The 69,134-nt window shown below is 34.6% G+C and overlaps 8 protein-coding genes across 9 annotated transcripts in view; 5 read left to right on the top strand and 3 right to left on the bottom strand.

The window, feature by feature from the left end:
- LOC133324418 (uncharacterized) overlaps positions 1–1,680 on the top strand; it is a 6,808-nt gene extending 5,128 nt beyond the window's left edge. The window contains exons 7-8 of the mRNA XM_061533259.1: positions 386–551; positions 623–1,680. Coding sequence (XP_061389243.1) covers positions 386–551; positions 623–960 — 504 coding nt within the window. The 3' untranslated portion in view covers positions 961–1,680. The remainder of the gene's footprint in view (positions 1–385; positions 552–622) is intronic.
- On the top strand, positions 961–1,680 carry LOC133324420 (uncharacterized protein DDB_G0281497-like). Its single transcript, XM_061533261.1, has one exon. The coding sequence runs from the start codon at positions 1,078–1,080 to the stop codon at positions 1,579–1,581; it is 504 nt and encodes a 167-aa protein (XP_061389245.1). The 5' UTR covers positions 961–1,077; the 3' UTR covers positions 1,582–1,680.
- Positions 1,681–8,452: 6,772 nt separating this feature from the next.
- Positions 8,453–23,206, bottom strand: LOC133324414 (uncharacterized). The gene is made up of 3 exons (XM_061533252.1): positions 22,923–23,206; positions 22,548–22,859; positions 8,453–9,011 (listed from the first exon to the last, which is right to left on the bottom strand). Exons 1-3 carry the CDS (start codon positions 23,204–23,206, stop codon positions 8,453–8,455), a joined length of 1,155 nt encoding a protein of 384 aa, XP_061389236.1.
- A 2,236-nt stretch (positions 23,207–25,442) lies between these two features.
- Positions 25,443–27,851, top strand: LOC133324413 (DNA polymerase iota). Its single transcript, XM_061533251.1, has 2 exons — positions 25,443–26,427; positions 26,493–27,851. Exons 1-2 carry the CDS (start codon positions 25,456–25,458, stop codon positions 27,849–27,851), a joined length of 2,331 nt encoding a protein of 776 aa, XP_061389235.1. The 5' UTR covers positions 25,443–25,455.
- A 3,217-nt stretch (positions 27,852–31,068) lies between these two features.
- Positions 31,069–34,268, bottom strand: LOC133324423 (transcriptional adapter 2B). Of its 2 annotated transcripts, none has more exons than XM_061533263.1 (4): positions 34,060–34,265; positions 33,032–33,901; positions 31,807–31,880; positions 31,069–31,735 (listed from the first exon to the last, which is right to left on the bottom strand). In XM_061533263.1, the coding sequence occupies exons 1-4, from the start codon at positions 34,171–34,173 to the stop codon at positions 31,069–31,071; spliced, it is 1,725 nt and encodes a 574-aa protein (XP_061389247.1). In that variant the 5' UTR covers positions 34,174–34,265. The 2 variants fall into 2 exon arrangements, with proteins under 2 accessions (XP_061389247.1, XP_061389248.1); XM_061533264.1 differs by having other exon boundaries at positions 31,362–31,735; positions 31,807–31,950; positions 34,060–34,268.
- Positions 34,269–38,075: 3,807 nt separating this feature from the next.
- LOC133324416 (WD repeat-containing protein 37) lies at positions 38,076–39,780 on the top strand. The gene is made up of 5 exons (XM_061533255.1): positions 38,076–38,205; positions 38,262–38,817; positions 38,901–39,275; positions 39,344–39,590; positions 39,654–39,780. Exons 1-5 carry the CDS (start codon positions 38,076–38,078, stop codon positions 39,777–39,779), a joined length of 1,434 nt encoding a protein of 477 aa, XP_061389239.1. The 3' UTR covers position 39,780.
- A 4,712-nt stretch (positions 39,781–44,492) lies between these two features.
- On the bottom strand, positions 44,493–44,876 carry LOC133324424 (vesicle transport through interaction with t-SNAREs homolog 1B). Its single transcript, XM_061533266.1, has 2 exons — positions 44,760–44,876; positions 44,493–44,702 (listed from the first exon to the last, which is right to left on the bottom strand). Exons 1-2 carry the CDS (start codon positions 44,874–44,876, stop codon positions 44,493–44,495), a joined length of 327 nt encoding a protein of 108 aa, XP_061389250.1.
- A 2,612-nt stretch (positions 44,877–47,488) lies between these two features.
- LOC133324422 (protein claret segregational) lies at positions 47,489–49,737 on the top strand. Its single transcript, XM_061533262.1, has 3 exons — positions 47,489–47,705; positions 47,771–48,444; positions 48,514–49,737. Exons 1-3 carry the CDS (start codon positions 47,489–47,491, stop codon positions 49,735–49,737), a joined length of 2,115 nt encoding a protein of 704 aa, XP_061389246.1.
- The last annotated feature ends 19,397 nt before the right edge of the window (positions 49,738–69,134 follow it).

The following is a 69,134-nucleotide window of genomic DNA, read 5'->3' as shown; positions in this document are numbered from 1 at the left end:
TAGGTATTTTTGTAATTGACAATATATAAGAATATTGGTGTATATTGCAAAATTCTCGGGCATGAAAGGTAATATGATAGGAAAGGGTTGTTTACAAAGTATCAATGGTTTTAGTTTTTACAGATAAATGATTAAATTGACTTGTGAAGATTTAAGTTTGGGTAAATAAGGGACCATGTTGGGTTACGCAATATTAAATTGTACATGTTTGATATAAAAAAAAACCTTCATGCCTATAGTTTTTTCATTATTTAGTATATTCTAAATGTTGTATGTAATAAATAGTGATAATTCAACATATGTATCAATTTGGCATTCTTCAGATGGTAACATATAGATTTGTATGATTTCAAAAATATATATTTTTCTTACTTTTAATTTTCAGTTCATTTATGAGTTTCACTATTTGAAAACACTAACTCCAGATGATAGCACTATGGGGCGATTGCTCTCACGCATCAAAGATATGTATTGGTTGGACGGCGGACATGGAGGTCAGAAAAATACATGGATTACATCAAGAAGTTTGCTGGAGACTTTAACCAGAATGGGTATGCTATTTCAACAATTCATTAATGTCATTAAGCCTTAAATATTTTTCAAATCTACATACATTTCACAGCTATAAACATACACGTACATTTAACCCCATACCAAGTACAGGATGACCGCCGACCCTGGATTCGAAAGGAAGAAAAAATATTTACTGATTTACTCAGACGTTTAGGGGCACAAATAACACGGCATTTGCACTACGACAGCCAAACTGCTAATTTGATGACTCATTTCGAAGTATTACAGGCTTTTTGTCAACACATTCACAACCAAAATCAACAAATACAGTCGGGGTCAATGCAACAGCAGGTGCAGGTGGCAACACAACCCAATGTACAAAATAGTGAACATCAACAGCAGCAGCATCCACTTCAACACCAACCACAGGCCAATGAAGAAAAGTGACATCGCCACCACCATCATCATCACCACCACCGACGACGGTCTAATCACTTTCATTATCACAACTTCCACAACAATCACGGTAAACAGCTGTCACACAAACACAAACAGTCGAAGTCGATGCAACATCATCAGCATAGTCAACAGCAACAGCAGAATCACATATTGCATTGTATAGCTTCTGCGGCAGTAGCTGCTGCGTCGTCATCTACAAGTGGGTTGGCCGCAGCAGCCGCTGCTCTCGTCATAAACAGCAGCACTGTTGCCGCCGCAAACGCTGCTGGTTCGGCTACTCTTTCGGCATCCTCGTCATTAGCGACTAATTCAATTGTAAATATAAATCATACAAACCATTTATTTAACTATCAATCTTACCAATCTACGTCGCAAAGATATCGCCCCAATTACAATATGCTACTGAACAACACTCCGATGCAAAATAACCCTACCCAAACGCAATCTGCAACTGCAAACAACATAATAAACGTGTCCGCAACATCTTCACACAATTCCAATTATAACAATAGTAATCACCATAATCATCATCACCATCACCACCACCACAATCATCAATGTAAGTCGAAGCGTAAATTACAAAAATTGTATTATACCCTATGTCGCTGAATCTCTTGCGATTGGAATAGTTTTTGTCCAAGCCTTCAACGTTTCCTCATCGGAGGAATGTAGAGAGTAGAAGGTAAATTCTCTTTAAACTATATGTAATATAAGCTATAATATAATATTATGAGTATCTTCGCGCATTATTGGTTTTATTTTTATTACAATTTTTATCAAGACCCCACAAACAAACAAATTATATTATTTTTTTTATAATTTTGCTCCAGTGCAATAAAGTTATAAGATGTCCATTTATGTCCTTTTCGATAATGTATTAAGTTTTCGAATAACTTCGAAACATTTAAACTTATCTTCCCATTATGACTGCATTTGTTTCGCTCAGACGTTACATTTTATTTAATTTATTCTCATACAAATATAGTCTAATAAAATGATATAAGTGAAAATTACTCATTTTCAAAGTAACATCTGCTTTTTCATTTACATTTAATGGATGGGTGGAAGGAAGGGTAGGCAATGTTATAGGTAGGTAGATATTACCATGGAATGTATAAAGACAATACGGAAGATTTAAGCGGAGTTTTATGCAATTTAGGGGCGGAATTAAAATATTTTGGGTGAGAATCTGCTATTCAAATTGTTTGCATACATATTGATTTGTATGCTGTATTCTTACCGAATTTTTGTTGTTTAGTTTGATATAGATTGCTAATTTATTATGTTTATTCTTAATATTTTATCTTATCAGACTTCACAATATAATATTAGAATACAGATCGGCCTTACAAAAATGCAATTCATATCTTTGCATTATAAAAATAAATAACAAGCAAGAGTTTAAACAAGTAAAAAGTGTTAGTCGATGTTGTCGACGAATATATACCCACAGCCTATGCTTTGCGGAGTCTACGGAATAAAACACAGGTTGTATTATTCGTTTTATATAAGGTATATGTTTTTTATCAAAGAGTTGACCATCTTTGGGGAGGTACCAAAGGTAGGTTTAGAAAAATATTACGATTTGCTAAGTTTGGATGAAATTGGATATTATATTCGCTCAATATTAGATTTACCAGTTTTCAAAATTTTTTACACTTTGTGGGTGAGGTATTTTAAGGAGCGGGCCGATAACTCCCATCTTACAACATTATACAGGCATTGTTAAAATATTGGGTTGTGCAAAGTTTAATTCAAATCGGATAGTCAATTCAATTTTTTTTCAATTTCAATTTATTTCACAAACGAGAATCTAGCCCAAAGGGCCTAGAGCGATTCAAAAAACAACAAAATATAGACTACTCCAAAATAATATCTTAACGTCTATTTAGTTGAAGGGGTTCAGATCCATTGTACTTCAAAAACATTTTTATTATTATAATTAGATTATTTGATGTAGCGACATAGCACATAGGGCCAAGGACTACAATATTATATCTCCTCTCAACCACTAATTACAATTTACAGGTTTAAATATCTCATTATTATATCACAATCATCAATATAAAAGAAAATAATTTATTATAGCTATAATTATTTAAATGTTGAAATCAGTTATGCAATAAAAACACAAATAATTAAACAAAACCCATGAATTTTAAGAGGAATTGAGGTTGAAGTAATCATACAAATGAGTTCGATAACATTTTAAGGAAGAGCTAAATGTTTTAAGAGTAGGCGGTAAGGTATTGAAAAGTCTAGAAATTGGCACAAAAAGAGTTTTTTCCAGGAAAGGACACAACAGATATAGAAAACATAAACAAATCAACTACCGAGGAAGGAGTCTGCAACTTAAATACCTTGTATAACAACAACATTGACCTCAAACTCACAAAACTTTCAAAGGTACAACCGAGGAACTCTTTAAAGTAAGGGGAAATGTGATCACGACAATATACATATCGCATAACCCTTTGGAACAAGAGTTTAATTTTACGTAAAACATATCCACAACAACCTCCAAAAATCTCAATACAATACAAAAAATTGCAAACCTAATGCTCTTAGGTGGAGCCATATCCAAAGAGTACAACTTTCTTAAAATAAAGTTTACCTTTACATGCCCGTCAAACACCAAACTACTATCAAGAAACAAACCAAGACATTTCATAGAGCTTACAACATTTATAGAATTATTATAAATGGGAACATTTACTGAATTCTCTTGCAAGTTCCCAAAAAACATAGCTTTACTCTTTCGTGTATTAATTGAGAGTCCGTTTGCAGATAACCACGTTACTAACACATTAATATTAAAATTTATAGAGGACTGCAAAACATCTAAAAAAAACACACATATTCTCCTTTAAACAAAATCTGCAAGTCATCAGCAAATGCAAAAGACATGCAGCTTCTACTACTAATACAACTTAGCAAATCATTATCATACATAACAAACAATAGAGGACCAAGTACAGACCCCTGGGGTACACCACTACTCACAGGGAGCATTGCAGAAACAACAAACATACTGCTCCCTTCCGAACAAATACGACGAGATAAGTTTACAAGCTGAGGACGAATAATTGAACAAACGATGCAATTTTCTGATTAAATTGGCATGATTAATTTTGTCAAAGGTTTTCTCTAAGTCTACTGACGACAACACACAACAACCTCCCGCACCAACAGTCTTTCTTATATTGTCAGTCAATCCAACAAGAAGAGATGCTGTGCCGCAATTACTCCTAAATCCATACTGGCACTCATGTAAAAGATAATTTTCCCCAATATAAACTAACATTTGATCTTTCATGACATACTCAACCATTCTAGAAAGAATCGGCATTCTTTTTTTGAATAGGCACTATGTTTGCAATTTTCCACATTTCTGGAAACACAGACATTGTTAACATAGAATTGACAACGTGCAACAAAAATTGACCAAGAAGGGGAAACACAAGCTTTAGAAACTTTAGCTGAAATCCATCATATCCAACTGCCTTGGACTTGATTTTATTGAAAGCTTCAACAACCCCAGCATAATCAATTGCACGGAAAGAAAAACCATCAAAATCATCAAAAGGAATACAAGAAACATCAAAAACATCTACGGATTGATTCGAAACAAAAGCTGAATTTAGAGCCTCAACATCAACATTCCCGACTTCTCTGTCATCAGTACACAAACCATTTTTATTTAAAATTGACCACACTTCCTTTGCGGATTTATTTGCAATAAATTTTAGTTTTCTTATAATTTTTTTGGCTCGGTTACGACAGCGACAAAACAATTTCCAATTTTCAACACTTTTATCCCAAAGATAGGACCTATGAGAAATATCACGAAGAGACAAATGATACCGAATTTCAGCAGACTTAAACCAGTCATCATTATTAATTTTACAAAATCTCCTTTTAACAGGAACTACAGTATACAAGTGCCGAAGACCACAGTTCAATATATCAAGCTGGGCATCAACATCTGCCACAGAATAAAGCTCACCAAAGTTGTATGCATCAAAGGCGTTGGAAAGCGCCACAGGGTCAACAGAACTGAAATCTGCATATTCATAAAAACTCTGCACACAAGAACTGGGAACATTAATTGATAAAAAGATGAACGAGTAATCAGAAATACTAGGGCACAAAAACAGATTTGAACATGCTACCAAATTCAGACACGACACAAGAAAATAATCCAACACATGATATTATAAAATTAATTTTGTTATGACTATTTTGTGTGGGAGGTACCAAAAGGAGTGTCCCATCTTCCAAACTAGAATTAAGTTTGAAAAAATATTACGATGTGTATATTTGACATCAAAACGGACATTCCATACCATTTTCATCGGATTAACAAACTTTCAAAATTTTTACACATTTCGGGTGAGGTATCAAAAGGAGTGGGCCGATGGATCCCATATTTGTATTCAATATGCTGGGTAAAAATATTACGATGTACAAAGCTGGGATGAAATTGAATATACCGTTCGCTCCGTAAGAGATTTACAAGTTTTCAAAATTTAGACCATTTTTTGAGAGAGGTACCAGAAGGAGCGGACCGATTTTCCCCATCTTCGAACTTAATATGTGTTTGAAAGAAATTTTACTATGGATTGGATTAAATCGGATTGAATTTTGATTAAATCGGACATTCCATTTTCCTAATACTAGGATAAAAAATATAGAATTAAATTATAAAAAAAGAGCATTTGTGCTTTTTACAAGAGTGGAATTTTCTATTCATGTCAATATTACTATTTAAAATATTACTACATATTCTTTTTCCTCTTTAAATACTGAAGGCACGTCTTCCTCCAGCTAGTCCACTTTCTATTAAAATAGAAGGTATAGGACCACACACCATATGCAACGAGGTCTTCTTATATTTTTAGTTTAGATCGATAGATAAAACACGTGGCAAATTAAGCGAAAGCTTAACACAGCGCCATTTTGTAAATTTTTTAAAGTCCGTAGGCGTAATAAACTCTTTAAATGCGTCTTTCTTGTGAGCAGTCCGAAGACGAACTGTACTACATATTTAATGTCAATTTTTCCAAGCTTCTAATATGTGTGAAATTTCTCCCAAATTGTCTGTTTAATTTTTCAATCTTAAGATAGGGAAGACTGGGGTACCTTCGGCAATGGCGTTTTCGATATGAAGCTCTCATTGTACATCACTAATTTTGATTCATAGGTATCTAATATCAAAATAAATGACTGTAGCAAAGTTTGAAATCTCTTGCTAACATGCTTATTTAGATGCGCGGGTTTTTGTGTTTCTACAGATGTTTTTATAATGTAAATATTTTGTGTATTTAACTTTTCAAATTTTAAGACAGTTTTATTAAAAAGTCGACATTTACAATGTATATTCTTATAAAAAAATTAAAAATGCATACACGTATGTTCTGGAACACACGCTGAGTTTTTTACACTTCACACATACACTGCACCTCAGAAGTTACCTCCTGTTCTGCTTCTCATGTGAATTGAAATTTTCGAACTTCTCCAAAACAAAAATAAACGTCAACATGGTACTTTGCAGAAATAGTGTTGCCATACAATACATTTTTAGTAAATTCGTTAATTCTAACGATAATTACATTATTATTTTATATATAGATTGTTTAGGAGAGCTAAAAAGGAATGTTTCTCATCCGGCTCGTATGGACCAAATGTTTAGGCGAGGAGTCTGCACTACTCCTCGCCGTGGTGATGTTTGGTCGGGGGTGATCAATTTATTAACTCTTGGGATCGGGGTGAAGCGACAACAAGAGAACTCCCAAGCAGTTCTGTGTAAGGAAAAGAAATTGCAAAGAAAATAAAACACAAGGATTATTAGGTTAAATATCTTGGATTTATTGGTGGTTCTTTCTTTTCGAGATTAACAACAAAATTACCTTTGTAATTTGGGGTGGCGACAGACAGTTAGTAGATAACGCGTAGACGTTATGCGTAGGCAAATTAACTCTGGTTAATGGTTCATGCAATCACAGAGGATTGCGGTGATCGCTGAGGATCGATTGTCGTTTACTACTACATTAACTTATTCCAATGGGAGAAAAGTGTCGAGCAAGGAGAGCAAACCAGAACAACCACCGCTCGGTGGCATCTGCACTCTACGGTCTCCGCTGAGGGAACTTGCAGAGGAGATGCCCGTGGTGTCAATCAGCAGACGTGATTGACTGAGCTCGGGAAGTTGAGTCAGAACGTATCAAACTTATACATTCCGGCCTCTTGCTACTACCTTCAAAGTAACAATTAACAATTTAATTGGAATATGGGTTAGTAAAATCTATATATGAACGTAAATTCAAATTTCAAGTGAGCTTCATGTTACAAATTTAGTAAACTCCACGAGTTTTGTAAACGGGTGATTTGTTTATTCAAACGATATTTTGATTTACTAAGGTGATCTATTATGGGTGGGAGATTAGGTGGCAGGAACTGAACCGGTCAGTATATACCCGAATATAGGCCAACAACGAATTTAAAACTAATTTTGGTGGTTCCAGTATTTGGGGGTAAAGATCAGCGCCAAGTAGCAAATCTATTGGGCTGCCGTCAAAGGTGTCAGCTAAATCTAAAGGAATTTTAGATTTCAAAGTTGAAATAGGAGGATGTGAGAACAATCCCCTTTGCTTCAACAGTTTTAGATGAGTTTTTGGAGGAAGTCAACATAAAAGAACACATTTCTCTTGATGTAGCAGGGTTGGATTTCTTCTTCGAATTACCATAAATGCCAAGTGCATTTTTAAGTTTCTTACTTACAACAGATACCTTGAATGAAGGATCAATAATGGCACGACCAGGATATGATTTGCCATTGTGAACAATATTTACCACTGCTGTTCCTAAGAGAACATTGGTATCTTGGGAGGGGTGAGGTATCGGTGGATTAACAACTTTTTTATTCGAAGAAAGGTGCGACACATTAGATTCTCGACTTTTGACTTTGGTAAAAGCCGGGGAAGGGTTTTCAAAAAAAAAAACGGGGCAACGAAGTCTGTCCTCGACTTTTGACCTTTGTAAAAGCCGGAGGTGACTTGGAGAAAGCAACAACTTTATTGATTATTGGCCGGTGGAGAAGGGTGTGGTGCCTTTGCTTGCATATAGTGCAACTATGTTTACTATTGCACGTTTTGTCCACGAAACAAAAAATTTACACAACATTTATATTTCTTAACAATCGAGAATTTGTCCTCAAACGAAAGTTTTAGAAATTGGGGGCAGAGTCGAAGATCGTGATTCTGATTGAGACAAATGGAGCAAGAAGTTGTGGAGGGTGAATATATAGCTCGAGGTGGGGTAACACATTTAGAATTACCGACAACAATTTATTGGGGGAATGAGGTGTAGCGATATTACTAGGCCACAACTTCTTAGAAGAGGCTTGAGAATGGATTTTCTTTGGCAAGAACATATTTTTGGTGGGGAGGATGTGTTCTAAGCAAGTCAATGTTTGTATCCTCTATGTGAGGAATGTGTCTAATTCTATCCAAGAGGACAACGACGATTTATTTTTTATACTTTGCTCCCAAAGATTCAAAATCAATTTTGGCAAACGCTGCAAACAAATGTAAACAATAATCGGATCCCAATGATCCGTGGTGACTTCATAGACTGACATTGCAGCAAGACAACTATTAACTCCACACTGGATGGTTTTAAGACCAGCAACAGTTTCAACTTCTGTGGAGCGGAGTTCAAACAAACATTTAAGGTGACTATTAACAACGATACGTTTATTCTCATACGTGTCGGACAAAGCTTTCCACGCTAAAGGGAAACTAGTATTGGTGAGTGGAAATCTGGAAATGATTTCACAAGCTTCAGCGGTGGTCTTCTGTATTAAATGGCAGAGACGTTCAATGTCTGATATTTGAGAATTATTTATAAATATGGTGGTGAACAGATCCCGGAAAGTGGGCCAAGATATAAAATCGCCAGAGAAAACTTCAATGTCGATAGGTGGAACAACTAGACTATGCTTATCGACAGGTGGATTGGTGTAGCTATTGTTGGTGGAACTGCACAGTATTCGAAACGGAAGGTGAAGAGAAGGTGATAGGTGGCATATAATTGTGACAATTTGGTGGAGATGGTGAACTCGGTGGAGATGAAACTGGTTGAGATTGTGAAATTGGTTGAGCTATAGCAGGGGTACAATTACTTACAAGACTTTGAAGGCGATTGAAATGCCGATTTATGGTGGATAGATACCAAGAATACGTAATAAATGCTGTATTGTATTTTTCTTCGACGACATCAATTATATAACCCTGTGCATTCTGAGATGTCGCAAGGTATGTTTTGCACTCCTCATAGGTGCACTTTACTTTGTCTCATAACTCTCGAATTTCTGTATTGCGAATTTCGAGGTTGTATACAGAATACTGGGATTCTGGAATTCTCTCAAAGAATTCCACACTTTTTAGGACAATCCCAGTGGCTCTATTGAAGCGGGTGAGAGGAGTTATCGACATTATGTATGGTAAAGAGGGGAGACAACACAGTAGATAATATAATAATAATGCCGAAAAATAAAAAAACTCCTGTATAAACAACGAAGTATGGGGGAATTGTAATTGAATCACAACAAATGTTGCTATAGCTCAAAAGATATTTCAGCAAAACTCCAAAAAAATTGACAACAAATTTTAAAATATCGCAAATGTCTATGTTAAATAGTACAAAGTGAAGACAATTTTGAAGAATTTCTTCGCTATGCCAAACTACTTTAAAAAGACCAGAAGTTTTTTTTCTTTTTCAAATTTCCTCAAATTAAACAAAATATACCAATGAGGAGGTGAATGCAAATAATAGGGTGCGGTTGTCCAAAAAGCAAACAAGAATATATACACTGAGCAAAATTAATGTTTAAAAACAAATCAAAAATATATTTAATTGTTAAAAACAATATTAGCAAGTAATTTTGCTTGGATATATGTAACAACGGCCGATTGTAGGGTGCAAATATCCAAAATATGTAGATAATTCTACAACAAGATTTCAAATATACAAAGTCGTGGAGTAAAACACCACTACAATGAATAAAATTTGCCAAACTAATAGGAAAAACAAGTATTTCCTTACTCCGAATAATGTATGAAATTACCAAGTGTAGGGTGCAAAAGTCCAAAAAATGCTGAAAGCCTTTCAAAATGACTAATGTGCAATGCTTTGAATTGAAAACAACATCAAAAAGGGAGATGTATTCAAAAAACTAATATTTTTCACAAGCACTTTTTTATGCTCCGATTGTGGGCAATAGCTGCCGAATGTAGGGTGCAAATGTCCAAAAATCTAAAAAACCCTACTACCAATCAGTATTTATTTAAAATAATTCAAAAATATTGTTTAATATAATTATTTTTGCAAATGCACAATTTTTGTCGCTTGGTACCACTGTGCTGTAATGTGGTGAATAACGAATATCACACAAAACGGAATAAAACACAAGCGACGCTAGCAGCGAAATGTCTATGCGTAAGCAGCTACGCACGCACACGACGCGAGAAATGATCCAAAAGTGAGAGTTGGAGTCGGCAACAATTGTTGGTGTATTTTCTGTTATACCAAGGTGACGGTAGAAATACGCGCGTGGAATACACGTGTGTTGTTATTGCAAAATGAGAAGGCAAATTCTGCAATGAGAACTTACCAACGTTAGAACAATAATAACAACAGAAGTATGTTTGGTTGGTGATGGATCGATAAAACAAATAAACAAAACAACAAGATGTACTGTGGACTGTGAGGGTGATTGTTGTTATTGTTTATTTAGTAATGCAAATTCTCTAAGGTTTAGAATAGAAAAATAACAACAGCAGCGAATCGTTTGGTTGGCGAATAATGCAACAACAAATAAACCAAACGAAAAATAAGAAGAGAAGAGTTTTGTATGTTGTTATTCCAAATATTACAAATTAATTTCTCTGTTAGAAGAGACGAGGGGGAGATAACAACGCGATAAATTTGTTTGGTTGGTGAGAATTAAAACAACAAATAAACCAAACGAACAAGTTGTTGGGAGATGATGTGTGTTGTTAGTGAAAATGATAAATAGAGAAAAATCGAATATCTTTTATTGGTTAGGGGGAAAAACAACAAGAAAACCAAACTAGCAATATGTGAAGTTGTACTGCAAATAGTCGAATGGAAATAATGTGTGTTGTTATTGCAATATTAGGTGTGTCTGGTTACTTTTCCAGTAACATTTATTCAGTAAGTTCTAGTTCAGAGAGTAAGCCGTTTTTACTCTCTTTTGCGATAGTACTGAGAAAAGTAAACGGACAACATTTAGTAAGATTTAGCAAATAAACAGCTGATTCAAGAAAACATTTGATTTGCGCCAAAATAAACAAACAAACAAAGAACTTGAACTTTGATATTAAAAAAATGTTTTGAATAATTTTTGTGTTTGGTCACAAGACAGCTGATCTCAAAATGGCTGAGTTTGCAAAATCTTACTGAATAAAATTCTTTCAGTAAACTCCAGTACGATTGTTGTTGTTGAACTGTCAAACTTGCTCTCTCACTTGACTCTCTTTTACTGGATTTTTGGGTAAACAGACAACATTTGGTAACAATTGTTACCAAATATCGAGTAAACAGACAGAGCTATTATTTCGAATTCTCACTGAAGGATGATTAGTACAAGGCGATAGAATGCAAATATTTTGTATGGGAGAAAGTATGTATTAAAAAAGGAGTGGTAGTGTAAGTCGACTAAAACGACTTAAATTGCACAAGAAATGAGAACGGGTGATGTGTGTTGCTATGGTGTGATTAAAAATAAGCAATTTAGCGCAAATTAAATAGCAACAACACGGAATAATTCTCCAACGATCAACAATGCTTTTTATGACCACTACACTAGAAACAAATGTGGACTGTATTTTTGGTGAATAGGTGCACGATTGAAAGCACGCGCGTAGGGATTACTGGAAGCCGACCAATGCCAATTCAATTTCGATAGAAATTGGCAAACAAACAAGAAGGCTAACACCCGCGGTAGCTCACTTTTAACGAAATCTGAATTTACGTACCTGGGGTTAGTATGGTGTTTTGTTGATGTGGTGATGAGATGAGAGGTGATATATTCCAATGTTTTCTCCAAAGAATAAAAAAATACGGCTTCTGTCCGTGCAAACAACAACTGGTTAAGATCCGGCTCGAAGGACCAAATGTTTAGGAGGCGGGAGAGCTAAAAAAGGGAGATCGGCAACAAAAAGGCAATGTTTCTCATCCGGCTCGTACGGACCAAATGTTTAGGCGAGGAGTCTGCACTACTCCTCGCCGTTGTGATGTGTGGTGGGGGGTGATTAATTTATTAACTCTGGGGAGCGGGGTGAAGCGACAACAAGAGAACTCCCAAGCAGTTAATGGTGTATGGAAAAGAAATTGCAAAGAAAATAAAACACAAGGATTATTAGGTTAAATATCTTGGATTTATTGGTGGTTCTTTCTTTTCGAGAGTAAGAACAAAATTACCTTTGTAATTTGGGGCGGCGACATAGGCCTGTTAGTAGATAAGCGTAGACGTTATGCGTAGACAAGTTAACTCTAAGGAGGTTGGTCGACAAGTGAACGCTGTGGTTCATGCAATCACAGAGGATTGCGGTGATCGCTGAGGATCGATTGTCGTTTACTACTACATTAACATATTCCAATGGGAGAAAAGTGTCGAGCAAGGAGAGCAAACCAGCAACAACCACCGCTCGGTGGCATCTGTTGAGGTGAACCAGTTTTTTATTGTCTCTATCGATTTGTGACTAAGCTATTCATTTCATGGTCTTTGTGTCAAAGTAAAACTAGAAGCCAACAAAATGGGGACTACGTGTCTTATGTATCTTATGCCTTTAAATGATGCTTATATTTTGAAGCTCGATTTTGAGTGTTTTTTCAATTTTACTTCTAACTTTAATACGCAAAAAAAGGAATTATAAGATTATTGTAGTCGCGAATCTGGGTAATTTAACATATATATTGTGCACAGCTTCAGAGTAATACTCATCCAAAGGTGAAAATTTTGTGCGATCAAATTTCATAAAAACCTATTCTTCGGGCCAAATTTTTAGATCTGTCAACTGAATGACATGGGTTCCCGCGATCAGTAAGGTTTTTTTACGTTTTGGATGATATAAAATCTTGTTCGTGAAAATCCATCTACTAGAACGGCGGGAACTGGCCTTCCAAAAACACGAAATTTGGCAAAAACAAAATGTTTTTGAAAATATCGCGGATTTAATTGAATTTTCTGTCGATCATTTCCGTTTCAATAAATGGCCTGACACGGATTTTGAACCTTTTCGAAAACAGAATTTTAAAAACTTCAGCCGAGAGATGTACCCAATTTATTTAAAAAATAGTTTCATCCATGGTTCTAAATGGACCGCATTGAAATCGGTATAGATCGATGAATTTTTTTAGGGTGCACACCGAAATCTGATGCGCGTTAATGGCATATTGAGTTTTCGGAAATTATTCGGGTTTTGCGAGTTTTTGGGTACTTCAATGCAACATGTAGTACATCTTAGCCGTCAAATGACATTTGAATTGGAAGATAAACTTCAGTACTTCCTGAAAACCGCATGCGCATCGAATGGTTTTGAGGATTACGCGATTTAGATGCAATTTAAAAAGCAGATTTAAACATGTTTAAAATATTTATTATATTATACTTATAAGAATTTGTTTTAGAGTATCTACGGATGTAAGGTGGATTCTTTGTAATTATATATAAATTGGCCATAAAATTGTAATTGGGCTTCAATTACAAAGTAAATAAAGACAAATTAAATTAAAAAAAATATTAGTAGTGTTTGGCGGGTTATTTGGGATACCTGACTATTTTGCAAAAACAAAATACAAATGGCTTAATCCCAGTTTGTTGTTTTTATAAAAAACAACTATTTATTAGTGGGGAATGTATGGCATTGTCCGCCGAGGGGTAAGGCAGGGAAGACTATAGTTTCGGATCTCGCCACTGATCCTCATCAGTTCCCTTAGTTTTTTGTTGGGATATTCTCCCCAGAAGCTTTTAATAGCTTCTTTACAAAAAAACCTTTCAAACCCAAATGTCTCTTGTGACAATTCGAAGTTCTTACGTTACCAGCGATACGACCCCAATGAGAAGTTCGTTTCGTTGGCGCCTGACTTCGTGGTCAACAAGGCATTTACAGACAACTACAATACATTTCCCACTGCTATGTGTCGTCACTTTGTGACGAATGCACATAACGTTGTTGTTGGTATTGCTACTTAAGCAATAAACCAACCAGTATGACCGTGCCTCGTCTACAACTTCAGTAGTGTTTGGCGGGTTATTTGGGATACCATTTGTATTTTGCCAATGTCATACATTCCCCACTAATAAATAGTTGTTTTTTATAAAAACAACAAAATGGGATTAAGCCTGACTATTTTGCAAAAACAAAAAAAAAAATTATATATATTTGTAATATAGTTTTTTTACATTTATTCCTATTTATTGAACCCCATACTTTATCCGAATGGTCTTGCTACAATCCGCTAGGTGTATACTTATACACAAGAAGTGATTATTTTTATATATGTAATTTTTTCGGCGAAATTCAGGTAAAATAGAAGAATAACCCCAACATTTGTTTCTGAAATTTCTTGTAAAAAAAAACTAAAAAATAAATATGATGATTTCTTCGAACCAAAAACAAACAATTTTCCTCAATATCTTGTTTTGTTGTCGCTGAAATTTACAAACCGCTACAAAGACTAGTGTGTTTTTTATATTATTTGATCCATCATGGTGTTTAGATTATATAGATATCTTTAAATAAATTTTCAGGTTGATTCATGTCATTAATATAATGAAAATATTGACGTATCTCCTATATTTTTATTATTTTTCTCATATTTCGCAAAGATGTGCAACTTTTTCACAATTATTATAATATATTCATATTCTTTTTTTACGATTGGAGATATATATCAACGTTTTTGGTCAATATAGTAAATCGCGTAATTTTAAGAAATTTTTCTTATGCCCAACATTAAAACCTCGATAACTTCTGTGCGCATCAATCAAAAATTTGATCGCGAACGGTTTCGGAGTCAGAACATTTTTCTCTATATGTGTACCAAAAATCATTGATGTACCACGTACCATGCATCAGATACAACAACAAATATTTTACAAAAACAACATTGTTGTTATAGAAATTAAATTGTCATGCTGACAATTAGTTTTTGTCAAAAATGAACAAAAACTAATATTTACTTGTTTTCATTTTTTCTCAACAAATAATCTATGAGGAATTGAAATCTTTTGTTTTTGAAAATTTACCACATCCTGCCCGTTGCTCCTATATATATATATATATATATATGTATATATATATGGGCAATATTGCCAATTTTTTAATATTCCATTTTCAAAAAATCAGTTTTTTTGTTTTTGTGGCACATCAATGATTTTTGGTACACACATAGAGAAAATTGTTCTGACTACGAAACCGTTCGCGATCAAAATTTTTGGTTGATGAGCGCAAAAGTTATCGAGGTTTTAATTTTGGGCATAAGAAAAAATCTTAAAATTACGCCGTTTATTATATTGACCAAAAACGTTGATATATATCTTCCTCCGTAAAATAAGAATATGAATATATTATAATAATCACGATAAAGTTGCACATATTCGCAAAATATGAGAAAAATACAAAATATATAGCAGATTACATCAATATTTTCAATATATTAATGACATACACACACCTAAAAAATAATTTATAAATATCTACATAATCTAAACATCATGATGAATCAAATTATATCAAAATCACACAAGTCCGTGTAGCGGTTTCTAAATCAAAGCGACAACAAAACAAGATATTGAGGAAAAATATTTGTTTTTGGTTCGAAAAAATAATGTCATCATATTTATTTTTTTTTTTTAATTGTATACAAGAAATTTCAGAAAAAAAATGTTGGGGTTATTCTGCTATTTTACCCGAATTTCCGAAAAATTGACATATATAATAATAATCACTTTTTGTGTATAAGTATACGCCTTGCGGATTATATCAAGACCCTTGATAAATCTTAGAATTCTATAAATAGGAATAAATCTTAAAATAAAATAATATTATGAAATATACATTTTAAATTGCGTGTAAATCGCGTAATTCTCAAAATCATTTGATGCGCATGCGGTTTCCAGGAAGTACTGAAGTTTATCTTCCAATCCATATATATTTTGCTAAATTTCATTTGACGGCTAAGATGTGCCACACGTTACATTGAAGTACCCAAAAAATCGTAAAACGCGAATAATTTTCGAAAACTCCATATGCCATTAACGCGCATCCGATTTCGGTGTGCACCCTAAAAAAATACATCGATCTATACCATTTCAATGTGGTCCATTAAGATCCATGGATGTGCCAGCACAATCTATTTTTGAGATAAATTGGGTACATCTCTCTTTCGGCTGAAGTTTTTAAAGTTCTCTTTTCGAAAAAAGATCAAAATCCGTATGAAGTCATTTATTGAAGCGGAAATGATGTACAGAAAACGCAAGTAAATCCGCGATATTTTCAAAAACATTTTTTGCCAAATTTCGTGTTTTTGGAAGGCCAATTCCCGCCGTTCTAGTAGATGGATTTTCACGAAGAAGATTTTATATCATCCGAAACGTAAAAAACCTTATTGATCGCGGGTACAGATCTAAAAATTTGGCCCGAAAAATAGGTTTTTTAGAAATTTGATCGCACAAAATTCGCACCTTCGGATGAGTATTACTCTGAAGCTGTGCATACTACATACACAAAATACATATCAAATTACGCAGATTCGCGACTACAATAATCTTATAATCGATTTTTATAAATTCCTGTTTGCGTATTAAAGCTTGAAGTAAAATTAAAAAAACACTCAAAATCGAGCTTCAAAATGTCAGCATCATTTAAAGGTAGATGCAGTTAAAATTTTGAAAAATGATACATAAGGGTCGTAGTCCCCATTTTGTTGGCTTCTAGATTTATTTTGACACGAAGACCGTGCAATCGATAGAGAACATAAAAAACTGGTTCGCCTCAACCTGTTTTTACACATTTTTTACATTAAAGTAGACACAGCTTCCACCAAAATAAAGTTTGGAGGTCAATATCATGAACAGTTTGCAACGACAGAACAATTAACCCAATACTATTCACTTTTTTTCATATACTTAAGTAGTTCCCGAGTTATAAAGGGGTTGAACCTCCGCTTCAGCTATGTTAAAAAATTGGCAATATTGCCCATATATTTATTTATTTAAATGTGGCTTCCAAATCAGCCCTTCTCAGTGGAAAAGTTTTGTGCCATAAATCGCCGCTCAAAGACCATAATGAAGATTGTGTTACTTAGCCAGTATACCAATATTGTCTTAAGCGTATGTGAAATTCTTGGGCCGAGGTACGGCTTTTCAATTTAAATAAATATATGAAGATCCACTACGGAATCTATCCTTAATTGCAAAGATTTTGTGCCTAACTATGAGTTAAGCTGGACATCCGTCGAATATTTTGCAAATACCAATGGGCAGATTCCAATATAAATTTTCCTTGCTTTTGAGGGTAGTTGAGGATTTATATCAGTGTTAAACAGAACTAAATTAAGAGTAAGTGTGTGAGAGCGTAACTGAGAGATCATCATCAAAAATGAGTGACGGAAAGAGACTCAAGGAGAAAACGTGTTTAACCATCACCGCTATCGTACTATTTTGTGCATTAGTGATTTATATCCTACACGTACGGACAACTCAATATAATCTTCTTGCAATTTGTGATATTTTCGTGAGAAAGCGCTAGAAACATTATAGAGGCCCATATGTGTGACAAACACCAATACAGGCTCCTTGAAAATTTTAAAGGTCCATATTTCAGCGGCCTATAATCAGGAACCCAATGAAAAAAACATTTTTCGTCATTTGAGGCTTGTAACATTTTCTGTTCCTATAAATGCATTTTTTGTTGTTGAGCATAATTTAAATTTGAAGGGAATGAAACGTCGAAGAAATTTCAGGGACCGAAAATAACAGTTATTTTTTAAAATGCGAACAAAAAAATCTTCATGTTGGAGACATGGGACACCAATAGTGTCATATACCAATAGATTCGTATTGAGGAGCCCATTAAGGATATTGAGTGATCTTGAGAAAACGCTCTCAGTTCCCATGTTAAGGATTATTTTTTAACGGAAAAAATAAACGTTGATTTTTAACTGTTAAAAATGATTTTTATTTTTTCCGTCAAAAATAAAAGTCTTTTTGGGACTTTTATTTTTTCCGTCAAAAATAAAAGTCTTTTTGGGACTTTTTTTTCCGTCAAAAATAAAAGTCTTTTTGGGATTTTTATTTTTTCCGTCAGAAAATAAAAGTCTTTTTGGATTATTATTTTTTCCGTCAGGAAATAAAACTCTTTTTATGTAAAGAAGTTTAACAACTTGTAATCAGTTATTAAATTACAATTTATAAATCTCTGTCCTTATTACAATAAGTGTACACATAAGTAATCAAGATCAAAGTAAAAAATATTTGTTATAAATTTTTAAAAAATAGTCTAGTGTATGAATATAAATTAATATAAATTAAAGAATCATTCCCCTGACTAGTAGGTCAAAGGTTATATAACTGGTACCAAACTCTATATGTTTATTTACGTAAAAAGACTTTTATTTTCTGACGGAAAAAATAAAAATCACAAAAAGACTTTTATTTTTGACGGAAAAAATAAAAGTCCCAAAAAGGCTTTTATTTTTGACGGAAAAAATAAAAGTCCCAAAAAGACTTTTATTTTTGACGGAAAAAATAATAATCCAAAAAAGACTTTTATTTTTGACGGAAAAAATAAAAATCCCAAAAAGACTTTTATTTTTGACGGAAAAAATAAAAATCATTTTTAACAGTTAAAAATCAACGTTTATTTTTTCCGTTAAAAAATAAATAATTAAAGTGGATTTTTTTTATTTAGGTCACAAATAACAGTTTTTTTTACCTGATTTGATATAAGTTATAACCGTTACGGTCCCTGAGAAATTTCTTTTGACAATTTATTTCACAAACAATAAAGAAAAAACTTCAAAACCATATGATTGCCACTTACACCTTATTAAATACGCATTGATAAAGACTCTGTAATATCATTAATCTATCTTGTACGAACTTATTCAAATCAGTTGTTTGTGCCAAGCGAGAGATTCATTCGGAAACAATGCATCACAAATCATATTTAAAATTGGGTTTTAATGGCGTTTCATCTTAATTTTGTGATTTTAAATAAATTATACATATAACATATTAATCCATTTTTTATTTCAAAATATAGTAACTTCGGGTAATGTGGACCATGCGTCTAATGTGGACCACCCCTCATATCTTAAAAATGTTTGAAATATGTCAATGTCGCCTTGATAAATGTTTTCCTAATTAGTGAAAACAAACATCAAACTTGGTTTTCAATAAATAATTGCAATGTTAAAAATGTAGTAGTAGAAAATGTAGCTCTGATTGTAAAAGTGTGGTTTGGACATTTTTTAGCACAACAGTCGAACGTTTTTGCAAAATAGTAGAACACTTAGTTTTTCTAGAATATAAAATGTTATGTGTTTTTTCTTGTTTTCTTTAACAAAAATATACGTTTAGCTGTAATTACAATCGATGATCTTTAATTTTTATTCATTTTTGAAACCGATAATTATTTTTAAATAAAAATATTCAATGTCGGGTAATGTAGACCATTGCCCGAAAATTGGAACCTTTTCATGAGGATGAGTTCGAAACATGGACGCATTTAATATCCGAGGAGGTATTCTATCCTCTGAAAACTCCATATGCGAAATTACAGGTGCTTCGGTTGGATAATGAAGGAAGGACCTTCAAAATACCACTAAAAAAATGAGGGTGGACCACTAAAAAAATGGGACCTTTTCATGGGGACGAAACATGGGCGCATTTAATATCCCAGGAGGTATTCTATCCTCTGAAAACTCGATATGCGAAATTACAGATGCTTCGGTTGGATAATGAAGGAAGGACCTTCAAAATACCTTCCTTTAACATACTGATCCTCATTACCCACACATACTGGTCTACATTATCCGTCAAGTTATTTTTATTAGCAGTTTACAGTTTTTTGAAATATAATGCAATAACATTTTTATTGACAAATATATATAATGTTTGACCTGGAATATCTATAGTCAACAAGACTACTATGTTGTGAAAACAATTTGTTTTTATTTTTTACCGTTGTTACGCCCACAATATCAAAAACAGAAAATGGTGGTCCACATTACACGAAGTTACTCTATCAAAAATGAGTGTAAAGAATTCACTTCAAACGTGTGTAAAGAGTGTAACAGAACAGCTCGACGTGTGTCCGATACACTTCTACCGTTGAAGTCTAGGTAGTGAAGTCTACAAGAATTTGTGTAAAAAAATCTTTAGAATCTGTTTGTGTTGGCAAAATATTTTTGGCATATCAAAATACAACAAATAATGTTTGTTGTAGAAATTCGCCGATGCGGCTACATTATATATCTACCTTAATTGAAGTGATTGATAGAAAAAAATGAAAAAAAAAAAAATATGTAGAAAGTACCTGGGGTAGATTCGGCATTTTAAAGAGGGGTACATTCGGCCATATACAGAAAGTGTTATATAATTTCTCTAAATTTATTTTAATTTTAAATTTATTTATCCTTTAATATGATTAATTTAATATTGTTCATTATTACATATATAAGACCAAACGTCTTTCTATTGACGAAAATATAAAATATAGCCTTAAACGTCAAGCATTGGTGGCATATTGAAACAAAATAGAACCTTTAGAGGATCTGAATTCCAACCAGACTGATAGCAACGCCGAAACTACCGGCTATCTGTAAACTGTAAAAATATTTACCTAATACTAATTTATCATATGTTTTTGGTACTAGTTTTTATAATTAAATATCAGAGGACAAAGTATTTATATTTCGACGCCTCCGAAGAATAGTATGCTAAGTCTGAAAAGTAAGTTTTTCAGCAGAAGCTCTCAAAGTATGGAAGTTTCTTAAATCTTACGTACCATGCTAAGTACATTTTTGCTTATATCTTTGGTTTGGATTGGGCGATGATTACCAAAATTTCAGAGAATTTAAATTAAGGACCGTATTATCTAAAAACGTAAAGAACTTTAAAACATGCTAAGTCGACTTAGCATACTATGGTTAGGAGGCGTCGATTTGTTAAATAAGAACTAAAATATATCGCTTTTAAAAAAGTGCCGCATGTCCCCCAGGTTCTCCTAATACCAACCAAGGTATATTACACCAAAACAGCATTAATTCGCCGGAGGTAGATACAAAAATAAAAAAAATATAATTTTGAGGAAACCCCAAATCTGTATGAATATAGAATGTTTCAGTGGTGACCATATAACGACGGTCAAGGTACTGGCAAATTTGGACCTTTTAAGCGATATACATATATAAATAATAAAATAAATTCAATTTTTGTACTTCTACGTGGCATCTATATATATATAAACAAATTTTGTATGTTACCGATGGATGCATAAACCGATGAAAAGATAGATGTTAGAAAGTGTTTTGTTTGAAAATTCAAAAACCGCTGAACATCAAGCTACCCTAGATAAAATCAAACCTACCCTAGATAGCATCAAAAGTAATAACAAATCTGAAATAACATAGATATTCTATGCTAATATCTTACAGATTACCACTTCAAAATACGCATCATCGCTATAAAAATTGGGGTGATACAAGGGGGGAATTTCCTCCCAATTGAAAATAATTTATCTATACATAGAAAAAAGGAAACATTTTTGGATGTAAACACAAAAATCACTGATTGGACTTTGCAGAGATTTTCGGAGTCAGTCATGGAAATAGGATAGGCAAAATAAACTTCCAAAATTTCGCGAGGACGAGTTCTTATAGCTTCAACCGTAATCATACCTCTGAACAAAAATCTATTTTCTATGCATATATCTGAACATCTTGGAACAGAAAAAGAAAAATTGCTTTGTGATTTTCTTCAGATTTTTTTTCTCATTGTTAAAAGAAAAAGTCGATATTAATGCAATAATGTATATTAATTATATATTGAATGTATATGAAAGAAAGAACTGCTAAGCTCGATATTTTATAATTTGGAAACACACTGTTTTGTATATTTGAAAAAATTAAGATTATTGGTTACTGGTAATGTAATTTACATCCCCCAATGACATTCCCATGTTAAATTCAATTTGCATAATTGAAGTAATAAAAATGAATCACATACTATTTATTGATTTCATTCAAGAATAAATACAATATTCAGTCAAATCATATGGTCGATAAATTGCACGAGTAAGAAAAGTACATTTTTGTCAATGAATAATATGCAAAATGTATCCTGTGGAATGGAAGAAATAATATATATCGACTACAGCTCTGAGTTACTGTACGTAAGAGGAAATAAAACAATTTTTTATTTAGAATGTATTACAACTAAACCTTATATATGTACATGCATATAACCCGTGAAATATCGCTACAGACAACTGTTTTTGCATGTTTTTCCAAGCCACTCATCACTGCCATCACAACAGTCACAAATTCCATCGTTTATCCGACTACTAGGAACAAATACATCCCGTCCTCGTCCAGTAATATGCCGTTTCTGGTATTTACAATAGAACTTGCCATTTTTGCAGGCGTTAGTGCTGGGTTCGTCACTGCCGTCCGACACACAATCGCAATAGTCATCATTCACACGTTCGAATGGTATTTCTATACTGCCATCCAGGCAGCGAAATTTGCCCTCAAAATTCGGTTTGTACGAATCGTAATCGAACAGTCTTATACCTCTGCAAAAGTATTGGATTGTTATATATAATTTGCTCTTCATTTCTTGTCCCTTTAATGCTAACCTTATAATTTTAATGCCTACATCTTGAAAAGTATTTGAGTCCACCTCACCTTCCTCAGAAACATCTGTTTGTTTACGTCCCAATGACGCCTGTATTTGTTTATGTCTCTTTCGTAAATCTCTCATTGTGCCCTCCAGAGCATTGGGAAGATGGTTTATGGAAACGGCTTGATAGACGAAGAAAACAATGCCCAGGAAAAATATTCCTAGTAGAAACATCTTGGACTTTTGTTTGTAAAATGGGACATAATATATGTGTTCCCGTTTAACCCATGTTTTTTTCATTATGCTGCGCGTACTCACTATTCGTCAACTTTTTTTGTTTTGTTTATCAACAATTGTTAGTCGGTCCCATTATGACAGATAAACATGGTTGCCATATTTTTAATGATAACCAAAATAAACAAATTTGAGTCGCCCAGTTCACAAATCCAAAAACTGCACCATGGTAGAATTAAAAAAGGTAACTGCAATACTCAGCTGATTTGATTCCAACGTAATACTCGTGTCAATTTGAATATGAGAAATTACATTTTGTAAAGTGACCCAGCTGGAAAATTGTGTACAAATTTCGAAATTATTCTTTATTAAATGTAATTTCTTATTAAATTTCCCTAGTGGGAAGATTTGAAGCACTAAATCAGTTTTCATAAAATAATTCCCTATTTCTATCATTTTAATTGACAATTAAAACCCCACTGGTTTAACTAATTCCGGTACAATGTAAATGTACTGTTATTGATAACTTACTAAAAAAAATAATAACAATGAAAAAATACACATCTACGTTGTTGAATTATTCACAAATCATAAATGTCTTCTTGCCAATGTCACACATTTTGTATTCATCTTTGGCATAACAACCCACAATGTAAAAAAAAAATAATTTATGAGTAGCTATGACCTATCTTGAGTAATTGTACCATGGTTCTACAGTTCCTTTGTATTATAGTAGTAATAAAAAATACCTTCCTGAAGAATTTCGTAAAAGTCAACATCATATAAAGTGTGTATCATGATACAACAAATAAGGTAACCTCATGCTCACACATGACCAATTTTTTTATTATTTTGACAACCCATCATTGTCAAAATAGTTTTGACATGCCTTATAAATATGTATGTATATGTGACAAATACATACATACAGTTGTTAGTTACAAAACAGAAAAAAAAAACATTTGTTTACAAATTTAAAACAATGCTTTCAAAACAAATTTATTTAAAAAATGTTTTCCGAATATCTGTAAAAGCTGAAGAATGCAATTTTGCAAGGATAATAATTTTAAATATTTCCAGAAAGAAAGGTATTTTTCATGCAATGCCATCTTCGTCAAATGCGGTTAAACAACATAATTTTCAAAATGCTGAACATGTTCCACAAAATATGCATATGGAAGTGAAATAAAATTAGCTTCGTTGTTTAAAGGCTGATTTTTCTAGAAGTGCTCAATGTTTTTTTTTATTAAAGGAGAGATATTCTTTTATAAGAGTGTTAGTGTTCTATCTGGAGGTATTCTTATAGAGTTCGGGTCTTATTAGAGATCTGGAGGTATTCTTATGGAAGAGCCGGATGTCTTCTCATAGAAGAGCTAGAGGCCTTCTCATATATGTACGAGCTGGTGGTATTTTTATAAAAGAGATAGATATTTTTAAACTAGATCTTCCTATAGAAGAGTTTGAACGGGATAAAGATGTGGATATATTCTTAAAAAAGGAATAGCTGAAGGCTTTCTTAATTTAAAAATGTTTATATTTGTTTTCTTCTCTGTTCTCATCGCCCCCTTTTCGCTGTTCGTTAAAATATTTGATTTGCTTCATTGCATATTGAAAAACAAAACGTAAATAAACAAAACAATTTTTGTTTTAATGACATTCAAAAACAGCAAAAACATTCATGTTGTATTTGACGTGCTAAGGTACAAAAACGCACTGTTGTATTCAAATTTTCGAAACGAGACTACCTTTATATGGGAACACAGCTATTATCAATATCACGTACCATTCAAATGCAACACTGGCATGTACGAAAAAATACATCGTTCATTAGACAGTACCAAAAATTACAATTGTTAAAAGTCAGAAATAATTAAATTGTGGAAAGTTTTTTCTTCTGAAGGCAAATATTGTAAGCCTTCAAATATATCATACCAAATCACAATAAGGATTCAAATGCGCATCAAGTCAAACATTCTCCCTTCACAACAAATTGCACACTATGTACGGCTGGTATAGAGAGTACCTTTACTGATTATATTTACATTTGTGAATTTAAATTGCATATTGTAAATCTTTTAAAATTGTATTGCATACCTACATACGTTTGTTGTTAATAATAAAACTAAGAAGCCTGTGTATTGGATTTTCATTTCGACTTCTTTGTCATTATAAGTTTTGTGTACACCATCAGCTGCTCCAGTTGCGCGTCGTGTAGCAAATAAAGTCGCGCCGAAATTTTGCACCGTATTTTGTTTTGGGGAAATAATTGAGATTTGTTCTTTTTTATTTTCAGATACTTGCATACAATTAGCAACATGGATTTTGCCAGTGTACTGCAGAAAAACGAGCCACACCAGCGTACGATAATTCATATAGACATGGATTATTTTTACGCGCAAGTGGAAGAGATTAGGGATCCTTCGCTAAAATCCCGACCTTTAGGAGTGCAGCAGAAGAATATTGTCGTAACATGTAACTATAACGCTCGAGCGAAAGGCGTCAAAAAGCTGATGTTGGTTTCGGAGGCTAAGAAACTGTGCCCGGATTTGGTGTTAGTGGTTGGCGAAGATTTAACTCCTTATAGGCAAATGTCGCAGAAAATATTCGAAATTCTACTCAATTATACACCATTAGTTGAAAAGTTAGGTTTCGATGAGAATTTCATGGATGTTTCAATGCTGGTGGAAAGGAGAGAACAAGAAAAAAATCAACAGGAGAACGATGATATCGACGAACCCACCGTTGCTGGTCATATATATCCTTCCGACGGTACTACTTTGAATGCCTGTCGCTGTGGCTGTGCCTATCGCTTAGCTTTGGGAACACAAATTGCCCAGGAAATAAGGGAAGAGTTAAACATTAAGCTTGGTGTAACTTGTTGTGCAGGTATTTCGTATAACAAACTATTGGCGAAGCTTGTAGGTTCCCAGTATAAACCAAACCAACAAACTGTTTTGGTTTCCTCTCATGCTGAGCAATTTATGCGAGAATTATGTGATTTGAATCGGATCACAGGCATTGGCCAGAAAACTGAATCTCTTTTGCTTGAAAGCGGTGTCAAAAATGTTGAAGAACTGCAGAGGTGCGATATTGATTTTCTTAAGAAGAAATTCGGCTTTGAAACTGCCACAAAGCTAAAGGATCTTGCCTTTGGGCGTGATAATTGTGCTGTTCGTCCGACTGGAAAACCTAAAACTATTGGTTTGGAAGACTCATGCAAACCGATATCGGTAAGGACTGATGTCGAGGAGCGATTTCGTCTACTGCTGCTGAGACTCATGGAACAGGTAAATTGAGACATGGCGTTTTCGAATAGTGTTAACTTAATTTTTTATATACCTCTATTTTCTAGGTTGCTGAAGATGGACGTATACCAATATGTATAAAAGTAGTATTGCGGAAATTTGACTCACAAAAAAAGAGCAGCCACCGTGAAACCAAACAAGCCAATATACTACCGTCGCTGTTCAAATCATATTCATGCGCCGACAGCGGTGGCCCTAAAGTGGTGCTTGCAGATGGAGCTCAAGAAAAACTTCTCAAAATTATTATGCGATTATTTGAAAGGGTTGTGGATCTAAACAAACCATTTAACATTACGCTGATTGGATTGGCATTCTCGAAGTTCCAACAACGTAAGGTAGGATCGTCATCGATTGCCAACTTCCTTATTAAAAAAACCGATTTGGAAGTTCAATCAATTACATCGTTAACTAATGATGTCGACACCACTGGTGTTAATGCAGACGGTGCGTGTGGTTCCATTCCGAACCAGTCTAACAATGACAATGAAGCATTTCGTTCATCGCCTACAACCTTTCAGCCAAGTGATCAATTTTACCGCCGGCGCACGACGGCGGCATCTCCTATTCCTATGCTTGTGGATAATGGTTCGGAATCTGGAGCAACAAATTCAGACTTTTCAGATTTTTCAGAAACTGAGGTTGAACCTTCTCCGAAAAAGAGTAGAATAAGTCGATTACTGCTTAATAAACGTCGTTGCTTCGGGAGCACTACTGTTTATAATTCCACATGCGAGTCCGCCGCGGATGTTGCCTCACCGAGTAAATTGCGAGTTTGTGATTTGCGACTGAATTCTAGAGACAGCGACAGAGATTTTTCAATGACATGTCCATCGCTCTCACCGTCCTTATCAAGTGCCTCTAACAATAACATACCGACATCGCCATTATCGTTTTCAACAACTGCCACAACCCAGACCATGTCAGTTCAATGTTCGAACTTATCTGATAGTTTAGAAGATTTTCGCACAAACGCTTTACTTTTTTCACAACAACATACAGCTGTTTCTCCGCCAAGCACAAATAATATTCCCATGGATTCTGGGACTGAGGCCGATCAACGCGAAACTACCGACATTGCTAAACTTACTTCTGCCCATAATACTGCACCAAACATTACCGGCAGTCTTGCCAACATTCCGTGCCCAGCTGGCGTTGACCCACAGGTTTTTAATGAGTTACCAGTCGATGTTCAAAACGAATTAATAGCTTCGTGGCGAAGCTCTCTGGCAGCTGCTGCTGCAGCCGTCGCAAATGGAACTTTATCTTCTCTCAGTCCTAATGGAGCAACTAATGCATCACAGAAACCTAGTGTAGTAAGCAGTTCCGCTAAAGCTGGCGGTGGTGGAGTTAATTCGACAACCACTCAAAAGAATACTCTATATCGCTATTTTTTGAGAAATAAGTGAATTTATTTTACCTTTGAATTATTTCTGAACATTGTAGTTCCCTCATCGAATAAAAGAATAAGAGTTAAAATAAAATGATTTTGTACGTATCAGATATATGAAAGAAAAACCTTTTTATTCGAAATGTACTTCTTATAAAACGTGTATATTATAAATAAATCCAGTTAAGAGGTTTATACTCAATAAATATAGATTACATTATTATTTGCTAACCACTAAAACGTAAATTGTTTAATGTGACTCTACATTTGGCAAATAAGGTAAGCGATAATTCCGCGATCAGCTAATCGATAAAATCGAATAAATTACTTAAGATATTCTAAATTTTTAATCGTGAAAAAATGTGTACCGTCTTATTTATACGACATATTATGCGCAGTATTTTCGTTATAATTAAAAGAAACCTAATTTAGGTTTGAAAATGTGGCAACATGTACGGTATGTGAAGCAATTGTTTATGCAATTTGGTGCCACAACTACGACAAGATAACGAATAAATTTATTCGTATTTATCCGATGGTAAAAACCGGGTTGAATTATGTCAAAGACATAACAAATAATGAGAAGAAATCTTCGTGATTAGATCACAACATAATTATGTGTCTATTACATTTCATTTCGATATTTCCTCATCTAAAATCTAAAGTGGACAATTTTTATTTTTTTTTTTTCTCTACAACCTTTATTAGTATCAACATTGTTTTTGGAGACATATCCTATCCCCATTCTTTACATAATCAGCCTTATTGTGGACATCAATTCACCGTGAATCGTTCTTCCAGAATTCGCCGCGAATATTTTTTTCGCCTTTTCACTTTCCCTTTATTCGAAATCAAGGTCGAAAGTGAAAAAAAATCCGCTTTGGGGAAAAATTTGTTATTCTTGATTACAGGGAGTGGGAGAATGTGATGACATTGTGTGCGAAATTTTTCGCAAATAATTTTAAAGGGAGCTATCTAAAACAATATAAGTATTAAATATTTTTTATCAAAATTATATACAAAATCACCATTATTACAATAGGCGAAGTCGTTGTACGGCAGCTTTCCTAGGCGTATTCGAATGTGTTGTCGTAGTTGTTTTTGGTCGGTATCAAGGTAGATATACAAGGTAGCCGCATCGGCGAATTTCTACAACAAACATCGGTTGATGTATTTTGATATGTCAAAAATATTTTGCAAAAAAAAAAAAAAGATTGACAAGATTTTTTTACACAAATTCTTGTAGAAAATGTTAATAAAAGTAATGCCAAAAAAGCTATTCGAAATTCGGAGATTTTCATTTATAATTTTGTTTTTTTAATTTTTTGGTTCAACATTACAACAACATTTTTGACATTTATTTGTCCAACAGCTGGGCCGATGCGGCTACCTTATTAAATATACCTTGATCGGTATTATGTATTTACGACAACGCTAAATATTGTAATAGATTCTTTTACTCTGTTACAAAACCAAAGCAAAAATTTCGCTTTTATAGTACGTTTACATTTAACCGGATTTCGTTAACCCAGTGGGTTTCAATTGTCAATTCCTTTGCATATATGTCAAATAAATCCTCATAAAGTAGGTTAACCCGGTGAAAAAGTTCTAGTGTACATGCCGTTTAGAACCCTTTAAATATTGCTTGGGAAAAATGTCCAGCCTTATTCTGGATGTCAATTCCACGTGAATTTAATCGTTCTTCCCCATTGACTTTTTTTTGATTTCGCAGATTTCTTCCCAACGGTCTTTGACATCGTTCAATGCGGTTTTTGCCATCATAAAAAATGTTCTTTTATTTGTAATCTGTTGTATATACAGTATTTTTCGGTTAACTGCACAACGAAATTTGCACAGATTTTTGTTCAATTAACCGAGGAACCAATTATCCGAACCCGCTTAATTGAATAGGTTGTTCAATTACAGTAATCACGTATAATTGGAACTACTAATGATTTAAAAAAATCCAATGTCAAATACAAATTACGCTTTCTCGCAGTTTTTCCTTAGCAATAAACATATGTTTTGAAATAGTAGAGATGCCACCTAGTCTTTTTCACAAATTATGTCCAATTAAGCGGGAAAACCAATTAACAGGGTTTAATTATCCGAGAAAATTTGCATGTATTTTCCTATGAAATATTTTTTGCCCCATCATGTGGTTCAATTAAGCGTGGAAACCAATTAACCGTAGGGCCAATTAACCGAAAAATACTGTATATATATTTTTATGTACTTCAAGTAGGTTGGTGAAACGATCAGCGTTACGTACCACAACTGGGTAATCTGTTGTATTTCTTGCATCAAATTTCATCAAAACAATAAACAGCTGTTTCACATGCCAGATCCTTCATATTTCACATTTATATTGTTATAAAGTTTAAATACAATAAAAAGGAACATTTTTTTAATCAATAAATATTACATTACAACTTAAATTACAATATGGCAACACGAATCTTTTTTCAACCACCATTTCCGCATCTCGCATTTTTTGTTTCTCCTTATTTATTCAGAATAAGGCGAGAATGTGAAAGGGAAACATTTTTTACATGCGAAAAATTTCCCTAGCGAATATCCAGAATAAGGCTGATAACCATTTATAACATTCTAAATAGTCGTAGAATAACTATTGGGGAGGTATTTTTCATAAATATAGTAAATACTTCTATTTTTATAGTCATCTCCCTTCTAATGTATTAGCGGATTTTTGCACTTTCCGAACTTCATTCAAAATAAGGGAAATGCGAAAAAATGTTTAAATGTAATTGATTTCAACACATAGAAAGATAATTATTTGACTAATAATTATTATTTTTTATTATCAGAGTATTTACATGTGGGGTACATATACTATTATTATAATTATTGTTATCATAAAAGTTTCTCAACAATAAAAATTACCAGATTAATGACTATGCTTCAGTACATAACTTGATACAAGTGATGAATTTTTATAACGTAGTACGCCGAACGTATAATACAATTTTGTTGTTCTTACTTTTAATTTAAATGGAAAATATACAGCCAATATTCTCGTACACTGATATATGTGTGATTATAAGAATACGTGTATATTTAATATATATATGATCGTGTGTTAATCTAATTTAATAAATATAATAGAAGAATAAAAATGTGTTTAACTATGTCTTTGTTTTCATATACCTCAACAATGGGGAAATACAAGAAATGAGATGATGCACACATTTCGGTATTAGACACATTAAAAAGTTTCAATGGCTCAACCAACCAACTTTTATAAAATATTTTCTAATTGAACTTTCAACTGGAGAAAGATTGGATGAAGTGACTGGAGCACCGCTTAGAAGAAGAGTTTTTAGGGAAAGATACGATGTAGGTGGCAAATTAAATAAATTGCATATTTGTTGTTCGTTACTCGACAATAGGTGCGTCCCCAGCGGTTGTGGTAGTTGTTTCAGTTCTTCCAATTGAGCTCTTAAAATACTACTCATCGGCATAGCTGAGGTAGGAGTTAATTGATGACCTTTTGGGGCGTTTGAGGGTGTTGTTGTCATCACACTGCCTTGAATCTCCAATTGTTGAAGTTGTGCTTTTTCGGCGTTCTGACTTTGTATTATGGCGACGTCGTTTACTTGTAGTTGGGGTGGATTTTTCACTGACACTGTGAGCAACTGCTGCAGGTGAGGCGGATTCGTATTCAGCTGAGATTTCATTAACGGTGTTAATGACGTTGGTGTTGACATTGAATTCATTCCTGCACCCGGCGTCATCGATGTCGTCGTATGTGCCGGTGATACCCGATAGCTATCCAAGTAGTTTTTGTTGTGCGATGATACGGCGTAAGAGATCTGGTCTCCTGTGTGGGGCATGTTGCTTTGCACGATGGAATTTGGACTTTCGTTTGCGTTTGGCAGTTCGCTATTAATACACATGTAAGAAATGTCACAACTAATACAGAGGAAAATAAAAATTCGATGGTAAATACTTACAGTTTTCGGTTGTTGTGTTGTGGGGAGTGCAAGGAATAGCCTGGCTGCCGCGGATTTCCAGTGTTGAGATTGTCCTGTAGTAAAACATTGTCTTATACATCCATTTAAACGTTCGCCATTTGGAGTGCTGATAATACACGGAAGCTGAATATCGCAAAGAGGTAAATAGAAACATTAGTCTTTTCTTTGTAATACTTTTGAATGATGCTGATAAAGACATACATATTTTTAATTACCATCACACGATATTCAAAAGCCTTCGTGTATTACAGATGTAAACATAAATACATTTGAATGTAAAACTAATACAAACAAACCCAAAACTATTATGTAAAACTAGACTAGTAGACTAAGTTACAATAATCGTTTTATATGTTAAATAGAATTAGCTAAGAACAAAGATATTGGTTTTATTTACTTCTTTACATCAGAAGAGTCATTAAAAATAATCGTGTCGCGTTCATTAAAGGTTTTTTACACATCGGCATTTAGCTTTATAAACAATTATCTATCCATTTTTCTATTTAAACAGGTGATTGAAAACATACACTCTTTAAATTTTAATTGAACAGGATTCAAAAATTGTCTGAGAAATTCACACAGCCAAGGATGTAAGCTATAGCTATCTATTGATATATCAAAAAGCGGAACGTCAGGTTCAGCAATACAAAGACAAAACCTTTTGTCCTGCCTCAAAGGCAAAGATTAGAAATTATGTACATCGTTTTTTTTTTAGGGATTTCTATGGAAAATGCTTGCGAATCGAAAATAAGGGACATTCTGTTAACTTGAATGACAATCCATCTTATTGTATATTGCGTGTTTGTCGTATTAGTCGGAAGTTCAAAAATCCACTATTTTTAATGGCTTACATTTTACTAAAATACTGTGCACATACTGTGCTAGAAATTTTTACATCTAGATTTTGGAATGCTTACTAAGACGATGTATATAACGGGGGTAGAGTACACACTTTCATAATGATCCCAGTCAATTGAATTTATTCCAAATCGTAATGTTATACTAAAAGTAAAAATTCTAAGCATATCGGTAAGTATGAACTTTCTTCATATAGTGAAATACTACGTCATTAGGGAAACAAAGACTAACCTGTGGTAAAACAAATTCAGAAAAATTCTAGCTTAACCCCCATACTCAACAAAAGCACTTACTATCAATGGCTGAACATGTAAATATGTAAACAAATTATTACTAAAGTACTTACAGTCTTTCCGTGACCATACGGTCCGGTTGATCGATTTGCCATGGCGGCATGTTGCTCGAAGTGACGACATTCATCAATCTTAGTCAAACCATTGTAGCGATACCGACACAGTTCCGATAATCGAATGCGTAGCTCTTTTTCACGTTCCAATGAATTTAACAAGCGTTCATATTCATCGGAGGTGTAAAATTGTGCATAGACCCGGAAACGATCTCTAAACTCCTTCTGCTCTTTTGTTAACCCTGGATGCTGAGCATAGTTGCGATTACGAAAGAAATTTGCTACAAGTTGATAGTCGCGAACCAAGCGCTTGCGACGAACACGTTCTCTAAGTCGTCTTGTATACAGATCGACGTGTGACAGTTTAAGTAAATAATCCGCTTCTGTGTCATCGGCATTCAATGACATCTTCGAAATTAATTGTTCTGCCGTAAAATCATATTCCCGTTCAAAACTGTCACGATTTGGCATGTATCCTAACTGAGCTGCTTCTTCCTGTGTAATGTCCAATGGCGGTAATCGTTGCAGAGCTAATGCGCCTAATGGTCCATTATCGTCACTAGTGTGGTCGATTAATGTTGGACGTTGAGCCTGCGCTGGAGTCCAAGTATGGCGTCCAATTGTACCATTTACAAATTTATTGACGTATTCTTCTTTGGCGTCCTCAGCTGATTTGGTCTCAATGTGCCTACTGATGTCTTCCCAATTGCCAAAACCGTACTGCTCAATAGCATCAAGTAAGCGTATTTCTTCCCTTGCAGTCCAGGCACCTTTACCCCGGAACACCGATAAAATCGCCGTCCCCGTATCCATGAACTGATATGCATGACTGTTTAAATGAGAGCCAATCTCTGCTCCCGCTGCAAAACACTAATAAAGGTAAACACTTAAAAAGCTTCATATATATCGTGAACATTTAAGAGAACCCTGCGAAGTTCTCTTAAAAATATGACGCGTCATAGTCGTCGCTCATTTATTTGTACCCCAATAAAAAAGCATACATAAAAATGAAATGACAGTAGCCTTACCTGCAGGCATAAATCAAAGTTTTCGCATTCAGCACAATGCACACGTATTCCCTGAATATCATCTTGGCAATTTGTACAATTATATTTGGTGAATAAATCTGCAATGGTAGTCATTTTGCAATGTTAAAATGTCACTAATTTTGTAAAACTTTGAGTTAATTTTGCTGAATTCTTGAAAAGAGATTCTTACGCACCCGCCATATTGGTTAGTGATGAAAATGAACAAAGTAATCGATTACCAAATACTAACAGCAAGTAAAAACCTATGCACAGTGGTTGTGCCCAATTATAAATATAAAAAACGATGAAACAAATACTCAATAAAGTTAACCATTTAACTTTCTGTTTATCTGAATATGCATTAAATAAATGATATGTTTTTTATAAAATCTATTATATAGGTGGTCATAAAATTAGAACATTACTTTTTTGGTTTTTTGTATGAAAATAATGTCAAATTACATGAAGGGCTAAGCAGAATGCTCGCGTTGAGCCATCCGTCGCGTTATATGTTATCGAAAATACAACAACCACAAGGAAACGATATGCGTTTGTGTTATCGTTTCCTTGTGGTTGTTGTATTCTGCATATTGTTGCATTCTTAGCCCTTATAGCCTAGACAGACGACAGCCTTAATTTGAATTAACAGCCTTAGGTTAGGTTAGGGATGTACGGCTGTTATAACAACCGTCCACTCGGAAACTATGTCCATTGTGACCATCCTTTATGTATATGTGTACCTATAAAGAGAAAGAAGAAAAGATAGAGAGAGGTAGTCAGAATGGGTGGGAGCGGAAGACACATTATTTTAGCCAAGTCAATTTTTTGACAAAGCCTAGAATTAGGTTAGGGTCTATTTTGGAGAAGAAGACTAGATTTTCAATTTCATAACATCCAAACTGTTTATGTCTTCTGCTGATTAGCGATGGACATTTGCAAGGATGTGCTCAATTGTTTCCACTTCTTCTTCATCCTCACATAGACGACAGTAATCCTCTCCACTGGAGTCCCACTTAGAAGTGAGAGATCTAACTTTGCAGTGACCAGTAATGATCCCCACAACGATCTTGATCTCCCTCTTGTTGTGATCCAGCAGCGAAGACGTTCTTTTGCGAGAGAATTCTGGCCAGATAGATTTAGAGATTCTGCATGCAGGTTCCCTTAGCCATCTGTTGCCGACTACCTCGCAATGGAACGCGCGGATTCTGCCAATGAAATAGCTAATAGGGGGTTTCACAGATCTCTCAATCAGAAGACTGGACGACTGTGACCCCCTCGAGCAAGCTCGTCGGCTATCTCATTCCCTTCAATATCGTTATGTCCTGGAACCCAGCATAACCCAACTATTTGACGTATATCATTCAGAGCGGTTTTACAATCATGAACTGCTTTCGAGTTTATAGTATGCGACTTCACCGCTTTCAGGGCCGCCTGACTATCTACGTAAATAGTCACCGGTCCTGTAATGTCTGTATTAAGTGCTTTTACTATCTCGGCCGCTTTCGTGATTGCAAGAATCTCTGCTTGAAAAACGCTACAATCATTGTTGAGTTTATATGAGTTTCGTATACCTAATTCCCTGCAGTAGACGCCTGCGCCAGTGCCTTCCTCCATCTTGGACCCGTCTGTGAAGATTGACAGACCTGGCAGAGGTAGGGAGCCACTAGTCCAGGATTCCCTGCTAGGAAATTCGACTTTAATGTCATTAAAATCCCTATGGGGGGGAATATAGTCACTGATATGACTATCCCCCCTAAAAGGTCATATCTTGGCGTTATGTTTAGAATGCTGGCATGACCATAGTTCAGCGATTTCAAGGCATCTTTTTCCCGGAGTCTCAGGGCACACCTAGCAGCCTGGAATTTGATCAGAATGTCCAATGGTTGGAGATTCAAGATTGCATTCAAGGCTGCTTGTGGTGTGCTTCTTAATGCTCCGGTGATCAGAATTGAAGCCGATCGCTGTACTAAACTCAGTTTTGTCAGCAGCTTCTTTTTATTCACCCCCTGCCACCAGACAAGACTTCCATAAGTAAGTATGGGTAAGACAATCGTCGTATACAACCAGTGTATAATTCCGGGTCTCAATCCCCAACTCTTGCCTATGGAGTTCTTGCATGAATAGAGTGCCATCAATCCCTTCTTAGAGCGTTCCTCGACATTCCTATTCCACAGTAACTTGCGGTCTAGGACAGTGCCAAGATATTTAGCTTCATCAGAAAGGGTTAATGTCACTCCACCAAGTGATGGCAGACGGAAACGAGGACTTTTGTATTTCCTAGTGAAGAGTACCAGTTCGATTAACAGCCTTAATTCAAATTAACTTGAACATTATCCTCAATTTTATGTGTTGTAAATGCACAAAATGAAACTGAGTTTATACTGAATTTTATGAAAATAAAAATTAGAAATAAAGGCAAAATACAACATTCCCTCGAGCTGGGCGCTGTTTTATCATCATTACAGCTGTTATTCGCCCTGTCTGTCGTGTATCGTTTTCATAAAGATGTAATCCTAAAAAATATTGTAAAAAATGTCAATATTTTCTTCCTACACACAGACAAACAATAGTTTTGAAACAAAAAAACTGGCTCATAAATGCAGAAACACTCGTCTGTCAGGGGTAAATATTAATTCAAATTAAGAACTATTTAATGCAAATTAAGGCTGTCGTCTGTCTTTGGTATTAAAGGGCCAAACAGAATGTTCGCGTTGAGCGTTTTTTGTTATCGCGTTAACGCACGCAAAAAGTTAAAATATATTTAACTCCGAAGCGCAGCGCACAACAACATCGAGTGTTTGTGTTATCGTTTCCTTGTGGTTGTTGTATTTTCGATAACACATAACGCCACGGATGGCTCAACGCGCTGAGCGTTTTTTGTTATCGAGTTAACGCACGCAAAAAGTTAAAATATATTTAACTCCGAAGCGCAGCGCACATCTACTTCGAGCGTTTGTGTTATCGTTTCCTTGTGGCTGTTGTATTTTCGATAACACATAACGCAACGGATGTCTCAACGTGAGCATTCTGTTTAGACCTTAAGGGTTAAGCAGGTGGATATATTTATTAAAATTATGAAAACAGAATTTTGTCAAAAGTAAAATTATGATAAAATTGAAATCATATGCCTGCATGAGACTACCTTGTGTAATTATCCCATGAATCATAACATTTATGCTAATTCTATGGTCAGACCCCTTTATCTGTGGCCTTTAGCGACTAGAAAAAATAAAGTTTTTTACATATATATATATATATATATATATATATCGCATATATATATATATTGTATATATATATATATATATATATTATTATTTGGGAACACAATTATAAATAGTCAGAGATCAGAATTAATTACTATTTCGCGATTAAAACGTAGACTGTAAGAGAAAAATAAGGCATTAATTCGCCAGTCGGTTAAAATTATGAATAAACCTTATTATTTGGGAACACAATTATAAAAATAGTCAGAGATCAGAATTACTCAAAAAATTAATACCTATTCGATTTTAGAAAGAAATTATTACTGTTTATATATTTTTGCGTTTTTCTTATATATACACGGAATAGGCATTTTTAGAATTGACAATAACAAAGACATTTGGTCTGTTCCTGTACTGCGAGAATATACTCGATTTTACTATTTTCTTCGATATCATAAAGGAAAATTCGTTATCGTAGTGAAAAGTTGTACATTCTTGCAGTACGGGAGCAAACCAATTATTAACACTCTTTGTAATAACGAAATGTCGTTTAAATCTGCTATTTCTGATTACTCTTTCGTATAAGTTACCATTAAACTGTACATTACAACGTAGACAAAGAAGAAGAAATTCAGATGTATATGTAAAAATATGTGTGTGTTTGTGGAACAGTTTATCGATTTTTAATAACAAATATAAAATAATAATTTTAACTCGGAATATTTTTAATCGGAATTTAGGAATAATCCGACATATTCTTTTGTTCAAAAATTGAATATTACTAACTCTTTCAAAAAACTATTATAAATTATGAAATCTTCCAAGCAACGAATGACAAGTCTCGCAGAAGATATCGGACTGCCATACCGAGCAAGACTTCACAATCTATTTCTTCAAATCGAGAAAGAGTTTGAACTTCTGTATTTGGAAAATCTAAGCTGTAAGAAGAGTAATTTTTAAGTATTAAATGTACAACAAATATTCTTTGATTCTTAGTGCAAGAAAAACTAGATGGATACACCAACAAAGATTCACTGCAATCTTGTGAGAGATCCACTTCAACAAATCCGAGTGGAACCAATCCGTCCTCAACTATTCCACAAGCTGCCGCAGTTGCTGGCCATGAAGAAGTCGATACGACGGGTGGCGGTCCTGTTGTATCAGGCAGTAAAAGCTTCAAGTCAAAATTTACATCGAGTGGTGGAAAAGTTAAGGCCAGTCATAAGATTAAGGCTCAGACCAGTCGTATTGTATCTAGCTTTAAAGCGCAGTCGGTAGTAAGTAGTACAGTCATGAGGGAATTCTGTGGACATAAAGATGGTGTATGGCAAGTAGCAGCCAAGGTGGGTCAGCCAATTATTGGGACAGCTTCGGCAGATCATACAGCTTGTATATGGGGAATCGAGAGTGGTCGATGTCTTCTACAGTATACGGGTCATGTGGGTTCCGTTAATTCAGTAAAATTTCATCATAATCGGGACTTGGTCCTAACTGGTAGTGGAGACGGCACGGCCCATATTTGGCAAGCTGCAGTTAATTGGGATGTTTCAAAGTAAGTAACAGATATCTATTAAGCATTCCACGCTAATCAATTTTATGCAACATTCCATGATGTTGTGATAATATATTTTTAAGAAAGGGGCACTCGTCCGAGGAAGAACTCGACGACAGCGATGAACAAGTTGAAGATCGCGATCGTGTTGACACCTTACGAACACCACTTTGTGAATTTCAAGGTCCAGGAGGTCATTTGTCGGTAGTGGTCGCTGCAGATTGGCTAACCAATATGGATCAAATAATTACAGGAAGCTGGGATCGCACCGCTATTCTATGGGATGTGGAGACTAGAGAACCAATACAACCCCTGATGGGCCATGATCACGAGTTAACACACGTGTCGGCTCATCCAACACAAAGACTAGTTGTGACTGCGTCTCGAGACTCCACATTCAGACTATGGGATTTCAGAGATCCGATTCCAGGTGTTTCAGTATTTCAAGGCCACACTGAGTATGTAATAGGATTACGTATTACGAAGTCATTCATGAACATAACTTTAATATTTCGAAACATTGTAGAAGCGTTACATCCACAGTATTAACCAAAGATGACAAAGTAGTGTCAGGTTCAGATGACCGCACTGTTAAAGTGTGGGAATTGCGGAACATGCGCTCTGCTTTAGCTACCATACGAACGGATTCGTCCGTAAATAGACTCGCAGTATCTAATGGTGGTATTATAGCGATTCCCCATGATAACCGGCAAATTCGCCTATTCGATTTGAATGGACAGAGAGTTGCTCGTTTGCCTCGAACTAGTCGACAAGTGAGTTTTTATTTTCAGCTGGCGCATTGAGAATTTCTCAATAAAAATTTTATTTTTTTTCAGGGTCACAGACGTATGGTTTCATCCGTGGCTTGGGCAGAAGAACCGCTATTAAATTGTGATCTATTTTCTTGTGGATTTGATCGTCGAGTTTTTGGCTGGTCCATTATTTTACCAAAAGATAATTAAAATAATCTCACAGAAAAGAAACTACCTATCATTGACATTAAAATGTATACTTGTTTGTTAATTAAAGTTAGTTGTAAAGCTATCCTGTATTATAAAATATGTTTTTGAAAAGAAGGCAAATACCAAAATAATTGAATGAAAATTCTGAATAATCCCTTCCATGTAAAACTAAAGCAAAATTCCGTCGTTTGAAAAAAAATTAAACGTATTCATATACAGCCTTATTCTGGATATTTGCTAGGGAGATATCTCGCATGTAAAAAAAATTCGCTTTCACATTCTCGCCTTATTCTGAATGAATAGGGAGATGCAAAAAATGTGAGATGCGGATTCGAGTTTTCGAAAATGGTGGTTGAAAAAAAGATTCGTGTTGCCATATCGTAAATTAAGTTGCAATGTGTGTGGCCATATTGTAATTTAAGTTGCAATGTGTGTTGCCCCATTGTAATTTAATTGTGTAACATTTTTCAATATATTATTTATTGATTTTTGTTATTAAAAATTGTTAATTTTTATTGTTATTTAAACTATATAGCAATACAAATGTGAAATATCAAGAATCCGCTGTATAAATGCTTTGTAATTAAAAGAAAATAAATTAAAGTTTGAAAATATGGCAACCTACAATATGGCATGTGAAACAGCTGTTCATTGTTTTGATGCAATTGTTGCAACAACTACAATAGATTACAAATAAAATAAAATTTTTTTATGATGGCAAAAACACAACGAATAATAGGAAGGAATCTGCGATTTAATTAATTAATTCACAGTTTATTATTTCACTACATAGTTGTGTGCCTTTTTATTTAATTCCGATATTTTATCTCCCCAAATTTTTAAAATCATAACATAGATTTTCTTTTGAAAAAAAAATTTTTTTTTGTTCTTTCATAATTAGTATTTCAATTTTTCACTGTTAAGCGGCTCATCAGGCAAATTTGGGTTTTTAAAATTTTTTCTTGAGAGACAGATCCTCACCCAAAATGTCTGTATTTCGTCTCCAAAAATCAAACTCGACTTAAATATGCCTTATTACCTTCATACATTTCTTGGCAATACTTGGTTCAGCATGCATCGTTATCAATGGGATTTCCAATGGCATTTTATTGGTTGTTTTCCAGTTAAATATTTGCTTACTATCATTTATAATATTCTAAATCGTCATAGAATAAGTATTGTGTAAATATTTTTCATAAAAATAGTTATTACTGATGTTTTTGTAGTCAACTCACTTTAAATTTATTAGCGAAAAATTTCGCACAAAATTTCATCTCATTCTCCTACTCCCTGTAATTCAGAATACCTAATTTTTCCCCAAAGCGGATTTTTTCGCTTTCGAACTTCATTCAGAATAAGGCGAAAGCGAGAATGCGAAAAAATTCACAGGAAAATGTTGTTCAGAATAAGGCGAACGGAAGGAGCGAGTAAATTCACATGGAATTGACATCCAGAATAAGGCTGATAAATATTTCTTATGTCGACGTAAAAAGCTGGAAACTGTTTTTGAATGTAGTACAGTGGTTATTTTGGAAAATGCAATAAATATACACACCCATGTGTATTTAGATTTTATGTTTCCTTTCACTTTTGACTGTGGTTACTGCAGCTACCCAATAATCGACATTTATTTTAAGCACCAAATTATATTAGGTTGGGGAAAAAGATCGACATTTTCGACGACCGGCCTACCAGTGCGAGATGCATCTTTAACATCAAAAATCCTGAACGGAATCTACGCAACCAAAATTGCACATAATTGGCTGTTACAGTATCGGAACCATAAACACCATTCACAATTTTAGCCGCTTTGCATGCATTTTCGCCTTTGCCAAAGAAAAACTGTAAAATGTACCATTTTTAACAGCCTGTAACTCACAACTGAATGCACCAAACAAAAAACAACAAAATAAATTGGCTCATTCACCCCAATCATGAATACCTGAAAGGAATTGGATCGTTAAAGAAATATTTTTCTCGCGAATTGGATCCTCTGATCATGAATGACTTCACATAAAATATATGTAAATATGGCATCACCAATGATCTATTTTGGCACCTTCTTGTTCTTTTTCTTTAAACAATGGAATAAAACAAAAGTGAACATATAGGGTAAGTGCATCAATAGTCGGCACTTTAAGAATTTTCGCTTTTTAAACGTTTCACCATTCCAAGTGCATCTTTTCCACGATACCGTATTCAGGTTCATCTATTTCGAAATTTTGTTCACTTCCCGATGGAATACAAATTTGTTTAATTAATTTGTATTAAAGTAGATTAAATTAATAATTGTGTAAAAAAGCGCCTATGTGCCAATAGTCGGCACTTTTTTCCAATTGTCGGCATGTTATGTTCCAATAGTCGGCATGTCGCATTTTAGTTAAACAAAAAATATATATTTTATCGATTTTCTGCTATTTGCAATAATAAATTATTGCTATGGAACGTTTCCATCAGTGTTGTATTGAAAAATTATAAAAATATAATTTATTAAAATATTACAATTATAAAACATGGTGCCGACTTTGGGAACCAGTTATCCAATTCCTGGCATGGCTAAATAAGGCATTTCAGAGGTTAAAAAACGGATTCTATTTTATCAGAATATATTGCGTATTGGGGATCCCATACAACAGAACCTTATTCTAAAATAGGTCTTACAAGAGACGTAAATAGTTGTTTCGTTACATATGGATCCGAGAATTCTTTGGACCACCCTAAGACACCATAGGCTTTATTTACCATAGATATAACATGATTGTTAAAATTTAATTTTGGATCCATTAGAATACCAAGATCAAGGAAAGAATCTACAGTTGATAAAACCGAACCATAAATATAGTGATGTCTTATCGAAGAAGAATTTCTATAAAAACACATATGTTTACATTTATTTAAATTCAAGTCCATACAATTTAGGCTGCACCATTGAAATAGGCTATTTAAATCCTGCTGGAGTAAATCAGCTTGCTTTTCAGTATGATAGGTAATGAACAACTTGACATCATCTGCATACATTAACAATTTGGAATGCGATACAGAAATTGGCAAATCATTTACAAACAATAGAAACAGAATCGGGCCTAGGTGACTTCCTTGCAGAACACCTGATGGAACATTGATCGATTTTGAAAAACATCCCACAAACAATACTAGCTGTGTACTATTTTATAAGTAAGATGAAATCCAATTTACCAAATTTATACTAAAGCCAATATGATTTAATTTATAAAGTAGAAGTTCATGGTTAACCCTATCAAAAGCTTTACTAAAGTCTGTATAAATTGTATCAGTTTGTTTACGTTGAACAAATCCCTTTATCACAGTAGAAGTAAAGTGTATAAGATTGGTAATAGTTGAAAGACCACTACGAAAACCATGTTGATATGGACTTAACAAGGGTTGAATTCTGTGTGAAATTACGGTAGTAATAAACCTTTCGGACAATTTTGGAATAGCACTTAATTTTGCAATTCCTCTATAATTCGAGACATTTGTTAGACTACCAGACTTCTGTAAGGGTATTATATAAGACTTCTTCTTAAATAATCATGTATCATGGATATACATAAAGTTGGGAGATAATTATCTTCAGGAATACAAATAGGAGGTATTCTAACTAATTCAAAATATGGTGTATGATTTACGAAGACTAGGTCAAGGATTTTCTCATGATTATTTACTATATTATTTATTTGTTGGAGATTAATGTCACAAATCGCCGTCACAAATATGCCGAGGAAAACCTTAAAAATGTTTGTTCCTAAGGGCGGTATCGATAAAAATATCATAATTACAATTATTTTTTAATGATTTTAAATTCTAAAGTATTCTCCTCTATGTTCTTTACAATTACGAAGAAGAACCTTGTAAAAATATATAATTTTAATATAATTGTCTTTGTGAGATTGACATGCCCAACATTCTAACCGGTTCAACAATTTTTGAGCGCCCTAATTGCAATCAAAAATTAATTTTATTTCCAATCTAGTAGAAAGTGTTGACTTATTATGTTTTCATCAAGAACTTTTCATGTAACAATTTAAATAAATATAAATTTAAATAAATGATAAAGCATCCATAAAAGTACCAATGTATCCATAGTATTTTTTATTCATTTTGAATGATTAAAAAACGCAGTAAAAGAATTTAACTTTAATAATTTCTTGACATGGTACATCTAATAATACCGAAATTCCGGAGACATACCTATATATATTGAATTACTAATGACGACCACTATGTTGGACGAAGCTAAACAAAAATAACATTCTATTATAAGCAAACGTTGTCCCAGACAATGATTATGCGTCTGATGGCTTCCTCCATCAACACTGCTGGAAGTATTATATGGGAAGTTATGCAAAAGGCATATGGATTGTTTCTATTTTTGGTTAATGGAATACATTCCTCTGTTGATTTTATTGTAAATTTAGGGTAAAGATGACTTACAGACGGAAGCTGATTGCTCGGCACAGCGTTGCTGTGATGACGATGTTGTTGTATGGGTAGATCATTTGAATAATGTACGCCCCGTCGGCATGTTTATATGCTTACATCGTATTTGGTAAACAAATACAAGGTATTAAAAAATATAGATAAAATTAATTTATTATGCATTTCTTAAATAGCTAAAAGTTTTGGAATGACCTACTCTTCTAAAAAGAAAAACGACTCCATACTATTTAAAAACTTCAACAATTTATAAGTAAATTATTTCCTAATGAACTTAATTACGACTAATCCTATAAGTATTGATATTTCCAAAATGATCACCAATATCAAAATTATTTTATTATAGAGAACTTCCCGTTGAAGTTTCCGTATGATTTTGCGTGATTGTGAAAGATTGTCATCCGTGCTTTCAAGGCGACGAGAAGAACGCAGAAGTGATTCGCGTTGCTCGCCCAACTCTGAAAGAACCTAAACATAAACATTTTGTTATATGTAGAACTCTCCAATCATTGACTCCTCAAATACCTCAGTTCCAATCTGTTCGGTTTCATATGCAATTTGATTAGATCGTTGCAAGCTATCACCAGTTCGCTGGATGACGTCATATGTATTCCTTAGCAGTTGTACCTGATTATTTGCCATTTTAGCCAATCCGATTTGATCCTGCTTATTGGTCGTACTGTCGCACTATGTCCACTATGCCTTCTCAGTGACTAATAACTAATAAAAAGCGTTCCAAGAAGAAAAAATTGTCGATAAAGAAGGAATTCAAAGCCCTACTTTACATTACGAATTATGGACACGAATCATGAGAGTTTTTTTCTTTCTCATTGGTAAATCGAAAGTAACTAGAGTTGCGATATTTTTAATTTTGTAACAATCGTACTTTACGTTCACAAAAGGTTAAATTCGTACCTTTAGTGAATGTACCAATAAAAAAAGTAGATTTTTTTATTATTCGTAAATAAATTTATGCTTAACAACGTTATCTAAATTCCAAGGCGTACACAAATAATCAACTTCCCCTCTATTGCAAAATATTTTCCACGGCTGTATTACCCAAATACGTCGAGGGCTAAGCAGAATGCTCGCGTTGAGCCAAAAAACACTCAACGCGAACATTCTGTTTAGCCCTTTAGTCTGCTTTTCCACAGGCAGATTTTTATTTTGCAAATTTTTTGTTTTCTCTTTTGAAATTTTCGCTTGCTTTTCCATTAGCAAATTTTTCTTTGCCAAATTTGCGAATCAAAATACAAAAGAAAGAAAATAAAAGTCAAAAGTGTTTACATTTTAAAGGTTTTTTTTAAATATTTTATTATATAAATTGCAAAAATTAAAAATTAAATTTCACTTGCACAAATTAAAGCAACAGGTATGTAAACAAAAGCCGGCTGTGTGTCAGTAAAGCGAATAGGTTCAAAAGGAAATATCAACAAAATTGTTTTCAACGAACAGAGCAAAGCAGAATTTGCGTGTACGGCAAATTCTGAACAGGCAAATTTTTGTTTTTCTTCCTCGCACCCCTCTCGCCTACAAACTCAGTATTTGCCAAATAAAAATTTGCCTGTGGAAAAGCAGACTAATAAAACGGAAAATAAATTATGTATGTCGATTGGCATATTTTCAACAAATGTAATTATTGTTCTCAAGTCGTAACTATGGGTGTTACAACTTAAATTTATAGATTTCAGAGGCAGGGAACTTCAAAATATTAATTAATCAATATAACTAATTTATTAACTTTTGCCACTGAACACGTCATGTGCGTATATTTCGAAGGAAGGTATTTTCATTTAAATTTTGAATGCTGAGTAATGTCTAAAGTAAATATATAAAAAATTGGAATCATATGTCTGCATGCGATTACCTGGTATAATTAGGCCATGCTATTTGAATTACAACTTATTTTTATTTTATTTTTGTGTAGATTCTCATTTGACTTTTAAAAGCTGAATGTTGTCAAAAGCAATGTTATTATTTTTCACTATATGGGCTTGGAACATGGTATAATAATAGAAGGTAACAGCAAGTGTTGTTGTACAAAAAACGATACAACAACCACATGACAATTTGTTGTTGTAAGTTCTACTAGTGTCAACTCATTTGACAGGAACATGTAAACAAACAAACAAATTATCATCAAATTATTTTTATTTTGAAAATGAAAAATTTCGAATCCTCAAAATAAAAATTGAAAAACATGAATGAAAATCTATCAAATTTATATTTCTATCGCTTCCACATCTTTCCTATAATTGAGCCATTGCCATATATATGTGTAATAGATATGAAAATGCTGGGAACAGCGAGTTGTTCCTTGAAGAAAGATTTGCTTACTCAAACTTTAACAGCAGGCAGATTGAGTTAGTTGAATACGGGAGCACATTTAATAAAGAACAATTACAAATTGTATGCGTTTCCAATTTCCCTGTTGGGTGATTTTTAAAAACATAATTTGTCAAATTCATATTGACACTAGTATTAAGTTGGAATCAAATCTGCTGGGATTTGCTGTTACCTTTTATAATTGTACCATGGGTTTGGAATTATTATTATTATATTAAGAATTCTTTACAATACATCGAAAGATTTCGTTTATATGTAAATATGACACTGTGAGAGTGTTGCTTTTTTTCGTACAAAAACCGCGTTGCATCTAATTAGTATCATGATTTAAAATAAACCCTGCCTCACGATGTTTTAAAATTGTGTGAGAAATTATGGTACATTCAGAGTGATTAAAAAAATAAACGGCCTTTAATCGTGTCAAATATTATATGTAAATCCGCTTTAAGTAAATGTGTTTTTAGGGTGTATTTTTCGGATTAAAATCAAAGATGTAAATATACTTTTTTTTTAAGTTTTTGGCCCGCCTCCCGATGGTCGAGTATTAACAGCGCCACCACCAATGTAAATATACTTAATGTCACCAGAACAATTTCTTTGTCGTTTGTAAACGCTTGGTAGCATCTCTTTAAATACGAACCATCCAGTAGTCGGTTACTCAAATACCCGATTCTAACATTTGGGGGTATTTCAACAATAGCCGATATTCACGGCGTCATGATAGTTCAAATAATGCAATCGAAATAACGGCGCGCATTTGTTCACTGTAAAGAAAATAAACTCGACAAAAAACAGAAATTGCTCAGGAAGTAATTTGAGATATAAGTTTTTGTTTAAATATACAAAAAGACACAAATAACAACATTCAAATAAATAATAGTTGATGAGTGCGATAAACTGAAGCTAGAATGGAATCAAAGTTACCAAAACCGTCTGCCCTAAAAAGACCAGCGCCTGTCGCAAGGACCATACTGCCAACGGATAGGATAAAAACGGCATCATTTACTGGAAGTTTTGGGAACAAAACACATTTGTTCAGCGGGAGCTCTCAGTCTCTGAACACTTTTAATCAACATCCACGCGATATTACCAACTTTCAGAATTATGAAAATACTGCACGCAGAGGTAAGGACAACGTGCTAAATGCTGCATGCCGTTTTGAATAATTGCATTATTTTATTAACGTTTAGAACGAGCAGCATCTCCCGAAGCTGCACACTCGAATTATGGAGCGTCACGCGCAAAAATGAGACGGAGCCGTTCTGCTTGCGATATCCGAGATATGCGACCCTTAAAACGGACAGAATCGACGTTGGCCCCAATTCCAGCAAAAACTTCCCGACTGTTGTCCTCCACAGCTACAATTGGGACAGTGGGGGCTAATACTAACAGACCGCCGCGCATTGGAATGTCCACTACTGCAACAAGCAGTACAACTACAAAAAAGCCGCCAACTGCCAATACATCTAAAGTTAACGGAGGAGGTCGAACAGCATTGAATAATACAAAGGGCTCAAGTAATACGAGCGCAAACACATCGGCGTCTGCGGCCAAAACTGCAAGCAAACGTATTCCTGCATATGACTTTAAGGCACGGTTTAATGACCTTTTAGAGAAACACAAAATCCTTAAAGATAAACTGGAAGAAAAGACAGAACAGCTTAACAGTCTGGAGAACTTACCAGAGGTACTAGAGGATACAGAAAAACAGTTAATAACTACAAAAGAAGAACTTAAAAATACCCAAACGATGAATGAATGCCTAAAACGCGAGACGAAGTTGCTGCAAGAAAAATACAACAACACTGTGGAAAACCTGAGTAGAACAACGGTAGAACTGAATAATCTAACAAAAGCATATACTGTAAGTAATTAAAATTAATTAAATCAGTTCTTAGTTGACGCCATATGACCAACTATTTCTTTCTATTAGGAAATAAAACAAGAACATGCTGAACTAATTTCCGAAGTAAATGAGCTGCGTGAGAGAACCTCCACTTTGGCCGACAAAAACGCCAATCTTATGGATGAAATAGCAATATGCAAAGAACAGTTATTCCGTTCAAACATGGAACGAAAAGAATTGCACAACACCGTGTTGGATTTACGTGGTAATATACGCGTATTTTGCCGTGTCCGTCCACCACTGGACTGTGAAAGGGACAAAATGCTGTGTAATTGGAGTTATTTGGACGAAGCAACTGTTGAAATTGCCAGTTTCGAACCGACATCGAAGGGAAAACCAAATGCACATACGTTTACATTTGACCAAGTATTCCATCCCTCTTCGGGCCAAGAATCGATATTTGAAATGGTCTCGCCCTTAATACAGTCCGCTCTGGACGGATACAACATTTGTATTTTTGCATATGGACAGACGGGTAGTGGAAAAACGTACACAATGGATGGTATCCCATCAAACCCTGGAGTTATACCGAGAACCGTGGACTTACTATTTGATTCTATCAAGAACTATCGACACTTAGGCTGGGAATATGAAATTAAAGTGACATTTTTGGAAATATACAATGAAGTCCTCTACGATCTATTGAGCAATGAACAGAAGGATATGGAAATTCGAATGGTAAAGAATAGCAAGAACGACATCTACGTATCAAATATAACGCAGGAGACGGTGGAGAGCGCAGGACGTCTCCGCGAACTAATGCAAATCGCCAAGATGAATCGTGCAACAGCAGCGACCGTCGGCAATGAACGATCATCAAGATCACACGCGGTGACAAAAATCGAACTTATAGGTGCACATGCCGAAAAACAAGAAATTTCTATTGGTTCAATAAATCTGGTGGATTTGGCAGGCTCAGAGTCACCCAAAACAAGTACTCGTATGAACGAAACCAAGAACATAAATAGATCGCTGTCAGAGCTGACAAATGTAATATTGGCACTATTGCAGAAACAAGATCACATCCCTTACCGAAACTCGAAGTTAACTCATCTATTAATGCCTTCTTTGGGCGGTAACTCCAAGACACTAATGTTTATCAATGTTGCTCCACTGCAAGATTGTTTTGTTGAATCACTGAAATCACTGCGATTTGCTGCCACTGTCAATCAGTGTAAAATGGCCAAGGCTAAACGTAATCGTATACTTAACACATCCCTTGCAAATACCAGCGGAATCAGCAATCAATAAAATTCTTCACTTTTTCATATGAAATATATTTTTAAGCATTCGTAGTTTTGCTTTTAATATTAAATGTCATTTACTAAGCCAGGAAACACTACTTCAGAGCTGGCTTACTCATTTTATGCCAAATTTAAATGAATGAATATGTAGTATATGTTGTAGTACAACTCATTTAATGTTATCGACTAATGCATGGTTTCAAATAACTACATTTGCAAACAATCCAACAAATTTTTTTTTATAAATATAAAATTTGCAATGTCCGGTTTCGCATTGTATTTTGTTTTTCTTATAATTTATTTTCACTTGTTAAATTGTCTATAGAATTTTTTCTTTCAGTTTATTTAATGTTCAAATATTTTTATAGCCTTTTTATAACACAATAAAACAACAAATATTGATATATTATTTTTCGAAATTCTATATTATATGGGATTCAGTAAATTTATATATTACTATAATCGCCCATGTGACATGTTCCGAGAGTTTTTGAATTCCCATACTTTTTTAAATTCCTATGTTGTGCATAATGGTGTGCTCAATTTCGAGCGAAAGTGCGGCTCGAAAGCATAGCTGTGTTCAATATGTTACGGAATGTGTTCAATAAAAAACTTATGTTTCATTGGAATTTGCAATTTGTTTAACAACAAAAGTAAGAAAAAATATGCCTGCTGGCTTATTAATTGCCCTGGTTTCTACCAGAAAAAGTCTAATGATACTGGAACGTGTTAAAATAAGCATTTATGAATATTTTGAGAGGAGTTGGTCCTTTCATACACAAGGGTACCATTCCTGAAAGCCTGCAGTTAGCAGCTACCTTAAGATTCCTGGCTGTTGGTGGATTTCAGAGGGTAGTGGCAAATGATTTAAAAATCAGTGTTCGCACAACAATGTGTAAAATATTGTGGAGAGTAATGAAAGTCCTGGAAGACAAAGTGTGTGCAAGCTGTGGACAGCTGCAGACCAGGAGGAGCCCTTTTTTATTTTCTTTAATTTTACTATAAAAACTAATGTAAATACTGTATTTTTTAAATAAATATTGTAAGAACACGTTAAATATTACTTCAGCGTTCTTTTTCAACTTGTACGTGCTCAGAAAAACACGTACGATCTCATTTCGTTTTCAATCCACAAGGCTATATGTGCTCGAATTATATTCCCAATATTTTTTTGGGAATTCGGAATGGAGCACACCAAATTTGGGAAAATGTTTCACATTCGAGCAAACTCGAAATGCAGCACATGAGCGAATTTCTAGGAATGTTGGCCAATATTGGGAACAAGTCTAGTTTAGGGTCCGGTCGAGGATTGTTATGAAATATTTACCACATATAGCCCTGAGGACCCTGGTTACAAAGATATATATATATATATATATTGTTACGAATATAACTTTAGATTTAAGTTAATCTAGATGAATTCCGTTAATTTAAAAAATTTGAATTGTAACGTAAATTTCTACTACGCAGTTTATTCGAATAACTTCACAACAACAACTACTGTATAGATTTTTCTACATCCTTCCATTTCCTCTTTCATTTTCTATTTTTTTTATTGACGTACAATTCTTGTTAACGTCATCATTGATGATCGCTTAATTCCTCTTTCATTGTTACTCCCTCGCCTGTATATTGGTCTGTTCCCGTACTGCAAGAATCTACTATTTTTTACTCCGATAACACTTTTCCTTTATGATATCGAAGAAAATAGTAAAATTGAGTAGATTCTTGCAGTACGGGAACAGACCATATGTGTTGTTGTTATTGTTCACTCAATGTAAGTTTGTATGTGTTTGTTGCATTGGTAAATTGTTCGTAATCTAGGTGTTACCAGATCGTCTAGAAACTTCTGTAGCGACAGGCAAGGCTTATATAAATAGAGGAAATGTCAAGGCAGTTATTTAGTTGCGAATCAGATCGCGAATTGAAACCGTCAAGTAAAGTAAAGTGCAAAGTAAAGTTCTGTCAATAAAATCATTGTAATATTTGTAATCAGAAAGAACCCGCGTTTTATTTAGTACGAGTAAGTAAGTAAAATCTAAGAACGTAACAATTGGTGTCGGAAGTGAGATTACGACAATACTACGATGAAATTTAAGGATCTACGAGTGGAAGACTTGAAGAAGGTGCTAAATTAATTGGAATTGTCCTCTACTGGCAACAAGGCTGAACTACAAAAAAGTCTGTTGGATGAGTTCGAGCGCCGTGGTATGAACATCGATACATATGAGTTTGACAGTAAGGATGAAGTGGATTTATCGGAAATGGGCGAATCCAACGGTGGGGAAGTCTCGTCAGTAGCTGCCAGGGGTGACGATTTCAGAGAAATGCTGGCCAAAATGTTTGAGGAAAATTTCAGAAGGAGGGAAGAGAATTCCAGAAAGCTAGAAGAAAACACGAGACGAATGTTCGAAGAGAATTCCAGAAAGTTAGAAGAAAACTCGAGACGAATGTTCGAAGAGAATTCGAGAATAACGAACGAGAAACTCGAGTACATACAGAAGTTATTGGAAGGAGAGTGGAAACCGTGGAGGTCCAAATGAAAGAGTTGAATAAGAAAGTGCAGTCGGTTGATGAGAAATTTCTGGTCCACGACCACAGGTTTACGAATCTGGAGAAGAAAATGCCGGAACTGGAAATTAAAGATGGTCCGGTGCGAGTTCCTGATAACACACTAAAAATCAAACCTCCTGTATTCGACGGCTCTACGTCATTCAATGTTTTCATGTTACAGTTCGAGACAGTGGCTTCTAGAAATTCGTGGAACGACAGCGGCAAAGCGGTTGCACTACTTCTGGCATTGAAGGGCAGTGCTGCTGATGTTATACAGAGTATTCCTGTCGCTTCTAGAAACAACTATGAAGATGTTATTGCTGCACTGGAACGTAAGTACGGTGGCGAACATAAACAAAACATCTACCTTATGGAATTAAGGGGAAGAGTACAGAGGGCAAACGAGACGTTACAAGACTTTGCAGCTGAGGTGGAACGTTTGGTGCTAATGACGTATCCAGGAGAGAATCACCCATTGCTGGACCGTATGAAAATCGAAACTTTTGTGAATGGCATACGTGACCCTGAGATTAAATGTGCAACATAAGCGTCACCAAAAGCGTCATTTGCCGAGACCGTTTCGTTTACTCTTGCCCAAGAGACGGCAAGAATAATGGTTAAGCCCCAGACCTACAAGATTCGCCAACTGGAGACCGAATGTTGCGAACCCAAATCTCTCGTTAACTCGATCTCGTTAACTCGATCAAGGACGCCATGAGCAGAAAACATAAACAGTAACAATCTGTCAAACAAGCAAGAGCAAATTTGCCAATTTTCCGATGTTGGACAATGCACACCATCTGAAGCTGTAATTAATTTGGAAACTAGCATCGAAAAGCCAGCAGCCATGGAGAAGAAGCACCTCGACGGCTACATAAAAGAGTGGACACACCAATTATCACCTTCCGAGAGGAACAAGGCTAAGCAGCTATTATGGAAATATGCCTCTACCTTTGCGTTGACAAAAGAGAACATCAGTGGTGAAGAAGAACATCAGTGGTGAAGCATGAAATCCATACAGCAGACGCGAGACCCATTAAACAGCCTCCAAGAAGTGTTCCCCTGGCAAAAAAGACGAGGTCCAGAAGCAGATAAGTGAAATGGAAAAGAGTGGTGTAATAGAACCATCGTCAAGTCCATGGTGCTCCCCAGTGGTCTTGGTCAAGAAGAAAGACGGAAGCACCCGATTTTGTGTGGACTACCGAAAGTTGAATGATGTCACCAAGAAAGACAGCTATCCGCTCCCAAGAATCGACGACACATTGGACACATTAGCCGGGACGTCATGGTTCTCCACCTTCGACCTGCAGAGTGGGTACTGGCAAGATAAAGAGAAAACAGCGTTTGGCGTTAATGGGGGTCTCTGGCAGTTCAATGTCATGCCATTCGGACTCTGCAACGCCCCGGCTACATTTGAAAGGCTGATGGAGAGTGTGTTAAAAGGGCTGCAGTGGAAGTCGTGCCTCATATACCTGGATGAGATCACAGTCATGGGACGCAACTTCGGCGAACACATCAAGAACTTAAGGGATGTTCTACAGCAGCTTTCGTCTTCAGGCCTCAAGCTGAACCCAAAGAAGTGCAGTCTCTTCCAACGAGAGGTGAAGTTCCTGGGGCACCACGTGACGCCGGAGGGCATATCGACGGATAAGGAGAAAATTCAAGCCGTCAGAGATTGGCCGCAGCCCCGAAATCTCCATGAGCTGCGAAGCTTTCTGGGTCTCTGCACCTACTACCGTCGATTTGTCCCAAATTTTGCCAACATCGCCGCCTGTCTACACCGCTTGACGCAAAAAGGCCAGAGGTTTCAGTGGGGCAACGACCAAGAAGAGGCATTCAGAATGCTCAAAGACCTGTTTTGCAGAGCCCCCATTTGGCATACCCTATACCTGGCGCCAAGTTTGTTCTGGACACAGACGCAAGTGCGTGCGGCATCGGTGGCGTCCTTTCCCAGGAAATCGACGGACAGGAAAAAGTCATCGGGTACTACAGCCGGACATTGTCGAAGCCTGAGAGGAATTACTGTGTGACGAGGAGAGAGCTGCTTGCTGTCCTTGAGAGCGTTAAACACTACCACAAATACCTATATGGCCAGCATTTCCTGCTGAGGACCGACCACGCTGCTCTCCAATGGTTGCTGCAGTTTAAGAATCCGGAAGGTCAACTAGCCCGTTGGATCGAGAGGCTCCAGAGTTATGACTTCAGAATCGAGCACAGAAAAGGCGGGAAACACGGTAATGCTGATGCCCTGTCTCGTCGGCCATGCAAGGTAGAATGCAGGCATTGCTCAAAGGCTGAGAATAAAGAGAATATCGTTGATGTCCGACTACTGCAGTTTGAGTCGGGTGAAGATTGGTCGACGGAACAACGAGGGGATCCCATTCTGGGCAAAATAATTTCGGCCATAGAAACGGGCAAGCGACCTAGTCGCAAAGAAATTACCTCCGAAAGCCCTCTTTTAAAATCCGATTGGGCCCAGTGGGGCAGTCTACTTATAATAGCTGGTTGCTTATATCGCAAATGGGAAAGTGAGGACGGTAAATCTCACCGGAACTTGATCGTCGTCCCAGACTCCAGAATAAGAGATGTCTTGTCGGAGTTTCACGATGGGCCAAGTGGAGGGCATCTTGGCATAGCAAAAACCGCTGAAAAGATAAAGCAGAAATTCTACTGGGTCGGCTGTCAAAAATCCATTGCCGACTGGATTGCCAATTGTGAAAGGTGCGTAAGAGCTAAAGGTGCAACACGGAAGAGTCGAGGCTACATGCAGCAGTATAATTCAGGAGCCCCTTTTGAAAGAATCGCAATGGATGTAGCTAGACCGTTCCCAATAAACGACTCTGGGAACCGGTATGTCTTAGTGGTCATGGATTACTTCAGCAAATGGCCAGAGGTTTATGCTATCCCAAATCAAGAAGCCAGGACAATTGTGGATGTGTTCAGCAAAAATTGGATTTGTCGCTATGGTGTTCCATCTGAGGTTCATTCCGATCAAGGTAGGAATTTTGAATCAGCGATCTTCAAGGAAATGTGGGACTCCTACGGAATCAAGAAAACCAGAACGACGCCCCTACATCCACAATCAGATGGCATGGTGGAAAGATTCAATCGCACCCTTGAAGAACATCTACGGAAAGTGGTGGACAGTGGCCAACGAGACTGGGATGAGCATATTCCAAAGTTTTTACTGGCTTATAGATCGGCCATTCATGATTCCACATCCCGGACCCCAGCCAAAGTTCTGTTCGGAAATGAATTAAAGCTACCTGGCGATTTGATATTCGGTGCTACCCCAAACGACAATGTGAACCAAGATGAAGACAGTCAAAACTCTTTTAATAAAGTCCATGATGCAGTTCGCCATCGAATAAAAATGGTTAGCAACCGCAGGAAGGCAAGGTACGATCGAGCGGCAAATACCGATGGGTTTCAAGAAGGGCAACTGGTGCTATTGTTCAATCCACAACGAAAAAAAGGACTATGCCCCAAATTGCAAACGCACTGGGAAGGACCCTAGAAGATTGTCACGAAAATAAATGACGTCGTTTTTCGCATCCAGAGGAGCGACAGTCCCAGGTCGAAAATGAAAGTTGTACATTTGGAGCGGCTGACCCCCTACGGAACGGGAACTGTGCCTATTCGGGACGAACAGGCTTAAGCGGGGGGCAATGTTACGAATATAACTTTCGATTTAAGTTAATCTAGATGAATTCCGTTAATTTAAGAATTTGAATTTCTACTACGCAGTTTATTCGAATAACTTCACAACAACAACTACTGTATAGATTTTTCTACATCCTTCCATTTACTCTTTCATTTTCTATTTTGTTATTGACGTACAATTCTTGTTAACGTCATCATTGATGATCGCTTAATTCCTCTTTCTTTGTTACTCCCTCGCCTGTATATGTGTTGTTGTTATTGTTCACGCAATGTAAGTTTGTATGTGTTTTTTGCATTGGTAGATTGTTCGTAATCTAGGTGTTACCAGATCGTCTAGAAACTTCTGTAGCGACAGGCAAGGCTTATATAAATAGAGGAAATGGCAAGGCAGTTATTTAGTTGTGAATCAGATCGCGAATTGAAACCGTCAAGTAAAGTAAAGTGCAAAGTAAAGTTGTGCCAATAAACTCGTAATCGGAAAGAACCCGCGTTTTATTTAGTACGAACTGTATTGGGAAATAGAACAAAGTCTACACGGGATTAAGTAAAATCTAAGAACGAAACAATATATATTAATATATATATATATATATATATATATATATCATGAATTCCACAAAAAGGTCAACCACATAGATGAAAAATCAATTCTTTAAGAGAGATATGAAATTATATAGGAAATATTCTTTGCAATCCGGACAATATATTTTTAGTTGAATTTTGAAAAATAACGGTAGTTTTTCTTTTTGTTGTCCCATTTCGCGTGGAAAGTAACTTGGGCATATATTAGTTTTATAGTGTCATTTGTCGTAAGTGTGAACGCTGTTAGCTAAAACAATATCAATAATAAATATTAAATTTAAATAAAGTAATATCTTACTAAGAATTACATATATTTAAACCTATATATATATATATATATATATATACAACAAAATCCCATGGTATGTGCAGTTAAATAGTATATGAAAATATGTAACGCGAGCGAGAATTTTTTTTTGTTAATGCTCTTATGTGTGGATCTTGAGATGATAAACTCAAATAAAACAAAGTTTGTCTTCTATCTACATCGAAAAAATTTGTATCCGTCACGCGCATTTTACATTCCTCCTCAATAAGTTGATTTAGAACCGGATTTACAGGCAAAAATTTCGTCCATAACTGCATAATGATTTACTAAAGGTATTGGGGCCACAAAGAGCTAAAATACCCTGACAAAATAGTGGGAAATAAGAATTAGCATTTTTAAAACATTCTGTTTTGAATTTAATTTTTTTAGTACATGTATGTGTAACGCGCCGTACGAGTGTAACATGTGCGTGACGGTGTTCAAAGTTAAAAAAGTATATGTTAATTTTTTTCTCAAAAAAATTAAATGTCAATATAATATTGAATAACCTATTATAGCTGTAAAAAAAATCCGCAATTTTATCTCCATCCAATTCGCAGAAATTTCATATCGAAACTGATATCCAATTTTTAAAGGGAACATTTTGAAGCGCGTGCGTACGCTAAATTTTTCTTAATATCTCCGAAATTTACAAACACATTCATAACAAAATTAGCAGGTATTTTAAAAGGCGTAGAACTATTTAATAAAAATTTCAAAAGAAATTTCGGAAACAAAATTTTCTTAACTAAACAAACGATTATATTTCGCACGCTGTAACAGTGCGTGACAAGGAATTCGAGGAATATATAAATACCGATTTGTTGTATAGTGCGTCAGGCCCCAATTATCGACACGACAACACCAACCGTAGTAAGGGTGAATGTGTGTTGCCTCATTCTTATCTAATTTTATAATATTTTTCAATATTTCATTTATTCATTTTTTCTAACAAACATTTCCATTTTTAATTGATATATAAAATTTCTAACAATAGAAATTTGAAATAAAGAGAATGCGATGGATTCTCTGCTGCTTTGCAATTAAAAGATAATATATTAAAGTTTGAAAATGTGGTAACATACAGCGGCATGTGAAACAGCTCATTATTGTTGATGCAACAACAAGATTGAATATAAAAGAAAATTTTTTGGGATGATTGCAAAAACCGGTTTTAACGCACAACAAATAATGGGAAGAAATCTGCGATTGAATCAAATAATTCGCAGTTTATAACTTCACCACATAATTATGTGCCTTTTATTTATTTTCGATACTTTATCTCCCGAAAATCGAAATTCTGCAATGAGATTGAAAGCCAGAGATATATATATATATATATATATAACATATTCGACGCTATGTGGCTATGACTATGTGGTTTTTGTTTTTTCATAATTAATATTTTTTCTGGAGAGATAGATCCACACACAAAATGTCTTTATTCCGACTCCAAATTGCATTAAATTTAAATTTTCCTAATTGTCTTTATACATTCCGTGACAATATTTGGATGAGCATGCATCGTTATCAGTGGGATTTCCAATGACTATCCCAAAATAGTCATAGAATAACTATTGTGAAGAAAATTTTTATAAAAATATTTTATATTTCAGTTACCTTTATATTTATTAGTGGAACATTTCTCACAAAATGTCATCACTTTCTGCCAGTCCCTGTAATCCAGAATAACTAATTTTCCCCAAAGCTATTTTTTTCGCTTTCGAACATGATTCTAAATAAGGTTAAAGCGAAAAAATCAATCCAATTTCGGTTCAGAATAACTTTAAAGGGAAGCGCGAACAAACTCACGTTGAATTGATGTTAAGAATAAGGCTGATAATAGTTCAATTGGGGGCCAGGCCTTGGCTGCGGATTTCTTCATCAGTAACACAACCCGAATGGAATAATAGCAATATCAAAATTGGTACGGTTTGCGCAATTTTCTAGGAAAGCTTAAGGTTTTGATGGTTTCAAATGCCATTTCAATGCAAAGATAAATCTAAGGAAAATGCACACACCATTAATTGTTATTTGCCAAATTTTTTCTCTTTTGAAATTTCTTGCTTTTCAACTAGCAAATTTTTCTTTGCCAAATTTGCGAATCAAAATACAAAAAAAAAAAAAACACGTCAAAAGTGTTTACATTTTGAAGAATTTTTTAATATTTTATTTATTTTTTTATATAAATTGCAAAAATTAAATTTCACATGCACAAATTAAAGCAACAGGTTTGTAAACAAAAGCCGGCTGTGTGTCGGTAAAACGAATAGGTTAAAAAGGAAATGTCAACAAAATTGTTTTCAACGAACAGAGCAAATCAAAGTTTTGCTTTTCTTCCTCGCACCCCTCTCGCCTACAAACTCAGAATTTGCCAAATAAAAATTTGCCTGTGGAAAAGCGGACTTAAGAACAGTGTGTAAGTCTGATTTTCCACAGGCATATTTTTATTTGGCAAATTTTTTGTTATCTCTTTTGAAATTTTCGCTTGCTTTTCCATTAGCAAATTTTTCTTTGCCAAATTTGCGAATCAAAATACAAAAGAAAGAAAATAAAAGTCAAAAGTGTTTGCATTTTAAAGATTTTTTTTAATATTTCATTTTATTTATTTTTTATATACTTTATTATATAAATTGCAAAAATTAAAAATTAAATTTCACTTGCACAAATTAAAGCAACAGGTTCGTAAACAAAAGCCGGCTGTGTGTCAGTAAAGCGAATAGGTTCAAAAGGAAATGTCAACAAAATTGTTTTCAACGAACAGAGCAAAGCAGAATTTGCTTGTACGGCAAATTTTTGTTTTTCTTCCTCGCACCCCTCTCGCCTACAAATTCAGTATTTGCCAAATAAACATTTGCATGTGGAAAAGCAGACTAACAAGCTTTGACAAAAATCTCGTCTGCTAAAATTTACGGTTATTCGATTATTTATGTTTTTCTGTACTCTAGCGGGTACAAGAAATATTTCATATATGTATTCGATGATAAACTATTTTTGTTAGTTTGGTAAATAAAACACATGGCAAGTTAAACAAAAGCTTAACAAAGCGCCATTTTGTAGTTTTTTAAGCCCGTAGGCGTGATTAACTCTTTAAAATGCGTCTTTCTTGTGAGCCGTCCGAAGACGAATTGTTTAATAAACTGTTTAATAAACATTATGTTTGTTTGATATCCCAATAATTTGTAACAATTTGTACAAATTGGCCAGCAGAATTGTATTTTTTTTTTCGAATAAATAAATATACGTGCCAAATATGTAATTTATTTTTTAATCAACAATAAAATATACACATACAAAGCCTTCAGACCGAATAAGAGGATGCATTATGATTATCAATTTGATTTACGTTTTTTTGCACGATATTTTGTGAATTATCCGGATCTGATTGGTTACTCACAATAAAAAATGCTTTACTATTTACTCAAGTTTTTATTTTTTTTTTTCTGAAAATGTAGTTGTTTTTTATACATTTTTATATATCGCACAATCGTTGAAAACTAAATTTAATTCTACCTCCATGCATTTAAACTAATCTATAATCTCATGGTATGATAATATAAGGTAAAAGCAATAGAGTAACTTCGGGTAATATGGACCATGCGTCAAATGTGGACCACCTCCAATATCTAAGAAAATGCTTGATTTATGTCAATGCCGCCTTTATAAATATTTTCCTTATTAGAGAAAACAAACATCAAAATTGGTTTTTAATAAATAATTGCAATTCAGTATTTTGTTTTCTGTTTTTTTTATTTTTATTCTCCAATATTTCGACTGTCTTCGACAGTCATCTTCAGGGAAATACTAAAAGATACAATTATTTAATAAGGTTTTCACAGAATAATATAACACAAATATTACGTTATGAGAGAAGCTACAGGTTTGTTACACCGTCTATGCTAAACTAAACTTTAATTCGTCTGTGCTTATGAACTAAATTTCTATACATATGTGCACAGTGGTCCGTGTCAGTCTTATAATTCATTCTCTTCTCTTGCGGTACATTTATTATATTAAGCATTTCTAAAGTAAATCGTCGTTTATAATTGTTTTCCTGTGTCAAAATATCAACGTCTTTGAAATTTGGCGTATGCCCCGTCAATGTGCTGCAAGAGCCGTTTTTTGTTCTAATGGCTTGTCTGCATTTTGATCCGACTTATGTCCAGAAAGTCTTGTCTTTAGTTTGGTTTTTGTTGTACCAACATACACCTTTTGGCATAAGTTGGTTTTGTCCCCGTTACATTTTATCTTATATACTACATTGCACTTGTCTTCTTTTTTATTTTCGATTTTGTCTTGCTGAATAGGCTATTGATACTATTTTTAGATTTTAGGGCTAGTTGATAATTGTGTTTGTCATAGATATTTGAATTGCTCAATCTCTCGGAAAGTCCTGGTATATATGTCATTGGCTTGTACGATTTTTCTTCTTTTTCAATTTTGGTTTTATTTTTCGATTTACAGGATTTTAGTAGTTCGTCAATTGTTTTTAATGGGAAATCATTTTTTTATTAATATGTATCGTATCTTTTCTTCATTTGCTTGGTGAAATTGTTCGTCGCTTATGTTTAATACTCTGTTTATAAAGTTTGTGGCCGTATTTATTTTTATGCGTCTGGGGTGTTTAGAATAGAAATTTATTAATCGTCCAGAGGTGGTGGGTTTTTGGTACCAATCTATTGTTAATTTTTGGCCTTGTCGAATTATCATTGCGTCAAGATATGGTAATTTTTGGTTTTCTTCTATTTCGTGTGTAAATTGTACATGTTTATCAAATGAGTTGAGGATGTTTAAAGTGTTGTCTATTTCCGTTCTTTTTACAATGCAGAATATATCGTCCACATATTTGGTAAGCACTTTTGGTTTGTGTGTCAATTTCTCCATTGTAGCGTCCAATAACTCCTCCATTACTATGTCTGCAATAATTGGTGACGCTGGAGATCCCATCGGTAGTCCTTTTCTCTGTTCATACACCTTGTCATCATAAATGAAATATCTTGAATCTTTTATACAAAGAGTTAGTATTTCTATGAAGAGGTCCTTTTGTATATTTGTATATTATTTTATTATGTCCCATTTTTCGGTAATAGTCTTCAATGCTAAATTTATAGGTATGCTGGGGAATAGTGAGATAACGTCAAATGATAGTAAAATCTCGTCTTCTTCTATTGATAAATCAATTATTCTTCTTCTCATCTCCATGGCGTCTTTAATGTTGTAACATGAATTCTTGGTCAAGTTCTTTAAAATGTGTACAATGTATTTTGAAAGTTCGTACTTTGGGGAATTAATAGATGAACATATGGGCCTGAGGGGTATTCCTTCTTTGTGTATTTTTGGAAAGCCGTATATTCTTGGCGCAATTGATGTGTAAGTCGTCATTTTATACTTTTCCTGCAAATTTATGATATTCATGTTGTACAAAATGAAGCACATCAACAAATATCAAACATTGATCCAAAATCAACAAGAAGAACTTAACGTAAGGCAAAACAACGATTGGTTTTCTAATAACACTAACACACACGTACCTGAGGATGTTCAGTGGCTACTCTCGTTGGGGCCAAAATATGCACTCCCAACAACAAAAGCAACATTCCCTTTACTCATAGGTGCCCATCAGTATACTTTAAAGTAGCTGCCTACTCACACGCATTGTTATGCTCTTTCATTCAGTCGTTGTTTGACAGCCAACGAATGAACACATGCTAGGGTGCGCGCACGACGTCGTGTCCACACAACTAGAAAATCAACGAAATCACACTTAGGGATAAAAGTATTTCAGTATATTTTTATTTAATTATTCAAAATTAGTTTGGGAAGGCACAATGTTTTGTATGTTTTAAAACTTTTAAAAACAACAAAACATCACATTATCAAATATTTAATTATTTCAAGAATTAAATATTTGATAATATGACTATTATCTCAGTATATGCTACTTTATAAACTTTATTTGATTTTTGTAACATATACAATTTGTAATTCATATAAAAACATTTTTAATAATGCTTTTAATCTATATAATAACAAAAATTAAATTCATCGATAATTTTTTCCGACCACAAAAAGGTACACACAATTTTGTTCAGTACTGTTCTGTTTTCTCTCACACATACTAACGCATTTCAATTTTGGGCACCTATGCTTTACTGAATGTAATAGCAGAGAGCGAGGAGTGCGTGCAAACATTGAACAACAAAGAAGAACAAGAAAACGCGAGAATAAAACTAGTCTCTCTCATTGACGACCACTTACAACAGACGAAACTAAGTATAAGAGATAAGATTATTATTGACACAGTGGGTAAAACAAAACAATTTTTGAATCAAAATAAAGACATTTTGATATTAAACGCAGATAAAGGGGGAAAGACGGTTGCTATGTACAAAAACGACAAGAATTCATGTTACAACATTAAAGACGCCATGGAGATGAGAAGAATAATTAATGATTTATCAATAGAAGAAGACGAGATTTTACTATCATTTGACGTTATCTCACTATTCCCCAGCATACCTATAAATTTAGCATTGAAGACTATTACCGAAAAATGGGACATAATTAAAGAATATACTAATATACAAAAGGACCTCTTCATAGAAATACTAACTCTTTGTATAAAAGATTCAAGATATTTCATTTATGATGACAAGGTGTATGAACAGAGAAAAGGACTACCGATGGGATCTCCAGCGTCACCGATTATTGCGGACATAGTAATGGAGGAGTTATTGGACGCTACAATGGAGAAATTGACACACAAACCAAAAGTGCTTACCAAATATGTGGACGATATATTCTGCATTGTAAAAAGAACGGAAATAGACAACACTTTAAACATCCTCAACTCATTTGATAAACATGTACAATTTACACACGAAATAGAAGAAAACCAAAAATTACCATATCTTGACGCAATGATAATTCGACAAGGCCAAAAATTAACAATAGATTGGTACCAAAAACCCACCACCTCTGGACGATTAATAAATTTCTATTCTAAACACCCCAGACGCATAAAAATAAATACGGCCACAAACTTTATAAACAGAGTATTAAACATAAGCGACGAACAATTTCACCAAGCAAATGAAGAAAAGATACGATACATATTAATAAAAAATGATTTCCCATTAAAAACAATTGACGAGCTACTAAAATCCTGTAAATCGAAAAATAAAACCAAAATACCAGGACTTTCCGAGAGATTGAGCAATTCAAATATCTATGACAAACACAATTATCAACTTGCCCTAAAATCTAAAAATAGTATTAATAGCCTATTCTGCAAGACAAAATCGAAAATAAAAAAGAAGACAAGTGCAATGTAGTATATAAGATAAAATGTAACGGGGACAAAACCAACTTATGCCAAAAGGTGTATGTTGGTACAACAAAAACCAAACTAAAGACAAGACTTTCTGGTCATAAGTCGGATCAAAATGCAGACAAGCCATTAGAACAAAAAACGGCTCTTGCAGCACATTGACGGGGCATGCGCCAAATTTCAAAGACGTTGATATTTTGACACAGGAAAACAATTATAAACGACGTTTTACTTTAGAAATGCTTAATATAATAAATGTACCGCAAGAGAAGAGAATGAATTACAAGACTGACACGGACCACTGTGCACATATGTATAGAAATTTAGTTCATAAGCACAGACGAATTAAAGTTTAGTTTAGCATAGACGGTGTAACAAACCTGTAGCTTCTCTCATAACGTAATATTTGTGTTATATTATTCTGTGAAAACCTTATTAAATAATTGTATCTTTTAGTATTTCCCTAAAGATGACTGTCGAAGACAGTCGAAATATTGGAGAATAAAAATAAAAAAAAGCAGAAAACAAAATACTGAACCGAAACAAATCCAAACAAGAAAAATAATACATCACAGGTTAACAAAAACAACAAAAACAAATAATTGCAATGTTGAAAATGTAGTAGTAGAAAATGTAGCTCTGATTGTAAAAGTGTGATTTGAAAATTTTTTAGCACAATAGTCGAACGTTTTTGCAAAATAGTCGAACACTTTGTTTTTCTCGAATATGAAGAAGTTATGTGGTTTTTCATGTTTTCTTTAACAGAAATATACGTTTAGCTGTAATTACAATCAGCGATTTTTAATTTTTATTCATTTTTGAAGCCGATAATTATTTTTAAATAAAAATATTCATGAGGACGAGTTCGAAACATGGGCGCATTTAATATGCGAGTAGGTATTCTATCCTCTGAAAACTCGATATGCGAAATTACAGGTGCTTCGGTTGGATAATGAAGCAAGGACCTTCAAAATACCGCAAATGGGGCGGTACCCTTAAATGGGGACTATTCCAAAACATAAACCCATATATTTTTGCATTCATTGTTACCCAAGAGTGCAATAAATTGAAATTTATCACAACCAATCCACAACCTACCTTTAACTTAATAAATGTTACAAAGACAAAAACAATGGGATATGGTCCTTTATGTCGCCTCAATAGTACAGATATACGTGTTAATGGATTAATTATTGAGTTCGTTGATGGCATAAAATGCTTAGGAGTTATTGTTGATAACAAACTTGATTTTTCCGCTCATATTGATGCTCTATACCCTAGAATAATGAATATTCTTCGAAAATTATACTCAACTGAATTCTATATTCCACTATTTGTAAAGAGAAATCTTGCTTATTATTATAGAAGGTATAGAAGTTGTATCTGGCACCACACATGAGCATTTTAATAAAATAGAAAAATTGTTCAATATGGTTGTAAGGTATGTTTATAATTTACGTCGATCAGACCACATTTCAGCTTATGCGGCTGATTTTCTAGGAGTACCGTTTTCAGTTTTCGTAAAGAAAAGAGTTATTTCATTTTTATATGTTTATATATGTTTTATGTTTCCTGCGTGATCGACTTGTTTTCTCTCGATCTACCAGGAACACACAGTTAATTTTCCCGCGCTATTCCACTTGTTTATATGAAAGGTCTTTTATTATTCGTTCGTCACGTTTGTGGAATCAACTTCCTGTTGAACTACGACATTTTTCTTTTTCGCACAGTGTATTTCAACGCAAGTTTAAAGATTTTGCTGTTAATTACATGCTGGACTAATGTATTTTTTTAATTTGTTTTGTAGTTGAGACTTTATTCAGTTCTGTTGCTTAGTGTTTACGCCAAGCGTAAAACTGTTTTAAATGTTTATTTGCATTAAATTCCCTAAAATCTTTTCGTGTAAAAACTCAATGAAATGTACTAAGAGTAACAAATACTTTTAGTACAATTCATTGCTAGATTCTAGCCATCTTGCAAACTTTTGTTTCCGTCAAAGATTTTGCTCTTCTTGCACAAACTCTTGAAATATACACACGTATTTTATAAAGGTAACAACATATTGTAACCAATAAAAATCAATTTCCTACGAATTAAAATCTGTGTATTAATTCTTGCATGGTTACATTGATTTTATTTTATCCAATGCTGTGAGCAAACAACCAAAAAAAAAAACAACCTTGTTGTTTATATATTGTCTTTGGCTAGAGAGAACTATCCACCCATTGCTTGGCAAGCTGTTTGATAAAAACATTGGTCCAGTTTCGATCCGGATTCCGTACGCTCTCTCAGAGATTCCTGCTCCAGCACAGTTGCCTAAAACAGGTGTGTTTCTATTTAAAGCTGTTTCGCGAAATCAGTGCAAATTGAACAGTGTTATGAGGCATTACAGCGCTCTAATCTGCAAACATTAAGTTTATAACGAAGAGAAGCCTGCCTGTGTCTGAGAAGAAGGTCCACCTGCAATATACGATTCCTGAGGTAATATACTGCATTATTGAATGCTAGATTCCATTTGTTCACAAGTGGTTTTATTTAACATATGATATCATAAAGTGTGCAAAATTTGAAAAACAAATTACATTCAAGCTATTAATTTTCATAAATTTCGATGAGAAACATATAGTTTTTTTTTGCTATACCATTTTCCATCACTGTTAAACATACATAATTTCGTTTGTAACAACGTGTTCTATGAAGTCGCTGTTATCAACATACGAGATATAGTATCTGTTATCCATCATCGTTAACAGTGATCATACAATTGTTGTTCCATTCCACATGTTTAGTTATCACTCATAATCTCTTTAGTCCAATAACACAACGCATGTCTGTAGACTATAACCACTCATCAAATTCTTCACTCTGTGGCCCACACTCTTTTGCTCAGTTCATTTACAAAATCTCACAATGTTCTCTCTAACTTCGTATACATTTGTATGCACATTTAACTGTTAGTGAGAACGAATTTACCGTGAGAACCTGTGGTGAATATTGTTCGTTGATTTCTGTTATTCTCTTCACATAGCGTTTGTTTTTGCTAAGCCTGTCACATGCATCTGTATGCCGTTCTCACTAATATCACTTTCTCAACAACACAGAGTAGTTTGTGGTGAATATCAACCAGCTCTTTGTTATTTTTCTTCTTTGGTCACAAAGCAAACGAACTTTTAGAATAAGGAATCAAAACAAAAATTCCAATACTTTCAATTATACACATTGGAAGTAAAGTTCGTTGAACTCTTATTTTCTGATCATATGTTTTAACTATTCTGCTTTATAAGGTTCGATGCTTAATATTGAAATACGTGTATCTAACTTATATTGAAACGTTAAGATACATGAAATACAGTGTTTCAAAACTGAAGGTATTCCCTTCAGATGTATGTATAACTACAAATTTACAACCAATTATTGCAATCAATTCCAAAACATCCTCCAGATACACTGTGAAGAAATAACATTTAATTCCGAATATTGTATATACTTTTTCCTCTTCACTAAGTGAGTCACCACTTTAGATAGAATAAATATTTCCACAGTGATTATTGCAAAATTCCAAGAATAGTGTAGCAGGTATACGCATACTATTCCTTGTTGGTGACTTCTTTGGACAATCAATTTCTCTCAATACTGGTTCCTCCCATCATGTCTCTAGAGCGATTTATCCGATTGGCCGATAGCCTTGTAGAGTTTGAAGCTGCTTTCAACAGCAACCAACTTCCATCAAGTTCAGCTTTTCATCTTGAGACCCATCGGGATGAAGTGAAATCCATTTGGTCTCAACTCAAACTCGTCTATGCGGAGTGTTTGACAGACCTCTCTAATGACGAAGATGAGGAAGAACACGAAGGTGGCGACGAGGAAGATAAAAATGAAGATAATGCTAGTGATATAGAGATAGTCAAAGATAAGTATACAAAGTCGTATGCAACTTATTGTCGATGCATCTCAACTATTAATGAATCCCTTCAGAATTTTCCTCAAAAGAAATCACCGATCCATCCAAATGTAGGAACCAGCTTTAACCTTCCCCCATGTGAGTTGACTGTGTTCCAAAGTGACTATAAATCCTGGCCTACTTTCCGGGACATGTTCACCGCTCTGTGTCTTAGAAATCCAAGGTTAAATCCGATCGAAAAACTCTTCCATCTGAGTCAGAAAACTTCAGGGGAAGCCCATGAAATCGCGTCCTTTGACCAACGAAGGATTTTCCTTTGCTTGGAAAAACTTGTGTGCTAGATACGAAAACAAACGTATTCTTATTAATGGACAATTAAGCATATTGTTCAACCTTCCAATCATTACCACAGAGTCAGCCCCGGCGCTCAAGAAGCTGCAGCGAGACATCAACTCTTGTATAGACATACTTAAGCTACACGAAATCAATGTAGAAAGCTGGAATCCGATCATTGTCTATCTCTGCTCAAACTGTCTCCCAGAATTTACTTTAACGTTATGGGAATACACGTTGAAAGACAAATCTATTATACCAAACTGGTCTGATATTGATGATTTCCTTAGCAATATATATAGCACCCTTGAATCTGTCACCGAGATCCGACATTCTTCAGATTCTAAATCAAAACTGAAGTCTTCTACATTCAAGGGTAGCAAACAAGCAAGCACGGGCAAGTTGAGTGCTTTTCAAACTAACATTAGTCAAAACACATGTCGTCTTTGCACTAACGAATCCCATACAATTCGGAAATGTCCAAAATTTATTAGCATGGATTACATCCAACGTATCGCAGAAATAAAGGAAGTAATCTCTGTTTGAACTGCTTTTCTGGTGCCCATTCTGTGAAAAATTGTAAAAGCAAGCACTCATGTTTCAAATGTCATAAGCGTCACAACACTATGCTTCACAAAGAGCTTGATCCTTCTAGCTCATCCTGGAATCGCAATCCCCAGACCCCGTCATTTTCTAATGTTCAGACACCATCTGATTTAGTTCCACCGTTACAGT

Source organism: Musca vetustissima, unplaced genomic scaffold, assembly GCF_032173495.1.
Source record: "Musca vetustissima isolate MV318-11 ecotype Yass unplaced genomic scaffold, APGP_CSIRO_Mvet_v1 utg6130, whole genome shotgun sequence".
In the NCBI taxonomy this organism is placed as follows: domain Eukaryota; kingdom Metazoa; phylum Arthropoda; class Insecta; order Diptera; family Muscidae; genus Musca; species Musca vetustissima.
The sequence above is the reverse complement of the archived record's forward strand: the minus strand, read 5'-3'. Positions and strand labels throughout refer to the sequence as shown.

Coding starts and splice junctions, on each gene's coding strand:
- LOC133324414 (XM_061533252.1), bottom strand. CDS start 23,206: ATGAAAAAAACATGGGTTAAACGGGAACACATATATTATGTCCCATTT. Junction 22,860..22,922: donor GTAGGCATTAAAATTATAAG/GTTAGCATTAAA, acceptor ATACTTTTGCAG/AGGTATAAGACTGTTCGATT. Junction 9,012..22,547: donor ACATGCAAAAACAGTTGTCT/GTAGCGATATTT, acceptor AATACTGTGCAG/TTCCACCAACAATAGCTACA.
- LOC133324424 (XM_061533266.1), bottom strand. CDS start 44,876: ATGGCAAATAATCAGGTACAACTGCTAAGGAATACATATGACGTCATC. Junction 44,703..44,759: donor CCGAACAGATTGGAACTGAG/GTATTTGAGGAG, acceptor GTTTATGTTTAG/GTTCTTTCAGAGTTGGGCGA.
- LOC133324420 (XM_061533261.1), top strand. CDS start 1,078: ATGCAACATCATCAGCATAGTCAACAGCAACAGCAGAATCACATATTG.
- LOC133324413 (XM_061533251.1), top strand. CDS start 25,456: ATGGATTTTGCCAGTGTACTGCAGAAAAACGAGCCACACCAGCGTACG. Junction 26,428..26,492: donor TGCTGAGACTCATGGAACAG/GTAAATTGAGAC, acceptor TCTATTTTCTAG/GTTGCTGAAGATGGACGTAT.
- LOC133324422 (XM_061533262.1), top strand. CDS start 47,489: ATGGAATCAAAGTTACCAAAACCGTCTGCCCTAAAAAGACCAGCGCCT. Junction 47,706..47,770: donor TGAAAATACTGCACGCAGAG/GTAAGGACAACG, acceptor ATTAACGTTTAG/AACGAGCAGCATCTCCCGAA. Junction 48,445..48,513: donor ATCTAACAAAAGCATATACT/GTAAGTAATTAA, acceptor TCTTTCTATTAG/GAAATAAAACAAGAACATGC.
- LOC133324423 (XM_061533263.1), bottom strand. CDS start 34,173: ATGACTACCATTGCAGATTTATTCACCAAATATAATTGTACAAATTGC. Junction 33,902..34,059: donor ACTTTGATTTATGCCTGCAG/GTAAGGCTACTG, acceptor TACCTTTATTAG/TGTTTTGCAGCGGGAGCAGA. Junction 31,736..31,806: donor CAACACAACAACCGAAAACT/GTAAGTATTTAC, acceptor GTGTATTAATAG/CGAACTGCCAAACGCAAACG.
- LOC133324416 (XM_061533255.1), top strand. CDS start 38,076: ATGAAATCTTCCAAGCAACGAATGACAAGTCTCGCAGAAGATATCGGA. Junction 38,818..38,900: donor GTTAATTGGGATGTTTCAAA/GTAAGTAACAGA, acceptor TATATTTTTAAG/AAAGGGGCACTCGTCCGAGG. Junction 39,276..39,343: donor GTATTTCAAGGCCACACTGA/GTATGTAATAGG, acceptor GAAACATTGTAG/AAGCGTTACATCCACAGTAT.